The 72,089-nt window shown below is 45.5% G+C and overlaps 1 protein-coding gene across 1 annotated transcript; it reads right to left on the bottom strand.

The window, feature by feature from the left end:
- Positions 1-30,180: 30,180 nt before the first annotated feature.
- Positions 30,181-43,449, bottom strand: BMP4 (bone morphogenetic protein 4). Its single transcript, XM_060753313.2, has 3 exons — positions 43,115-43,449; positions 36,861-37,309; positions 30,181-32,980 (listed from the first exon to the last, which is right to left on the bottom strand). Exons 2-3 carry the CDS (start codon positions 37,300-37,302, stop codon positions 32,094-32,096), a joined length of 1,329 nt encoding a protein of 442 aa, XP_060609296.1. The 5' UTR covers positions 37,303-37,309; positions 43,115-43,449; the 3' UTR covers positions 30,181-32,093.
- Between the last annotated feature and the right edge of the window lie 28,640 nt (positions 43,450-72,089).

The following is a 72,089-nucleotide window of genomic DNA, read 5'->3' as shown; positions in this document are numbered from 1 at the left end:
TCTTAGGCCCTACCTACACTGCCATATAATCCAGTTCAATCCGCATTATAATCTGGGGGTTCTTCTTTAAAGGTAAAGGTTTTCCCCTGACATTAAGTCTAGCTGTGTCTGACTCTGGAGGGTGCTGCTCAGATCCATTTCTAATCTGAAGAGCCGGTGTTGTCCCTAGATGTCTCCAAGGTTATGTGGCCAACATGACTGCATGGAGTGCCATTACCTTCCCACCGAAGTGATACCTATTGATCTACTCACATCTGCATGTTTGAAAAATTGCTAGTTTGTCAGAAGTTGGGGCTAACAGCAGGAGCTCACCTTGCTCCCTGGATTCGAACCACCAACCTGTCGGTCAGCAAGTTCAGCAGCTCAATGCTTTAATCTGCTGTGCCATTGGGGACACCTCTTTAAAGGGGAAGAGGTATTATTGTCCTCAGATATATTAATTTCTGATACTGTGGGTACATCTACACCTGTGCTGGTACGGCTGTACCAGGAGCTCCAACTTTATTTTCTTTCTGTTATATGTTTTGCAGTCATAGGGCAGGCCTCCTGTCCATCATAATTAAGCTTTGGTTCTGCCCCTTGTTCTGGGCTCTAGGAGGGAAAAGAGCCATTTTTGGGCAGTCTCACATAAGGTAGCTAAGCTATAGGACGTAGACCAGCTCATCCTGTAGAAAAGCTTCCTTTCTCAATAACCATCCAGGGAAAAAGTAACATCCGGGGATACAGAAGCAGACATTCCAGGAGAAAGGCTGTGAGCTCTGGCTGAGAGCTCACAGCCTCTCAGCCTCACAGCATCAGAGGGAAGTTTCTAAGAATTCTCGAAGGGAGGACAGCATTACAGATGCACGGAACTCCAGCTGAAATATCTTCAAGCCTTGGCTGGTAGGTCTACTTGATACCCAGACGCATTTGGAATCGGTAGTAGGTCCCACATCGATGAGGCATAGATAGAAAGCAGCCTGGGAGAGGTTAAAAAGGGGTTTTCCTACAGAGAAACTTTAGTTAATCAAAGTCAGGTGCCAGTCCATTAAGGACTAGACTAAGAAAGCCTTGAAGTGTTGTTTGAACCATTGAAGATTTGTTGTTTGTTCCATAATAAAGACTTTGTTGTATCATTAAAGAATCTAAAGATCATCACTTCAGAAAAATCCCTGAGAGCCTCTCTTTGAAGCCCCCTGGCTTCCCGCTGGGCTTAAAGTATACGTCCTATAGAAAAGTACAGCTGTTACAGGCCCAGCGCACAACAGAACAACACCATAGAATTAATCCAACTTGGCTGGATCTACACTAACCATTTAATGCAGTTTCAAACTGCATTACCTGGCAGTGTAGATCCAGTCTTTGACACTTCTTGAACTGCCGTGGCTCAACTCTTTGGAACAGGCCCGTAGCCAGGATTTCGTTTCGGGGGGGGCTAAAAAATTTTCAGGGGGGGGTTCGGGGGGGGGCTGAGTTTCGGGGGGGGGCTGAGTCTGAGTGAAAGAGGGTCTAGCCTAGCAAACCTTTTGTATCATTACCCCAATACCCCCATACATATGGGATATATTGAGAATGGTGATCAAATCATGATATTAATAAACATAACAGTTTAAATAATGCACCAGTAAGGCCTTTTCGCGAACCACCATGAGAATTTCGGGGGGGGCTGAAGCCCACCGAGCCCCCCCCCCCCCCCTGGCTTACATGACTTTTAGATTTCTCTCCACAAGAGTGGTGGTGCCTGACGAAACTACAACTCCTGTGAGGCCATAGCATGCAACCAATTCATTTAGAGTGTATCAAACTCCATCCATTCTGCAGTGCAGATGCAGCTTGTTTTATTTTTGGCTTCTTATAGCTGGCCTTTCCAGAAATGAACACTCATCCCAATGAAAAATGAATGTCGAAATAATACAGAACCCACACCACAACAAAACAGGCTGCATTTTCTGGCTGAAAGGAAACCAAGGCTTTATAGTTGTTTGTAAGGAACAGTAGCAATTCTTACCCAATGTGAATTCTTTAAAAAGGAAGAAAATTCAAAGCCTTTTGTGCTAGGCACGGACCTGCAATAAAAGAATGAATTACCGGGCAGTAAAAACATGAGCAACCGATGTTATCCTTGCAGTTGGGCAACGCTGTAGATTTCAGCAACTGGAGGGAAGGGAATACGCTACAATCTGTTTGGGTCAATAAATAGTCTTTTGCTTCCTCATCCTCTTTTCCCTTTGAATGTCTGGTTTGGGTTGAGGAATGTGCGAGCCGCAGGGGGTTGCATGATGAAACTGAAATCATGGAGGAATTTAAAAGGGTCTGGACCTGAAGGAGAGACCCTGCGGACCCACCAAAAAGGGCTCGCTACAATGGTGAGCAAAGAGAAGCACAATTTCAAAGGTTTTTCCTAAATTCCCAAAAGAAATCTCACCAAAGTTGAAGGAAGCGTCACCGAGATGATTTTATTGTGATTCAGCTGAAAAGGATGCAAAGCAGCAATATTTCACCAAGTTAAGCATACAGTGTACAAAAATAAAATCCTTTTTATACATAAAACAGAGCTGCCAGGTTTGAATCTCCCATTCCCCACCGCTCTGCCGGCTCGACGATGATTGGCTGGCGTCTTCAGCTGGGAGGAGGCTTGGCCTTCTCCTGAGCGCCTGGGCCAATCGCTGGGCTTCTGCCGCCTCGGTGTCCTGGTGAATCAGGAGAGAGGGAGGCGGGATGAGAGGAAACAATGCATTCCTGAGTGGATTATGAAGATTAGGAAATGTCCAAGTGACCAGCGAGTCCTAAGGGCCTGTGAGCCAGTCTGGCTATTGTCACTGAGACATAGGAACAATGGGGGAACTTTGGTGGAAGTTTTGATGAGAAAAAAAGTTGAATGGGTGACAGATTAGGATGGGGTGCGGCTTTCCAAAGGCCTGCTCCGTCCTATTGAGATATGATCAAAATGCCAACTGACCGCTTCCTCTGGGGGGTCAACTCCGAGGCTTTTATGGGAGGGGGGGTGTCATGTTCGACTTCAAAAATTTAACCTGTTGTGGTGTGATGTACTAGGGAGATGGGCGGAATCAGAGCAGGAGAATATTTCCATGAGATCTGTGAACAATGAAATCCACAAAAGTCAATTCTGCAAATATAGTGGGCTGTGTAGACCACAAGCTGAACATAAGTCAACAGTGTCATTGGGCAGCTATTAAAGTCAATGTGGTTGTAGTCTGCATGAAGAGGAGAATAGTGTCGAAACTGAAGGAAGTCATAATCCCACTCTATTCTGCTTTGGTTAAATCTCATTAACTAACAAAATGAAGTTCAACACTGACAAATGCTAGATACTCCACTTAGGCAGAAAAAAATGAAATGCAAAGATACAGAATGGGGGACTCATGGCTTGAGAGCAATATGTGTAAAAAAAAAGATCTTGGAGTCTTAACATGGACATCAAGTTAAACATGAGCCAACTAAATAATGCAGCGGCAAAAAAACAAAGCCAATGGGATTTTGGCCTGCATCAATAGATCCAAGGAAGTCATGCTACTCTCTATTCTGCTTTGGTTAGACCACACTTGGAATCCCACTGTGTCCAGTTCTGGGCACCACAATTGAAGAGAGATATTGACAAGCTGGAATGTGTGCAGAGGAGGGCGACTAAAATGATCAAGGGTCTGGAGAACAAGCCCTATGAGGAGCAGATTAAAGAGCTGGGCATGTTTAGCCTGCAGAAGAGAAGACTGAGAGGAGGCATGATAGCCATGTATAAATATGTGAGAGGAAGTCACAGGGAGGAGGAAGCAAGCTTGTTTTCTGCTCCCCTGGAGACTAGGACGCAATGGAACAATGGATTCAAACTATAAGAAAGGAACCATCTGAACATTAGGAAGAACTTCCTGACTGTGAGAGCTGTTCAGCAGTGGAACTCTCTGCCCCAGAGTGTGGTGGAGGCTCCTTCTTTGGAGGTTTTTAAGCTAAAGCTAGGTGGCCATCTGTCGGGGGTGCTTTGAATGCAATTTTCCTGCTTCCTGGCAGGGGTTGGACTGGATAGCCCATGAGATCTCTTCCAACTCTATGATTCTATGATTCTAATACCGAGTCTAGTTCTCGGCTCCAAAATTCAAGAATGATATTGACAAGTTGGAAGGTGTCTCATGAAGATCAGCCAAAATAATCAAAGGTTTGGAAGCCAAGCCCTATGAGGAGCAGCTTAGGAAGCAACCACTACTTAGAGTAGTGGTTCCCAACCTGTGGTCCATGGACCACCAGTGGTCCGCAAGAATGAAAATATGGTCCGCGGCCTCACAATTGCCTCGAAACCACACAGTAACGACAGTGATTGGTCTTGCAAAACTCTCTTAAAGTGCGGAGGCAACGGGGATGTCAGTCGGGGAGAGGCTGACTACCCATGAAAGATTAATTAAATATGGTTTTCTGTGGGTGAGGAGATGGTGACTACTGGATGGCATATGTTCTGTATCAGAAGCAAGAGCTGATGTGGTCTATCCAATGCAATTTTCTGAATCATCACCCCAAATAACCAAACCGAATCCAAAGTTAACTGAAAACCGATCTGTAACCCTTTTGGTACTAATGTTGGAGAGTGGTCCCTGGTCAAAGTGGCCCCTGGTAAAAAAAAAAAAAGGTTGGGAACCACTGACTTAGAGAGAAGGGGATATGAGAGCCATGTAAATATGTAAAAGGAGGTGACATTGAGGAGAAAGGAGTAAACTTGTTTTCTGCTGCTCTGGAATCTAGGACACAACCAAACAATGGATTGAAATTTCAGGAAAAGATATTCCACCTGAACTTTAGGAAGAACTGTGTAGTCTGACATGGTGGTTGTGAGAGTGGTCCAGCATTTTTGTGTTCTCTAATGATATGCTGTGTCCAGGTCGGTTCATCAGGTGCTCTGCTGATTTCCCCCGTCCTTTTCCATCCCCATGGTCTTCTTATCCTTCCTTCTTTCCTTCCATCTGAAATGGAGATGAGCTTCTAGGTGTGTGTTAGGCCCCATTTAAACTGCACTATAATGCAATTTAACAGTATGGAACGGCATTATATGACAGTGTAGACTCTTATATTTCAGTTCAATGCAGTAAATCTGCACTCAGATATGGTATTATTTGGCAATGTAGATCCAGCCTTAGTGCGTAAACACACTTGTATGCACACACAGACTTATACTATCAAGTACTGCGGGGGGGAAGGGGGAAGGAAAGGGACTCATCAACACTGCATTCTGTTGTTTTTCATTACTGGAGCTCTCCAAAGCCTTCAAAAGGGCAGCTTAGTTGAAACCAATAAAAATAGCAGGCAAAAGGTTGCCAAAAGCTTCATTTCCCCGGAGAGCGCAGGTGGAGGAAAGAGATCAGAGCCCGAGGCGAGAGCAAAGGCAAACACACACAGACCATCCCTCTGCATTTCTCTCCCAAAGTCTCCCTGTGGAGAAAGGAAAAATAAAGTTGTCCTCTTGTTTTGGCTGTTTCCCCTCTTTCTCATTTTAGCTTAACTCTGCTTGGTCCAAAGAGTTAAGCCTTTAGGCTTCCACATATATTTAGGGCAACTTTTCCTGTTTGTTGCTTCTTCTTTTTTTCAAACCCCTGGGAAAAAAACACCAGTTGCTTTTGGCATCAGGAAGATTTTCAAACTGCTCGTCGGAGGCACACCTGAGCGAGTGTTTTTCCTACCTTGCTTTGGCATCAGTCCTAAGCCTGGAAAGTTACTTTTTGGAGAAGTAATTGGGCATACGACTCACCCTAAGGCGACAATCTGTTGACATTAAGGCTATCAGGGTTTAAAAGAAACCAATTTAATCATGATTTGGTTTCTTTGACTGTGGTTTTTTGCTTTTAGATATTTTTCTAGGGTGCACCTACACTATAGAATCAATGCAGTTTGACGTCACATTAACTGCCATGGCTTAAGGCTATGGAAGCGTGGGAGTTGTAGTTTTGCAAGGTCTTTGGCCCTCTCATAGAGTCATAGAATCAAAGAGTTGGAAGAGACCTCATGGGCCATCCAGTCCAACCCCCTGCCAAGAAGCATGAGTATTGCATTTAAAGCACCCTGGACAGATGGCCACCCAGCCTCTGTTTAAAAGCTTCCAAAAAGGCTGCTGGTTTGTTGTAGGTTTTTTTGGGCTATATGGCCATGTTCAAGAGGCATTCTCTCCTGACGTTTTGCCTGCATCTATGGCAAGCATCCTCAAAGGTAGTGAGGCCTGTTGGAACTAGGAAAATGGGTTTATATATCTGTGGAATGACCAGGGTGGGACAAAGGACTCTTGTCTGCTGGAGCTAGGTGTGAATGTTTCAACTGACCACCTTGATTAGCATTTGATAGCCTGGCAGTGCCTAGAGCAATCTTTTGTTGAGAGGTGATTAGATGTCCCAGATTGTTTTCCCTCTGCTGTTTTGCTGTTTTAATTTTAGAGTTTTTTAATACCATATTTTGTTCATCTTCATGGTTTCCTCCTTTCTGTTGAAATTGTCCACATGCTTGTGTATTTTAATGGCTTCTCTGTGTAGTCTGACATGGTGGTTGTGAGAGTGGTCCAGCATTTCTGTGTTCTCCAATAATAGGCTGTGTCCAGGTTGGTTCCTCAGGTGCTCTGCTATGGCTGACTTCTCTGGTTGAAGGAGTCTGCAGTGCCTTTCATGTTCCTTGATTCGTATGTTGGGCAATGCTGCTGCATTTGGTGGTCCCTATGGAGACTTCTTGTCCACAGCTGCATGGTCTACAGTAGACTCCTGCAGAACTGAGAGGATCCCTCTTGTCCTTTGCTGAATGTAGTATTTGTTGGATTTTCTTGGTGGGTCTGTAGATAGTTTGTATGTTGTGTTTCCTCATCAGCTTCCCTCTGCAGTCAGTGGTTCCCTTGATGTATGGCAGGAACACTTTCTCTCTGGGTGGATCTTTGTCTTGACTGTCTTTGCCTTGTTCTGGTGAGGCTGCTGGTGCCTCACCAAAAGAGGGCTGCTGGTGCCTTACCAAACTACAACTCTCAAGACTACAATTCCATAGTGCTGGAGCATGGCAGTTAAAGTGGTGTAAAGCTGCATTAATTCTACAGTGTAGATCCACCCTGGGGCGGGGGGGGGGGGGGGGGATAAGATAACATAAGACCTGATTTCCTTGAATGTATTTAAAAGACCACTAAAAGTGTCCAAAAAAGCTACAAAATTAACCAGAAAGTTGCACTTACAGTATGTATACAAAATTGCAACATTGTTCCTGATCTTATATTATTTCTGAAATATAGTGATACTGTATCTCCACCTACCATAGAAAAGATAATCCTGGCCAACACACATTTTGGTGTCTCAAATATTAGCCCTGTTTTTTTGGTATATTTCACCTGCTGATTCCAAAAAATGGCACCAGTTTCCCCCTATCAGCTCTAGTTTTTGAGATACGGAACATAATGCCATATACCGGTCGCCATCTGCTCACCTATAAGAAATATTGATAACTATATCCAAGAAACTACAGTGGATATGGTCTCTTCAATGCAATTTTCTGAATCAGCAGCCCAAATAATCCCAGAACAGGTCTAAAAACCAAGATACAAAGGAGAAAAATGGTTGGGCTGCGTAATGTGTGTTACAGGCAATGGGATTATTTTTAAGGTGGTCCTTCCAAACTCTGGTTCCCATGCACTGGTGCAAGAAAGTATCTAATTTTGGTAGTTTCTTTCACTTTACTATTGGAGCGTTCCAAACTGTGTGTTGCAACACATTTGTGTATAGGTGTGTTGCGTGAAAGTAACGAGAAACCTCTATGTGAGATAGGTGACAAATCATGCATGTTTTCATGAGATATGTTGTCTCCCCCATATTTGTCCATATCTCTTATAAGGAGTTGGTTTGCTAGTAAAACTGAATTATTGTATTGTGAAATGATGCATCTCTAAAAAGTGTGTCACCAACCAGAAATGGTTGGAAAGGTCTGGTCTACATTGTTGTAACAATGGCTGCATCCACAGCATCCTGGGATTTGCAATTGCTGCAGGCTCTGCCAAAGAATTTAAACTATCTCCTCAAACTACAAGTCACAGGATTCCATAGGATGGAGCTGTGGCAATTAAGGAGACGCTTAAGACTCTTGAGTGTAATTTTGGGATTATGTGAAATTGGGCATTATTGAATTGCAACACTGTGCAAATGACTGCACGGACCAAAGAGAAATGCAAGATTGCAATGTGCACAATGGCATCTTGCAACTCTGGTCCCACCATAAACTTCAACAACATGTGTACAAAAATATCCAGCCACTTCTGCAACAGAATGTCAGTAATAAACTATAGGATACATAGATTCAATTCAACCAGGATCTGTCTGTCTATTTGTCTGTCTGTTTGTCTAGGTAAAGATAAAGGTTTTCCTCTGGCATTAAGGCCAATCATGTCCAACTCTGGGGGTTGGTGCTCATCTCCATTTCTAAGCCGAAGAACCGGCGTTGTCCATAGACATCTCCAAGGTCATGTGGCTGGCATGACAGCATGGAGCACCGTTACCTTCCCAACAGAGTGGTACCTATTGATCTACTCACATTTGCATGTTTTTGAGCTGCTAGGTTGGCAGAATCTATCTATCTATCTATCTATCTATCTATCTATCTATCTATCTATCTAGGGGTGGCTCAACCCATTAAGCAAAGTAAGCACTTGCAGTATAGTTGATTTTGCCCAGGGGCGCTCTTGAGGCGCTCTTGGGGGAAAATAGACCTTGACATATGCGAATTGTAGTTACTGGGATGTATAGTTCACCTACAATCAAAGAGCATTCTGAACTTCACCAATGATGGAATTGAACCAAATATGGCACACAGAACTCCCATGACGAACAAAAAATATATATCAGTGATTGGTTGGGGGGGGGGGGGGGGCAAAATACTGTTTGCTTACCGTTGAAAATTACCTAGGGCCGCCTCTGCATCTATCTATCTGCCAAAATATGGATATATGTATGTGTGTTTGTGTGTTTGTTTGTTTGTTTTGTTTGTTCCACAAAGGCTCCTACATGGCTCAATTGATCTCAACCAAACATGGTTCATAGACCTTTCATCAGTCAATATAAAATATTGGAAGGGCTAAAGCAGAAGCATACATCTATTTGCCAAAGTATGTGTATTTATTTGTATGTTTGTTCCACAAAGTCTCCTACATAGTTCAATGGATCTCAACCAAACATGGTACATAGATATTTCATCAGCTAACATAAAATACCGGAAGAGCTAAAACTGAAATAGCCATTCTTTTTGGGGCCAGGACCCCCAAAATGAGGCTCGCACTGCAGTGCACAAATGCAACCACAAGAGAGCACTGTATAGATAGGAAAACTATACAAATGGAAGAAGACTAAAGAGTCAGCACAAATGCAACCACAAGAGAGCACTATATAGATAGGAAAACAATACAAATGGAAGAAGTCAGCAGGGGACACTCCATAACCTCCTCTTAGAGAGCTTGCCCCTTGTTGGAACGGAGTCATTGTGAGTTGGGTCATCTCAGAGATGGAGAAGGGAGAAAGCAGGCCAGCAGCAGCCCTTCCAACATCCAGCCAATGCCGAGTATATATGCTAGTTTGGTTATAATTTGCAATATTTGGAGGAAGATTTGTTTAGAGTAACACAAAAGGGTTTTTGGTTTCTATAGCAAATGACACATTCAGTGGACTTCCATCCATCTACACTGCCATATAATGCAGTTTCAAACTACATTATATGGTCAGTGTAGACTTATCTAATGCAATTTAACTACATTATGAGTCTACACTACATAATTTGGCAGTGTAGAAGAGACCTTAGTCTGAACTTGAAAGGAGAGATTCTAGGTCAGTGTTTCTCAGCCTTCCTAAGGCTGCGACCCCTTAATACAGTTCCTCATGTTGTGGTGACCCCCAACCATAACATTATTTTTGTTGCTACTTCGTAACTGTAATGTTGCTACTGTTATGAATCATAATGTAAATATCTGATATGCAAGATGTATTTTCATTCTCTGGACCAAATTTGGCACAAATACCTGATACACCCACATTAGAATACTGGTGGGTTTAGGGAGGATTGATTGATTTTGTCATTTGAGAGTTGTAGTAGCTGGGATTTATAGTTCACCTACAATCAAAGAGCATTCAGAACTCCACCAATGATTGAATTGAACTTGGCACACAGAACTCCCATGACCAACAGAAAATACTGGAAAGATTTGGTGGGTATAGACCTTGAGTTTGGGAGTTGTAGTTCACCTACATCCAGAGAACACAAACAATGATGGATCTGGACCAAATTTGGCACAGATGCTCAATTTGCCCATATGTGAACACTGGTGAAGTTTGGGAAAAGTAGACCTTGGCATTTGGGAGTTGTAGTTGCAGGGATTTATAATTCACTTAAACCAAAGAGCATTCTGAACATCACCAACGATAGAATTGGGACAAACCTCCCACACAGAACCCCCATGACTAACAGAAAATACTATGTTTTCTCCTGGTGTTTGGCGACCCCTCTGATACCCCCTCATGACCCCTCTGGGGATCCCGACCCCCAGGTTGAGAACCACTGTTCTAGGTGCTGAGCCCAGTTCCCCAAACATGTTCAGCACCTTGGAGAACTCCTTTGGAACCTGCCACCTCAATGACACTGCATACTAATTGGGGCCCCATCTACACTGCTATATAATGCAGTTTCAGAATGCAGTTTAACTGAATTGAGCTGGATTATATGACTCTACAGTATCATAGAATGTAGTTCAATGCAGTTGAACTGCATTCTGAAACTGCATTATATGACATAGATGGAAACTTGGACACCACATCTGATCTATGGGATTTGCATACCGTGATGCATCTGGATTCAGGAAAAGAATCATAGAATCATAGAATCAAAGAGTTGGAAGAGACCTCATGGGCCATCCAGTCCAACCCCCTGCCAAGAAGCAGGAATATTGCATTCAAATCACCCCTGACAGATGGCCATCCAGCCTCTGCTTAAAAGCTTCCAAAGAAGGAGCCTCCACCACACTCCGGGGCAGAGAGTTCCACTGCTGAACGGCTCTCACAGTCAGGAAGTTCTTCCTAATGTTCAGATGGAATCTCCTCTGAGATTCCATCTGAACCTCTGAGATTCCATCTGAGATTCCTCTGAGATTCCATCTGATTCCATCTATAGGCTTCACAAAGACTATAGCGTTGCCTGGAAAAGCCTTCTCCTCCTAATATTCACAGCTGTGGTGAGGATTGCAGCTGAACTCAGAATATGGAAGCCAGATTGAAGTTGCAGATCCAAGAAAAATCCCTTCAAGCTTGTATGCGCTATGTGCCTCCAAGTTGAAATTCATAGGGTTTTCTTAGGCAAGGAATACTCTGAATTGGTTTTGCCAGTTTCTTCCCCTGAAATAGAGCCTACAACACTTGGGAATCATTGGTGATCTCCATCCAAGCACTAACCAGATTTGGTTATTTTATTTGATCTTGCAGGTCAAGCAGGGCCATTCCTTGTTAGCACTTGGATGGCGGACAATGGATGGCTAAGTGGGAATATGAACTCTAGTCCCCAGCATCATTAGTTTTTGGAGGGAATAGGAGCCTTTTTGGGTTCAGTCTACACAGAGCAGCTTTCCATGCAGGACATAATACCAAGATCTCCTGTAGACAGCTTCGTCTTCTACAGCTTGGCCGGGGAGATATACAGCCCACAGCTTGGCTGAGGATCATACAGCCTTACAGCTCCTTTGCTGAGGGACTTCAGCCAACCATCACAGCAACCTGAACTCCATTTTTCCTGGAAGTCTACAAAGCTCTGCTTGGTAAGGGTCACTCGCGGAAGCCAGACGCAGTTGGTACCGGGTGCAGGGGCTCCACGCCAACAGAGGCAAAGACAGACTGCCCAGATTAGAAGTTAAGGATTTCCCCATTAGTTAGTATACAGTTATGAAGATAGTGCCTGTTCCCTGTGGACAAGATTGCAAGAGACAATAGACTGTTAAGAAAGCTTGAAAGTACCTGTTTGTTTTCCTTAATAAAGAACATTGTTGAACCTTTAAGCAATCTAAAGACTCTGTTTGGGGGAATCTAAGGGCCTTTAATCTGAGGCAGCCCTGGCGTCCCGTTGGGCACACAGAATTTATGTCCTGTCTACAGTCTTATGCACAGGCCCAGCGTGTGACAGCACAGTGTTTGTGCCTCACCAAACTAGAAATCTCAGAACTCTATAGCATTGAGTTCAAGTGGTGTCAAACTGCATTAATTCTACACATCTCAAGGCAACCTCTCAGCATTCTGGTGGACTTTTCCATTTTGAGTTTTGCTTACGTCTGAAACTCCCTTATTGTTATTACTGTTGTTCCAAATTCCCTCGGGGCTTCCCATTATCTTTTTAAGCAATCCTCCTCTTTTGAAAAAAGGAAAACAACTCCCTTGCAAAATGCAGATCTGACTCTACTGGCTTTTCTGGCCAATCCTTCACTTGTGTATCTCCTGCATTTGATTTACCGTCCCAATTTTCCAAAAAGCAACCCAGTGCTTGTTTTTCTGTTTTATTTCACTCAATATGAAAATCTCCCTCTTTCTCTCTCAAGTGAGCCTCTCAAATGTCCCGCAATAAAATCAGAACAGACTTTATAACAATCAGGACAATGTGAAAAGACTACAAGCCTATCCAACTCTTTCCCACTTAAAACAATGCAAAACCAGTTCAAAGAATTTCAAATGGTGTGAATCATAACACATGGGCAAATGGGATAAAATCAATAACAGCTTGGTGGGAAAAAGCCACATCCGAGATCCTTCGTCACAGTCGACATTTCGTAACTTTACGAATCTGCAACTACTTTGCAGAAATGCTAGAAAATCCTTTTTGGGAAACACAAAAGATGCACATCTGGACACTGGCAAAAGGGATCCAGTGTGCATTCATGTGTACTTCACATGCACATGTTGAACATTTCTGGTGTGTGTAGGACATTGGTGCTCATTGAGTGCTTCTGCTATGTCCAGAACTTCCTAGCCAGTGTATTATAGAATCATAGAATCAAAGAGTTGGAAGAGACCTCCTGGGCCATCCAGTCCAACCCCATTCTGCCAAGAAGCAGGAATATTGCATTCAAATCACCCCTGACAAATGGCCATCCAGCCTCTGTTTAAAAGTTTCCAAAGAAGGAGCCTCCACCACACTCCGGGGCAGAGAGTTCCACTGCTGAACGGCTCTCACAGTCAGGAAGTTCTTCCTCATGTTCAGATGGAATCTCCTCTCTTGTAGTTTGAAGCCATTGTTCCACTGCATCCCAGTCTCCAGGGAAGCAGAAAACAAGCTTGCTCCCTCCTCCCTGTGGCTTCCTCTCACATATTTATACATGGCTATCATATCCCCTCTCAGCCTTCTCTTCTTCAGGCTAAACATGCCCAGCTCCTTAGGCCACTCCTCATAGGGCTTGTTCTCCAGACTCTTGATCATTTTAGTCGCCCTCCTCTGGACACATTCCAGCTTGTCAATATCTCTCTTCAATTGGGTGCCCAGAATTGGACACAATATTCTAGGTGTGGTCTAACCAAAGCAGAATAGAGGGGTAGCATTGCTTCCCTAGATAAGAAGAATAATAATAATACTTTATTTGTACCCCGCTACCATCTCCCCAAGGGACTCAGTGCGGCTTACATGAGGCCGAGCCCAAACACAACAATACAAGCAATAACAACAACAATACAAGTAATTAAAAAACATAGACAATAAAATACACAACATTATCAGTAAGACAACACGCAATTAAAAACAGTGGGAAGGCCAAATGTAGAGTTAAAATTGGAAATAATGCTGGGACATGGACGAAAGGTGATACTGGTGTTTATGGAAGGGCATATGAGCAGACCTAACAATATGTAAAGTGCTTTGGAGGACAAAGTGCTATGGGATCATTATTCCGGGAAGGCACATTGGAACAACCACGTCTTCAACTCCTCCTAAAGACTGCCAGGGTTGGGGCCTGCCTTATGTCCTTAGGGAGTGAGTTCCAGAGTCGAGGGGCCACCACCGAAAAGGCCCTCTCTCTCGTCCCCACCAATCGCGTCTGCGATGCTGGTAGGATCGAGAGCAGGGCCTTTACAGATGAACAAAGAGATCATGTGGGTTCGTACACAGAGATGCGGTCACGCAAGTAGGCGGGTCCCAAACCGTTCAGGGCTTTGAAGGTAAGAACCTGCATAGAATCATAGAATCATAGAATCAAAGCGTTGGAAGAGACCTCCTGGGCCATCCAGTCCAACCCCATTCTGCCAGGAAGCAGGAATATTGCATTCAAATCACCCCTGACAGATGGCCATCCAGCCTCTGTTTAAAAGCTTCCAAAGAAGGAGCCTCCACCACACTCCAGGGCAGAGAGTTCCACTGCTGAACGGCTCTCACAGCCAGGAAGTTCTTCCTCATGTTCAGATGGAATCTCCTTTCTTGTAGTTTGAAGCCATTGTTCCATTGCATCCTAGTCTCCAGGGAAGAAGAAAACAAGCTTGCTCCCTCCTCCCTGTGGCTTCCTCTCACATATTTATACATGGCTATCATATCTCCTCTCAGCCTTCTCTTCTTCAGGCTCCAAAGACATACAACAGATATAGACAGACAGTCAGAGGCTATTTAACTTTTCTGGCCGCCAGGGGAGCTGTCGCTTTCCTCGTCCATCTGCAACACTGATGAAGTACTTCCGCATTCCTCGCATGTTTTTGGTGGAGTGCTTTGCTGGAGTCTTTTTTATGGACTCATAAATTAGTTCAATTAGCCTCCCCACACATAGGTGGTACCTAATTTTCCTACTTGACAGATGCAACACTCTTTTGGGTTGCAAAGGTTGACAACAAGCTACACAATTGGTCGGAAGCTCACTCCGACCCGGGCTGGCTTCTAACTCATGACCTTTTGGTCAGAAGTGATCTTAATGCAGCTGACACTCATACAGTTGCACCACAGTCCTGGTGCCATCCAGCCCAATTTCCTGATTGTGTGTAGAAACACAATCAAAGCACTCTCAACAGATGGTCATCCAACTATGATCATGGTAATAAGTTTCTATTTAAATTGGGAGAGGTGGGCAAAATGCTCCCCTACTCCAAGTTGTGACCTTTGCTACAGTGATGCACCAAATAAAGCACATTTCTGCTTCAACCCGTTCATTTATGCATTATCTCAGCTTTGCAAGAAACTTGGGGAGACAATCCTGACCTCCTCAAGTTTGCTGAGCCTTCCTTCGTCTCTCCTGCAATACCACCCACACACCCATTTGCTCTCCTCCCTTGGATCTCCCCCCCTTCCTCCGCCCCCCCCTCTCTTCTTCAGAAGGCAAATGTATCACCTGCGGCAGCCGTGACCCCTTTGATGCCTGCATATCAGGCATAACCATGCCAAAGAAAGAATGTCAAAGGGAGGGCGCTTCAGCTGTTTTGACAGGACAATTACACACCTTTCCCCTGATAACCCTCAACTCCCTCTGTCTTGTGGCTGCTCTCGTTGGTGTTGCTCCTTCCAAGGAATTAAGAGTGAGAGCAAAACAGAGGACCACAGACACCGTGGCAAAAGAGGGAAGGGGGTTGCAGGGGGGTTTATTATACTTCCTTGACGAAAATTGGGGTGGGAAAGAATCATAGAATCACAGAGTTGGAAGAGACCTCATGGGCCATCCAGTCCAACCTCGTTCTATCAAGAAGCAGGAAAATTGCATTCAAAGCACCCCCGACAGATGGCCATCCACCCTCTGTTTAAAAGCTTCCAAAGAAGGAGCCTCCACCACACTCTGGGGCAGAGAGTTCCCCTGCTGAACGGCTCTCACAGTCAGGAAGTTCTTCCTAATGTTCAGATGGAATCTCCTTTCTTGTAGTTTGAAGCCATTGTTGTATTGCGTCCTAGTGTCCAGGGCAACAGAAAACAAGCTTGCTCCTTCCTCCCTATGACTTCCTCTCACATCTTGATCCATGGCCCTCATCATGTCTCCTCAGTGACAAATGCAAGATACTCCACTTTGCAAGGACAAACGAAATGCAAAGATACAGAATGGGGGACGATGCCTGGCTCAAGAGCAGTACGTGTGAAAAAGATCTTGTAGTCCTCGTGGACAGCAAGTTAAACATGAGCCAACAATGTGATGTGGCGGCCAAAAAAGCCAATGGGATTTTGGCCTGCATCAATAGGAGCCTAGTGTCTAGGTCCAGGGAAGTCATGCTCCTCATGCTCTATTCCACCTTGGTTAGACCACACCCGGAATATTGTGTCCAATTCTGGGCACCACAATTCAAGAGAGATATTGACAAGCTGGAATGTGTCCAGAGGAGGGCGACTCAAATGATCAAGGGTCTGGAGAACAAGCCCTGTGAGGAGTGGCTTAAGGAGCTGGGCATGTTTAGCCTGAAGAAGAGAAGGCTGAGAGGAGATATGATAGCCATATATAAATATGTGAGAGGAAGCCACAGGGAGGAGGGAGCAAGTTTGTTTTGCACTGCCCTGGGGACTAGGAACAATGGCTTCAAACTACAAGAAAGGAGATTCCATCTGAACATGAGGAAGAACTTCCTGACTGTGAGAGCCGTTCAGCAGTGGAACTCTCTGCCCCGGAGTGTGGTGGAGGCTCCTTCTTTGGAAGCTTTTAAACAGAGGCTGGATGGCCACCTGTCAGGGGTGATTCGAATGCAATATTCCTGCTTCTTGGCAGCGGGTTGAACTGGATGGCCCATGAGGTCTCTTCCAACTCTTTGATTCTATGATTCTAAGACCTCCAAATCTCTTTCACTTGAACTGTTTCCAAGCCAGGTGACACTGATCCTATATCTGTGCATTTCATTTTTATTGTCTAAGTGTAGTACTGCACATTTCTCCCTGTTGAGATTTGTTTTGTTAGCCTTGGCCCAGTTCTCTAATCTGCAAAGACCATTATTGGATCTTGGTTCTGTCCTCTGGAGTATTGGAATAGCTAGCGATCCCTCCCAATTTGAACCCTGGGTTGCTGGCTTTGTACCCAAAGAAAGCAATTGTGGCTTTACAATTTACAAAGAAGGGAAATGACAACTGGATGTCTATTGTCCCCTGGACTCAGAATGAAACGCTCCTCTTTGTTCTTCAACTATTAAAATTTATAGAGCTCTTTCTGGTTCTGAGCCTGGCAATTCGTCTCGGCTCAGCCTCGAAGCCTTTCTCTCTGGCCTGCAACCCATTCCTTCTCGCTTGAAACATCATGTGAGGTATTTGTATGATGGTCCCTGAGGCTGTTCTTCCATCTTGACTTACAGCATTGCAGTTGCCCAATAGGATGCCAGCCACGTCTTTTTACGAAAGCATTTGAAGTCTACTGATGGTATCTACTTTGTACATGGGGTGGTATTAACTGTTTTAATGCGTCATAAACCATGTTGTTGCAGTGGCAGCTGCTCTTCTATGTCTTATGGCAACCCTGTTGTGGGTTTTTCCTGGCAAGATTTGTTCAGAAGATGTCATACGAAAGCTGACTGGCACAACCTGGGGATCACAACCAGACACAGTGAAGACATCTGCCCTTGAGCTGTGCTACTCTGCTGCTGAGTATGCATGCCCAGTGAGGAACACATCTCACCACACTAAAACAGTAGATGTGGCTCTTAATGAGACACGTCGCATTATCATGTGGTGTCTGCATCCTACACCACTGGAGAAATTACACTGCTTAGCCGCTATTGTACCACCTGACATCCGCAGGGAAGTAGCAGCCAATAGTGAAAGGACCAAGGCAGAGACATATCCAGCTCATCCCCTGTTTGAGTATCAGCCAGCACATTAACGACTTAAATCTAGAAATAGTTTTCTAAGATCTATAGAGACATTTGCTGGAACACCTCAGCAAGTGAGAGTCCAAAAGTGGCAGGCTCAAACCCAGAACCTCAACCAATGGCTGATACCAAATGAGAGACTCCCCCCTGGGCACACAGAAGACTTGGAAGGTGCTGAGCAGACTGCTCTGGCACCACGAGATGAAGAGCCAATCTTAAGAAATGGGGCCACAAAGTGGAATCCACAACATGCGAGTGTGGAGAAGAGCAAACCACTGACCACCTGCTGCAATGCACCCTGAGCCCTGCCACATGCACAATGGAGGACCTTCTTGCGGCAACACCAGAGGCACTCCATGTGGCCAGATACTGGTCAAAGGACATTTAATCAACTACCAAACTCACAAATTTTGTATTTTGTTTGTTTTGTTCTGTTAGAAATGTAATACAATTGACTGGTTGCCCTGACACGACAAATACATGTTCAGAAGAGGGTTGCCTTTTCCTTTTCTTGCGGCTGAGAGAGCTTGACCAACTGGTTTCCATGATAAAATGGGCATTCTAACCCTGGTCTAACCATGTCCAAATACAACACTCAAACCAGCACACCTTGCCGGATCTTTAAACTGTTACACAGAGTTGAATATGCTTTCCTGGTTCACATGTTTTCCATTTTTAATGTGGACTCATTGGATGCCATGCTGATATCTTTGGAATATAGGATGGGATATCAATCTTGTAATCCACCTCTTCCTTTTTGATGGGTGGAAACTTGTTGTTTTTTTAATCCATTAGCAATAACATATTCTTCAACATTTGACAGACACTACATTGAAACATTTCCTTCTTGGGAGGAGAGCAATGTCCAATCTTGATAAGATAGTGAAGAGTAGAGACATCACACTGGCAACAAAGATCCGCATAGTAAAAGCAATGGTATTCCCCATAGTCACCTACGGATGTGAGAGCTGGACCTTAGGGAAGGCTGAGCGAAGGAAGATAGACGTTTTTTAACTGTAATTGCTGTTGCTGTTGTTTATTCGTTCAGTCACTTTCAATTATTCATGACCTCCTGGACCAGCCAGCCATCCACCTTGCCCTTGGTCGGCCCCTCTTCCTTTTTCCTTCAATAATCCCCAGCATCACTGTCTTCTCCAAGCTTTCCTGTCTTCTCATGATGTGGTCAAAGTACTTCACCTTGGCCTCTACTATCCTTCCCTCCAATGCAGGCATGTAGCCGGGGGGGGGGGGGGGGGGGGCTTGAGGGGCTTCAGCCCTCCCCCCCCCCGAAATTCTCATGGTGGTTCGCGAAAAGGCCTTAATGGTGCATTATTTAAACTGTTATGTTTATTCATATCATGATCTGATCACCATACTCAATATATCCCATATGCATGGGGGTATTAGGGTAATGATACAAAAGATTTGCTAGGCTAGACCCTCTTTCACTCAGACTCACCGCCCCCCCCCCGAAACTCACCCCTCCCCCGAAGCCCCCCCTGAAATTTTTTTAGCCCCCCCCCCCCCCCCCCGAAACGAAATCCTGGCTACGGACCTGCTCCAATGAGCAGCCGGGCTTTCTTTCCTGAAGTATGGACTGGTTGGATCTTCTCATGATCCTAGGCACTATCAGAATTTTCCTCCAGCACCACAGTTCAAAAGCATCTACCTTCCTTCGCTCAGCCTTCCTTATGATCCAGCTCTCACATCCGTAGGTTACTGGAGGAAAATTCTGAGAGTACCTTGGACTGCAAGAAGATCCAACCAGGCCATACTTCAGGAAATAAAGCCCAGCTGCTCCGTGGAGGGAAGGATAGTAGAGGCAAAGATGAAGTACTTTGGCCACATCATGAAAAGACAGGAAAGCTTGGAGAAGATAATGATGCTGGGGAAAGTGGAAGGAAAAAGGAAAAGGGGTCAACCAAGGGCAAGGTGGATGGATGGTACCCTTGAAGGAACTGGCTTGACCTTGAAGGATCTGGGGTGGCCATGGCTGACAGGGAGCTCTGGAGTGGGCTGGTCCAGGAGATCACAAAGAGTCAGGAGTGACTGCATGAATAAACAACAATGGGGCATATGTGTCCAAGTAATGTCAGAGCGTGAAAAAGATGGCAAAAGTAAATAATGAGAATGAACAGGCAAACAAGAACTGCATCTTCTTTTCTGCTGCCCTGGAGACTAGGATGCGGAACAATGGCTTCAAACTACAAGAAAGGAGATTCCATCTGAACATGAGGAAGAACTTCCTGACTGTGAGAGCCATTCAGCAGTGGAACTCTCTGCCCCGGAGTGTGGTGGAGGCTCCTTCTTTGGAAGCTTTTAAACAGAGGCTGGATGGCCATCTGTTGGGGATGCTTTGAATGCAATTTTCCTGCTTCTTGGCAGGGGGTTGGACTGGATGGCCCATGAGGTCTCTTCCAACTCTTTGATTCTATGATTCTACATGGAACAATGGCTTCAATCTACAGGAAAGGAGATTCCATCTGAACATTAGGAAGAACTTCCTAACTGTGACAGCTGTTCAGCAGTGGAACTCTCTGCTTCAGAGTGTGCTGGAGGCTCCTTCTCTAGAGGCTTTTAAACATAGGCTGGATGACCATCTGTTGGAGGTGCTTTGGATACAATTGTCCTGCTTCTTGGCAGGGGGATGGACTGGATGGCCCATGAGGTCTCTTCCAACTCTTTGATTCTAAGATTCTATGATTCTATGAACATGAGGAAGAACTTCCTGACTGCGAGAGCTGTTCAGCAGTGGAACTCTCTACCCTGAAGTGTGGTGGAGGCTCCTTCTATGGAGGCTTTTAAACAGAGGCTGGATGGCCATCTGTTGAGGATGCTTTGAATGCAATTTTCCTGCTTCTTAGCAGGGGGTTGGTCTGGATGGTCCATGAGGTCTCTTCCAACTCTACGATTCTATGACTTTCATGACTCCTCTCAACCTTCTCTTTTCCAAGCTTCACATACCCATCTCCTTAACCTATTCCTCATCGGGATTCATGATTTCCAAAACTTTGACCATTTTGGTCACTCTTCTCTGGACACGTTCCCATCCATATCCTTCTTGAATTGCTTTGTCCAGAACTGGGCATGGAGTCACGATTCCAGGTGAGATCCTCACCTGGGCGAGGATGCCTCTTTCCTTCCTCACGCAACCTGCCCCGTTGAGCTGTTCTGCAGAACTCCATGAGATTTACCATCTCACTGTCCTACCTTTAGAAGCATTTCCATCCCTTGTTCTTTCCAATCAATGCTTTGTACTGGACATGCATTGAAAAAAATGAGAGGACAATGCCCCCAACCAAACTCCAAACACACATTTCAACAACCTTCTTTCAAACTGGCTTTGGAGACTTCCAACACATGCACAAAGACACGCACGCCCTTTCTTTGGGACACAGTTAATTGCTAGATATGATCTTCAAAGGCTTCTGCGTCCTTTGAAGCCCAGGAAGGTGCCTCCCCATCACATTTTCTTTTCCAAAATGTTAATGGCTTTGGACCTAAGGGCTGGAAGCAAGAGCGGGTTAAAATAAATGAGAGGAGGAGAGGCAGAAAAACCCTCCAGGCCGAGGCCTTTTCCTCCCCCAGGTAAACTCAGAGGCTCTTTCCAGAGGTATTTTTTTGCTCCCTCTCTTCATTTGATGAAAACACTTCAAGTGGTTTGCAAATCAGGATGAGACTTCTCCATCGTTCCCATTTGGTGTGGCTGGCCTGGCGGAGAGGAGGTTTGCTTCCGGCAAAACAGGTCGGTCTAAAGGACGAAACCTCTTTTTTCCCAGGAGTTAACAGTCACACCATCTTCCAAAGCTACAGTTGCCAAGTTTCTAGCCCTCAAGGTTTTCTTCCCATCTGTGTCTATGAGCATGGAATCACAGAACCATAAAGGGACTGCAATGGCCATCCAATCTATTCCACAACACAATCTAAGTCCTCCCAGCAGATGACCATCTGGACTCTGCTTAAAGACTTCCAGAGAAGTCGACTCTCAAGTAGTATGTCCCACCATCAAAAATCTCTAACCATCTGGAAGTTATTTCTGTATATTATAATAATTATTATTTAATACATAACAAGATTAGTACACAGCAAACAAGATCACTATGCTGGGTATGTGTTGTATTGGATCACATGTCAGACCCTTCCCAAGTGTCTAGGACTGCGTGATGTATCTGTATCTGTGAATAATGGGTGCAGATCCCAGTAAGGTGGCCTTTTGCAGCTGGCAGATGGTAATTTTGTCAGCGCCGATTGTTTTTAAGTGCAGGCCAAGGTCTTTAGGCACTGCGCCCAGTGTGCCGATCACCACTGGGACCACATTGACTGGCTTGTGCCTTTGCAGTTTGGTCTTTAAATCCTTATATCGTGTCAGCTTTTCCCATTGTTTCTCTTCAATCCTTCTGTCACCTGGGATTGCAGCATCAACAATCCATACTTTGCTTTTTAACACGATCGTGAGGTGAGGAGTATTGTGCTCCATAACCCTGTCAGTCTGGATTTGGAAGTCCCAGAGTAATTTGATGTGTTTATTTTCTGTAACATTTTCCGGCTTGTGATCCCACCAGTCCTTTGTCGCAGGCAGATGGTGTTTGTGGCACAAGTTCCAATTAATCATCTGAGCAACGGTGTTGTGCCTCTGCTTGTAGTCTGTCTGCGCGATCTTCTTGCAGCAGCTCAGGATGTCATCTATCGTTTCATCTCCTTCCTTGCAGAGTCTACACTTAGGATCTGTCATCGACTTTTCAATTCTGGCTTTGATGGCCTTGGTTCTAATGTCTTGTTCTTGGGCTGCCAGAATCATGCCCTCCTTTGTCTCCTTTTTCAGAGTTCCATTTCTGAACCACAGCCATGTATTTTCTTTGTCAATTTGGCTCTCAATGTTTCCCAGGAACTGCCCATGGAAAGCCTTGTTTGGCCAGTTTCCTCTTCTGCTCTAGATTGTGTTTTTACGGTATTCATTCTTTGTCTTTTGCAATTATTATTATTATTATTATTATTATTATTATTACACTTTTTTATCTCTCCTGCAGGAGACTCAAAGTGGCAAAGTCAGGGAAGACCATATAATACAGTTTCAAATGGCATTATATGGCAGTGTAGATCCAGCCTTTGACAGCACTTAAATTGCCATAGCTGAATGATATGGAATCTAGGGAGCTATCATTTCACAAGGGGTTTAGTCTTCTCTAACAATATAGGCATGGAATTTTTCCCTTTATTATGTTGGAAGCCGCCCTGAGTACCCTCAGGGAGATTGGGTGGGCTACAAATAAAGTTGTTGCTATTGTTGTTGTTGTTATAACAAAAAGTACTGGTTCCTCACCAAACTACAACTCCTAGGTTTCCATTGCTCTAAGACACATCATGAGAAGAAAGGAAAGCTTAGAGAAGACAATTATGCTGGGGAAAGTGGAAGGCAAAAGGAAGAGGGGCCGACCGAGGGCAAGATGGACGGACGGCATCCTTGAAGTGACTGGACTGACCTTGAAGGAGCTGGGGGTGGTGACGGCCGACAGGGAGCTCTGGCGTGGGCTGATCCATGAGGTCACGAAGAGTCGGAGACGACTGAACAACAACAACAAGACACGGCAGTCAAAGTGGTGTCAATCTGCATTGATGTTGCGGTGTAGATGCACCCAGCATCCCCTTGACATCACATAATAACCACACCAACAGATAGCATACAAAGGAAAGAGAAAAGAGGCTCCACATGGGAGGGTGCTCAGAGGAGCATCTCCCAACTAAGAAATGACGACAAAGGTCCCATGGAGCTGATCCCTTGCCAAAAGCACAAGCTGGAGTCACACTGAACGTAAACAGGAAAAGCCGGCCACCCACAAGACTCTTAAGGTGAGGAGGAACGTTTTGGATTTCGGCCCAAGTTCAATCCAAACCACCTTCAGTGGTCAATTTGCTTTTCTTTCTCAAGAACTTAACTCAAGTGCAAAGATAATACACTGAAGGGTAAAGATATGTCACTGGACACTAAAGTCAGGATTGTCCATGGGTGCAATATATTGAAGAATGAAGGCAGTATGACAACGCATTTGGAAAGGCATCAGCACTATTTGGCAAAGTAGGCTAAACACCTTGGAAAACTACAACTCCCAGGATTCTATGGCATTCAGTCAGGCAGTTAAAGTATGTCAAACTGCATCCATTCTATGGTGTAGATGCACCCCAAAACAAGAAGCATTTTAGTCCACGAATAAATAATAATAATAATAATAATAATAATAATAATAATAATCCAGGATTCTAGTTCCCTGGATTTCACAAAAGACTGCCAGCTTTGGAGTCATCCAGAGCTCTCCATTGGATAATTTGCGCTAACAATGTAAGGATGCGGTACAAATAGAAAAGGCCCCAGTTTACAGCTCTATAGAAGCAGATCAGGATTTTCATCTGGTGCACAAGAGCTGCATTTTGCTGTTGCAGGAGTTGGATGTGCATGAGTTACACAGAGCGGTACACATAGCACATTATGCACAAGTGTGCAAAAATGCATGTTTCCTTGTGCATTTGGTAAGACTTGTGATGGCTGGGGTCACTAGCACACCACTGCCAATAAACATAAGGATTGCAGAGCCAAACTGACGATACACTGTTCCACATATTGATATTTATGCTATGCAATGAAAATACAGAATCCTAACCTCAAATGTCATGGCATTTGGGCTTCTCCTTAACCACAAGCCTCAGGACTACATCATCTTGGTCAATTTCTGGTTTTTGTTCGTTTATTTCTTTCCTTAATACTTGCTTTGTAGTACGACTTATTCTGATGTCAAGTTCTGGATGATCCAAAAGCTTGCACCTTTTCTGTGGAATTTAAATCCATCCTAACAAATGGGGGTCTCTTCCAACTCCAGGATTATATTATTCTACTTTTTCAAACATTTTTAATTACTAATTTGTCTGTTTTCTTTTCCAAAATCCAGAATGCAACCCTGTCTTTAGGAGGCATCTACATTGTAGAATTAATGTGTTTTCATAGAATCATATAATCAAAGAGTTGGAAGAGACCTCATGGGACATCCAGTCCAACCCCATTCTGCCAAGAAGCAGGAATATTGCATTCAAATCACCCCTGATAGATGACCATCCATCTTCCAAAGCTTCCAAAGAAGGAGCCTCCACCACACTCCGGGGCAGAGAGTTCCACTGCTGAACAACTCTCACAGTCAGGAAGTTCTTCCTCATGTTCAGATGGAATCTTTCTTGTAGTTTGAAGCCATTGTTCTGCATCCTAATCTCCATGGAAGCAGTAAACAAGCTTGCTCCCTCCTCCCCGTGGCTTCCTCTCACATATTTATACCTGGCTATCATATCTCCTCTCAGCCTTCTCTTCTTCAGGCTAAACATGCCCAGCTCCTTAAGCCGCTCCTCATAGGGTTTGTTCTCCAGACCCTTGATCATTTGAGTCGCCCTCCTCTGGACACATTCCAGCTTGTCAATATCTCTCTTATGGAGCCCTCGGTGGCGCAATGTGTTAAACCCCTGTGCCGGTAGGACTGAAGACCGACAGGTCACAGGTTCAAATCCGGGGAGAGGCGGATGAGCTTCCTCTATCAGCTCCAGCTCCTCATACGGGGTCATGAGAGAAGCCTCCCACAAGGATGATAAAAACATCAAATCATCCAGGCGTCCCCTGGGCAACGTCCTTGCAGAAGGCCAATTCCCTCACACCGGAAACAACTTGCAGTTTCTCAAGTCGCTCCTGACATGACCAAAAAAAAAAAAATCTCTCTTGAATTGTGGTGCCCAGAATTGGACACAATATTCCAGGTGTGGCCTAACCAAGGCAGAATACAGCATGGGGAGCAGGACTTCCCTGGATCTAGACACTATGCTCCTCTTGATGCAGGCCAAAATCCCATTGGCTTTGTTTACCACCACTTCACATTGGGCTCATGTTTAACTTGTTGTCCATGAGGACTCCAAGATCTTTTTCACACGTCCTGCTCTTGAGCCAGGCATTGTCCCCCATTGTTGAACTGCCCTGGCTCAGTACTAAGAAAATTGTAGTTTGACATTACGATTCATAACAGTGGCAAAATTACAGTTAGGAAGTAGCAACGAAAATAATTTTATGGTTGGGGGTCACCACAACATGAGGAACTGTAATATGGTATCATGGCATTAGGAAGGTTGAGAAGCACTGTCCCAAAAGAAGAGCAGCATTAATTAAATGCTGTAAGCAGGGGCGGCTTGTCCATTACGCGAAGTAAGAGGTCGCAGAACACTTTTTTTTGCCAGGGGCGCAGAGGTGCCTCTGTAAATGCCCCTCGACCGCCACTTGAGGAGCGCCCCCTCAGCTCACAACAGCCCTAGCAGTCCGGGGGGAGCCTCGGCTTTCTTTCCTCACTGCCGGGCGATCCTCTTCCCAAAGGGGCCGGGCCCTGGAGCCTCGCCTAGCCCCTCTCGTTCCTGCTCCACCTGGCCACCGGGTGCGCGAGCAGAGCCGGCGCTCAATCGTTCTCCGCGTTCGATCCCTTCCCCATGACCGTCTCCCTTTCCCGATTCTCTGGCACTCCACCCACCTCCTCTCCTCTCCCCAATCTGCGGAGAGAGGAGCAGCCGTGCCTGGCCCACTTCGGGTCCGGAGGAGTGTCTGAAGACCCCAGCGTGCACACCAAAAGTCGCCTCTTCTCCTGACTTTCTCTTCAGCCATTGGGACCAAAAGAGAGAGAGAGAGACCCTCTGGCTGGAGGTATCTCTCCCCTTTGTTTTTGCGCCTACCTTCAGGAAAGGTGGGCATCTCCACCTCTCTCTCTCTCTCTCTGTCCCAATGGCTGAGGAGAAAGTCAGGAGAAGAGGTGACTTTTGGTGCACACACCGGGGTCTTCAGGCACGCCTCCGGACCCAAAGCGGGCCAGGCAAGGGAGCAAGTGCGGCAAGTGTAGTTACTGGGATGTATAGTTCACTTACAATCAAAGAGCATTCTGAACTCCACCAATGATGGAATTGAACCAAATATGTCACACGGAACTCCCACGACAAACAGAAAATATATATATCAATGATTGGTTGGGGTGGGGGGCGCCAAAATAATGTTTGCTTACCGTTGAAAATTACCTAGGGCCGCCTCTGTGTAAAAGCAACCTACAGTCCCATTAGATTTTTAAAACAAGCAGAATTGAGTCTCCTATGGATGCAACCTAGCATTGCATTGGCCTTTTTAGCCACCCTTTGACACTATTGACTCATGTTCAGCTTGTGGTCTCCTAAGACTCAAGAGATTCCCAAACTGTACAAGTGTAGAGATGTGGGTGGATGCACAGAAGAAGTCATTTCAAAACAGAAAAGCAAAACAGACTATCAGCATTAATCCAAGTATCAGCATCCAAAGACTGGATAGCATACGATACGAAACAGGGTTGGGCTCGTCAGCCAAAGCAACAATTAAAATCTCAGTGCATTGCTTTAATATATATATATATATTTAGAAGTCAAGAAAGAGATGTGAAAGGAATGGTGATGGCTACATGAATGGGAGGTTGGAGGAAATCTAATCCTATCCATACCTCAAACTGCATTGACCAGAAAAGTTAGCAATTAAAACAATCTCAAAGGCAACAAAGGAGGAGGGTTGGAATGCCTACCGCCTGGAGGAGGAGAAAAAGGAAAGAAGGAGAAAAAGAAAGAGTTAGGACACCTTGGAAAGCTTGCAGAGAGAACAACAAGGTTCTAAATCAGCGTTTCTCAACCTGGGGACTGGGACCCCTTGGGGGGTCACGAGGGGAGTGTCAGAGGGGTCACCAAAGACCATCAGAAAACACAGTATTTTAGTTATGGGGTTCTGTGTGGGAAGTTTGGCACAATTCTATCGTTGGTGCGGTTCAGAATGCTCTTTGTAGGTGAACTATAAATCCTAGCAACTACAACTCCCAACACCTAGGACTTTGAGATCATCCGGAGAGGCTCTGCTCTCAGCCCTGCCTTCGTAACAGGTACGTTTGGCAGGGACAAGAGACAGGGCCTTCTCAGCGGTGGCCCCCCGGCTATGGGACACCCCAGAGAGATTAGATCTGCTCCCTCCCTCAATGTTTCGGAAGCAACTCAAAACATGGCTGTTTGAGCAAGCGTTCACAAACACAGAGTAACGGATACAGATAACTGACATAGGAACTGATGACTGACGATGGAACTGGACAATGCTTGACAATAAGGAGACGCCAATGATGTTGTTTTTACTGTTGTGATTTATGTAATTTTAATGGTTTAAATTGTACTATGATACTATGTATACTGTTTTGTTGGAAACCGCCTTGAGTCGCAGATAGGCTGAGAAAGGCGGTATACAAATACAGTAAATAAATAAATAAATATTTTCCCCAAACTTCACCAGTGTTCACATTTGGGCATATTAAGTATTTATGCCGAGTTTGGTCCAGATCCATCGTTGTTTGAATCCACAGTGCTCTCTGTATGTAGGTGAACTACACCTCCCAAACTCAAGGTCAATGCCCACCAAGCCCTTCCAGTATTTTCTGTTGGTCATGGGGGTTCTGTGTGCCAAGTTTGGCCCAATTCTATCGTTGGTGTGGTTCAGAATGCTCTTTGTTTGTAGGTCAACTATAAATCCCAGCAACTACAACTCCCAAGGTCTATTTTTCCCAAACTCCACCAGTGTTCACATTTGGCATATTATTTATGCCAAGTTTGGTCTAGATCCTTCATTGTTTGAATCCACAGTGCTCTCTGGATGTAGGTGAACTACAACTCCCAAACTCAAGGTCAATGCTCACCAAGCCCTTCCAGTATTTTCTGTTGGTCGTGGGAGTTCTGTGTGCCATGTTTGGTTCAATCCCATTGTTGGTGGAGTTCAGAATGCTCTTTGATTGTAGGTGAACTATAAATCCCAGCAACTACAACTCCCATCTCCCGCGTCTTTGTTTTCTCCTGCCCTGGAGACAAGGAGGCAGAACAATGGCTTCAAACTACAAGAAAGGAGATTCAATCTGAACATTAGGAAGAACTTCCTGACTGTGAGAGCCGTTCAGCAGTGGAACTTTCTGCAGTTCAAGAATGGGGGACGATGCCTGGCTCGAGAGCAGTACGTGTGAAAAAGATCTTGGAGTCCTCGTGGACAACAAGTTAAACATGAGCCAACAATGTGATGTGGCGGCAAAAAAAGCCAATGGGATTTTGGCCTGCATCAATAGGAGCATAGTGTCTAGATCTAGGGAAGTAATGCTACCCCTCTATTCTGCTTTGGTTAGACCACATCTGGAATATTGTGTCCAATTCTGGGCACCACAATTCAAGAGAGATATTGACAAGCTGGAATGTGTCCAGAGGAGGGCGACTCAAATGATCAAGGGTCTGGAGAACAAGCCCTATGAGGAGCGGCTTAAGGAGCTGGGCATGTTTAGCCTGAAGAAGAGAAGTTTTAGAGGATACATGATAGCCATGTATAAATATGTCACAGGGAGGAGGGAACAAGCTTGTTTACTGCTTCCATGGAGATTAGGACAAGGAACAATGGCTTCAAACTACAAGAAAGATTCCATCTGAACATGAGGAAGATCTTCCTGACTGAGAGCTGTTCCGCAGTGGAACTCTCTGCCCCGGAGTGTGGTGGAGGCTCCTTCTTTAGAGGATTTTAAACAGAGGCTGAATGGCCATCTGTCAGGGGTGATTTGAATGCAATATTCCTGCTTCTTGGCAGAAAGGGGTTGGACTGGATGGCCCAGGAGGTCTCTTCCAACTCTTTGATTCTATGATTCTATGATTCTATTTACAACAGAGGCTGGATGGCCATCTGTTGAGGATGCTTTGAATTCAATTTTCCTGCTTCTTGGCAGAATGGGGTTGGACTGGATGGCCCATGAGGTCAGGGGTGCTTTGAGTACGATTTTCCTACTTCTTAACAGACTGGGGTTGGACTGGATGGCTCACGAAGTCTCTTCCAACTCTAGGATTCTATGACACAACCAATCCTCTCCCAACCCCACCAGTATCCAAATTTGGACGTATCCGGTATTTGTGCCAAATGTGGTCCAGTGAATGAAAATACATCCTGTATATCAGATATTTACATGACAATTCATAACAGTAACAAAATTAGACTTATGAAGTAGCAACAAAAATAATGTATTGTTGAAGGCTTTCATGGCCGGAATCACTGGGTTGTTGTAGGTTTTTTGGGGCTATATGGCCATGGTCTAGAGGCATTCTCTCCTGACGTTTCGCCTGCATCTATGGCAAGCATCCTCACTACCTCTGAGGATGCTTGCTATAGATGCAGGCGAAACGTCAGGAGAGAATGCCTCTAGACCATGGCCATATAGCCCCAAAAAACCTACAACAACCCAACAAAAACAATGTTATGGTCTGATGGGGGTCACCACAACATAAGGAACTGTATCAAGGAGCCGTGACCTTAGGAAGGTTGAGAAACACTGATGCATACAGACAAATATATATCACGTTTACCTTTAAAATAATGACTCGCTTTATTTTTTTTATCTTTTAATATGTCGTTATAAATATATTTTGTCAAAATATATGATCATTATTGTCAAAACATTTGCACATAAAATCATAAATAAGGTCAAGGTGAACGGAACAAGGGATTTGTTTAATAATAATTATTATTATTATGGGTTTTGTTTTTTTTGTTGGCATTCCTTCAGAGATAAAGTGAGAAAAAGGGCATTTTGCGAGAGTTTGTGTTCCCATTTCTTTTAGGAATTTAACATAAAATCAACCCGCCCATTCTTTCGAAATTGGGGAAACAGAAGGAGGAGGATGGGGAGGATGGGTTGTTGTAGGTTTTTTCGGGCTGTATGGCCATGGTCTAGAGGCATTCTCTTCTGACGTTTCGCCTGCATCTATGGCAAGCATCCTCAGATGGGGAGAATGTTTTTCTCCATGTTATGTGTCTTAACTCAGGCTTTGGGAAAGGAACTTTTGCAGGACACATTCCGAGAATTAGAGCCCCGTAAAGTAACTTTTTTTTGTATTCCAAACTCAGCAAATTTCCAAAATTGTCGAGCTGCAACTCGCATAATCCCCTGGAGGTTGGTGGATTCTGGGAGTTCCAATCCAACAAAGAAAGGTTTCAATGCTCTCTTTCTACTCTTAAAAGTTACTCTGGGGAAAACTAGGGGATTTGGGGAGTTTTCCTCCATAGGTAAAGGTTGTCCCCTGACATTAAGTCCAGTCATGTCTGACTCTGGGGTGTGGTACTCATCTCCATTTCTAAGCCGAAGAGCCAGGGTTGTCCGTAGACACCTCCAAGGTCATGTGGCCGGCATGACTGCATGGAGCGCCATTATAGAAATAGTTTATCAAACATTCCTGCCCCGCTTTCTTTGAGCTTGGAAAAGTTAGGATTTGATATTGCAGCTCCCAGAATCTTCAAATCTCCTGTGATTCCTTGTTACCTTTTTGGACTGTAGCTTCCAGAATCCCTCTTTCCCAACTATTTTCTCCTTCTCAGAGTTCTCCAAAAACTCTGAGCTCAGAAGGGACCAAATCTCAAGAAATCCTAAAAAAAAACACCCATCCTCCTTGGGATGCTGGGCACTATAGTCTTGAAAAGCCCTAAAACCTTCCCTTGGAAGGACCAAATCTCCCCAAAAGCCCCACAAATATCCATCTTCCTGGGGATGCTGGGCACTGTAGTCCCACAAAGTCCATTTCCCAAGCACTGCTCTCTCTAATTCTCTGAGCATGACAACGTTCAGCAAAGGAGAGGGCCTAGAAGATTATCACACCACACTATTAAAGCACTGTTATTCCACTTTCACTGCTATGGCTGCCTTCTGTGGAGTCCTGAGCTTTGTAGTTTGTAGTGAACATGAGGAAGAACTTCCTGACTGTGAGAGCCGTTCAGCAGTGGAACTCTCTGCCCCGGAGTGTGGTGGAGGCTCCTTCTTTGGAGGCTTTTAAGCAGAGGCTGGATGGCCATCTGTCACGGGTGATTTGAATGCAATATTCCTGCTTCTTGGCAGAATGGGGTTGGACTGGATGGCCCAGGAGGTTTCTTCCAACTCTTTGATTCTATGATTCTATGTGAGGCCCAAGATCTCTGTAGCTGAGAACTTTAAAGGCCCATCCCGAAACTGCAAATCCCAGGCTTCCACGGGAAGAATAGTAGAAGAACAATGCTACAACAATATAGTGTGATAATCTCCTAAAACTCCTAGATTGGATTGGCGCCCACTCTTTTGCCCACCAATTCTGGTCTCCTTCTCATGTCCAGTCTGTCCCTTGGCTGGTTGTTCTTCATCCCAGAACTCCTGACTCATCTTCCTATGGATGTTGGGCTTTGTAGTCCAACGCCATCACTCCGACCCCACCAAACACTCCTTGGCTGGCCCACTCCCTCTTTGAAACCAGTCCTCAACGGCAACCACATCCTTCGACCACCATCTCCTGGTAGTTCTTGAGGACCACCTTGTCATACTCGTCCAAGTAGAGCATGGAGATGGCGCTCAGCTCGGTGGGCACACAGCAGGCTTTGGGGATGCTGCCGTTGACAGAGTTGACCAGAGTCTGGACAATGGCATGGTTGGTGGAGTTGAGGTGGTCGGCCAAGGGGAAGGGGCAGTCACCATGGCAGTAGAAGGCTTGGTAGCCCGGCGGAGCCACAATCCAATCGTTCCAGCCCACGTCACTGAAGTCCACATAGAGGGCGTGGCGCCGGCAGTTCTTCTTGCCCTTGCGTTGTCCCCGCCCGCCAGAGCCACCTGGTCCTTTGGGGCTCCGCTTAGCCCTCCGTCGGCGTGTCAGGGCCGAGCCACTGGGACCATCGTGGCCAAAAGTCACCAGAAGTGGACGCAAGTGGGCCCAAGCGCTGTCCTCTAGGCGCCCCCCGCCTTGAGGTAAGGAGCGGCTCATCCGGACATGCCGGCCCTGCTGAGTCTGCTTGGGGTGGAGGTGGATGGCTTCCACCGCCAAGCCGTGGTTGGGCTGACCGCCCGCCGTCCATCGTGAAACCGCTGGGCTGACGTCGAAGCTCTCCCAGCCACTCACGTTGTGGCGCACCAGGCGAGTGTCCAGTAGCCGGGTGACAGGGTCCTCCCCGTCCCGCCACGGCTTCATCACCTCGTAAACATTGATCCGGTGGAGGTCATGCTCATCCTCCTCCGCGGCCTCAGGAACCCGCTCACGAAAGAGACGTAGCTCCGCGGTAGAGATGGCCTCAATCAGCGGCACACTGCTCAAGTTGAAGAAGAAGCGGAAGCGGCCCAAGCGGGGATCTGAACCCGGCACTTGCTCCAGGTGTTCTGGGAAGCGGGAGGAGAGGAAAAACAGCACCGGCATTAGAACATGGGTCAGCAAAGTAATTCTAGGCTGCTTCACATAATACTGTGCCAATACTGTCCTTGGCTCAGGGCTATTCAACAACTTTATTAATGACTTGAATGATGGAACAGAAGGCGTGCTGATCAAGTATGCAGATGACACCAAATTGAGAGGGATAGCTAATATCCCAGAGGTCAGGTCTGGATCCAAAATGGCCTTGGCAGATTAGAGAGCTGGACCAAAGCTAGCAAAATGTATGGTACTACACTTAAGCAATGCAAATTGTACTATCTGAGACTTCTAAGGGACCAACAACTAAATGAAAAACTGCTGGTGTCTTTCCTACCACTTTGCTATAGAGTGCCTTAACCTCCTCCATCTGTGTATGGTTTGGTAGCTGCACGGTGGCAGATAGGAAGGTTCTCTTCTGCCCAGAAAAGCATTGGTTGCCCTCTTTCTCCCCTCTTTGGAAGAACTTCTCCCTCCCTCTTGCAGCCTTAGTAAAGCTAAGGTCTACTAAGGTCTTGCAGCCTTAGTAAAGCTCAGAGCATCCTTGAGGATTCATCTCACCCAGCATATTCTTTTTTTAAAATCATTACTATCTGGCAGTACAGCGTGACAAAGACAAGGACAAACAAACTGAGAGGTAGCTTTTATCCTAGAGTTGTAATGATCTTGAACTCCATGTTTTCGAACTGGTATGGTATTGGGGGCTGTGCGGTGGTGGAGGGATGGGTTTGTATTGCTTTTGTGAAGTGTGCCAGGGAAAACATTTAATTTCATTGTACAATGTACGAAATGCAAAGATACAGAATGGGGGACGCCTGGCTCGAGAGCAGTACGTGTGAAAAAGATCTTGGAGTCCTCGTGGACAACAAGTTAAACATGAGCCAGGAATGTGATGTGGCGGCAAAAAAAGCCAATGGGATTTTGGCCTGCATCAAGAGGAGCATAGTGTCTAGATCCAGGGAAGTCATGCTCCCCATGCTCTATTCTTGATTAGACCACACCTGAAATATTGTTTCCAATTCTGGGCACCACAATTCAAGAGAGATATTGACAAGCTGGAATGTGTCCAGAGGAGGGCGACTAAAATGACCAAGGGTTTGGAGAACAAGCCCTATGAGGAGCGGCTTAAGAAGCTGGGCATGTTTAGCCTGAAGAAGAGAAGGCTGAGAGGAGATATGATAGCCATGTATAAATATGTGAGAGGAAGCCACAGGGAGGAGGGAGCAAGCTTGATTTCTGCTTCCCTGGAGACTAGGACACAATGGATCAATGGCTTCAAACTACAAGAGAGGAGATTCCATCTGAACATGAGAAAAACTTCCTGACTGTGAGAGCCATTCAGCAGTGGAACTCTCTGCCCCGGAGTGTGGTGGAGGCTCCTTCTTTGGAAGCTTTTAAACAGAGGCTGGATGGCCATCTGTCAGGGGTGATTTGAATGCAATATTCCTGCTTCTTGGCAGAATGGGGTTGGACTGGCTGGCCCAGGAGGTCTCTCCCAACTCTTTGATTCTATGATTCTACAGTGACAATAAAGTTATTTTATTCTAGTCAAAAGATAAGGCACAGCTAAAGGATGGGGGACACCTGGCTTGGAAAGGGATCTAGGAGTCTCAGGAGACCATAAACTGGACATGGGCTGGTACAATTCTAGGCTGAATCAATAGCATTCTAGTGTCTGGTTTGAGAATAGGATCCAGAATAGGTTACTACAGGCACTTATGGACCCACCACCACAACTCTACCCTTGGACTTGGCTATGAGTGATAGCCTATGATGCTGATGATGCTGATGGCGCCATTCTGCTTTGGTCAGACCTCATCTGGAGTAAGACTATTTCCAGTTCTGGGACTCACAATTCAAGGAGGACAATGACAAGCTGATTATTTGCAGATTTGATTCAGATGTCATTCCCAGGAAAACCCAGGTCTTCCAGTACAACTCCATGATCAACCTCTGGTGGAAGCTAACTGCAGAGTCATTCTGGAGGACCTAGAGATCCCACTTCTCCATCCATGTAGAGGTCCTCCAGAATATTTCTAATTGACCTGTGCCTCTAAAACCAACAAATGTGGAGGAATGGATGCACACCACTTCCTTTGGTCCCTTTCAGCCACCTTTCAGGTCCTAGAGGTTGGCCGCATTACCTCTGTGTGCTCAAAATGGGCAGAGGGTCAGACTAGATGACCCTGTCAGCCCCTTCTCATCTAAAGACTCTGTGATTCTGACAACTGCAATTCAAAAAGGGACATAGACACATAGCATGCAGAGCTTGAAAAGTGAACTCTGTGGGACTACGGTGCCCAGAATCCCCAGTTCTTGGGGAAGTTCTCAAAAGTGGAGGCAGAGAAAGTGCAGCACTTGAGAAATGGGCTTTGGGTGCAGTCTGACCCCCACTTTGACATCCACGGCTCAAGGCAATGGCATTCTGGGAGTTGTAGTTTTATCAGGGCTTGGACTTTCTCTGCCAAAGAGTACAGTGTGGATGCACCCTTAGAAACTCCCACTTCCTCTCTTCTGCCACTTCTTTGCTAGTTTAGACCCATCTGGAGCAATTTGGCCTCAGCTATTAAATAGACTGGGGGGGGGGGGCACTGGACCCCCCCTCCCCAACTTCGCAAAAGAACAGTCACTCCAGTTTCATTACTCACACTCTGATGTTGCTACACCCCCTCTTCCTTCAAATATGCTGGAATACCCATCTCGTCCTTACTTGTATGTTGTTTTGAAGGAATTCTACAAATGCATAAATTCCCCCTCCCCACAAAAAGATATTTGTACTCCCCCACCCTCTAGAAGTTTGAATTTGGATTGACTCTTCTCTTTATCATACTAGAGAATGAATCCACTTGAAATCTGGTTTCTGCCTCCTGCAGAATTCTGGGGTTTGTAGTTTAGTGAGTCTGTTAAAGGCTCCTGCCTAAACTACAAACCCCAGAATTCTGCAGGAGGCGGAAACTGGATTTTAAGTGGATTCATTCTCTAGCGTGATAAGGTCATTTGTCTTTGCCCTAAATCGTGGGAGAAGAGCAACCCTGTCCACCTCTACTAAGAAATGGAAAGTGTAAACCTTCTTGATTCAGTGGGTCTCCTTCAATAGTTAATTCCAGAGGGCAGATGGTATGAGACCCCAATGAAAATCCTCTGCTATCCATCCATCTATCCATTCATTCATCCATCTATCTGTCCATCTATCTATACATCCTTTTTTTATCTATACATCAATTCATATCTATCTGTCCATCCATCTGTTCATCCACCCATCCATCCATCTATATGTCCATTCATCCTTCTATCTATTCATCCATCCATAAGACTATCCAGTTGTTGGTCTATCCATCCCTGTCTGTGTGTACATCCATTCATCTAGTCATTGATTCATGCATCCATCCATGTATACATCCATCTATCCATCTGTTCATCATCTATCTTCCTATCTGTGCATTTATCTGTCCACTCATCCATCCATTCATCATTCTTTCCATTGGTCCATCCATCAACTTGCCTATCCATTGATCCATCCATCCATCCATCCATCCATCCATCCATCCACCTATCTACCTATCTACCTATCTACCTATCTACCTACCTGTCTACCTATCTACCTATCTACCTACTTATCTACCTACTTATCTATCTACCTATCTATCTACCTATCTACCTACCTATCTATCTATCTATCTATCTATCTACCTACCTATCTATCTACCCATCTATCTACCTATCTATCATCTACCTATCTATCTACCTATCTATCTACCTACCTATCTACCTACCTATCTACCCACCCATCCATTTCTTTGTCTGTCCAATCCCTCTGCACGCCAACAATAACCACTTGATAACCAGCCTCACCTTCGTGGTGGAAGCTGCGGACGGTGTTGGCACGGCTGGTGGGCTTCTCAGGATACTGGAGGCTGAGGTCATGGAGGCGGTCCTCCCCTTCCCCGGACTGGAGGCGGTAGAGGTCCAGCATGTAGGAGGGCACCAGAGCATCCGGGCTGGGCCTGGGCCGGTGGCGGAGGCCGAACATCTGCAGGAGGGTGGCCTCGAAGCCACGGAGCAGCTCATGGCTGGGCAGAGGGCGGCGGGAGGAGCCCGTGGAAGCGCCCCCCACACCCTCGCCCCTTTGGTCCCCCCCTCGAGGCGCCGGCTGCTGCGGGTGGTGAGGGTGGAGGTCCCCCGGCACCTTCTTCTTGCCAATCTCGGTGGGGATGAGGCTGGCACGGTGAGTCGCCCCTCCGAGCAGCACTTGGCACAATAGGAGGACCATCAGCATTCGGTTACCAGGCGTCATGGTGTCTCTGGGGTGGAGGGGGGTGCGGGGGAGGAGGAGAAGATGCCAACAAAGAAACCAAATTGGTCAAAAAATGACAACAAGAAGCACACACCCAAAAAAAAAAGTTCAACTTCTTCTCATTTTTGTAGAATTCCTCTAGAGGTTATGGCAGGGCATCACAACTCCCAGTATCTCCCAAACCACAAAAAACATTGCCCTTTTTTTGTCAATTGCTCTTCCCTTTTACAATCTTTATTTTATTTTTGGAAACCATTGTTCCAGGCCTGTAGCCAGGATTTTGTTTCGGGGGGGGGGGGGGGGGACTGAGTTTGGTTGAAGGGGGGGGGCTGAGTCTGAGTGAAAGAGGGTCTACCCTAGCAAACCTTTGGTATCGTTAACCCAATACCCCCATGCATATGGGATATATTGAGCATGGTGATCAGATCATGATATGAATAAACATAACAGTTTAAATAATGTACCAGTAAAGCCTTCTCGTGGACCACCATGAGAATTTCGGGGGGGGGGGGGGGGTGAAGCCACCCAAGCCCCCCAAGCCCCCCCCCCGCTACATATTTATTATTTATTATTACTTCGTTTATATACCGCAATTCTCAGTCTAATGGCGACTCATGCCTGCATTGTTCGTAATCACACAATTTGAAAAAAGTTTTGGTCTAAAAGCTCTCACACATTTTTGCACCAAGCTCCCCTTCTGGAGACAGCAACTTTCCAAATTCAGCAGTCAACCAGTTTGGGAAACGTTTCCATGTGAAGACTACAACTCCTAGAAACCACTAGCTAGTTCTTTGGGGAGAATGCAACTCCCAGAATCCCTCAACTGGTCAACCTTTCTTGATACAAGAGAGCAGATTCCATCTGAACATGAAGAAGAACTTCCTGACTGTGAGAGCCGTTCAGCAGTGGAACTCTCTGCCCCAGAGCGTGGTGAAGGCTTCTTTGGAAGCTTTTAAACAGAGGCTGGATGGCCATCTGTCAGGGGTGATTTGAATGCAATATTCCTGCTTCTTGGCAGAATGGGGTTGGACTGGATGGCCCACGAGGTCTCTTCCAACTCTTTGATTCTATGATTCTATGATTTTTGCACACCTCCCACTGCACTGCAGTCATTTCTCTGGGCGTAACAGCCCATTCAAGAGTGGGATGCCGGGAGGTATAGAGTCCCAAAAAGGAATGTTTCCAAATCATTACAAAAGGACAGAACAGTGAGAGAAGCAAGACCACCAAAACTCCATATATTTATATTTGCACCCCATTGTCTTTATTGCTGCAGTTTATCCAGCCATGGATCCATCCATCTAACTTTATCCCTCTATCTATCTCATCTTTCTATCATCTGTCTTTATCCCCCTCCATCCATCCATCTTTAAGCCCCTCTATCTTAATCCCCTCGATATATCATCTATATTTCCTGTCTGTGTAAAGTAAAGGTAAAGGATGACAACTTAAATCGGTGAATTGTTTTAATGTTTTTATATTGGTTTATTATAATATGTATATTGATGCTTGTTTTTATTTTGTTGTTGGCACTGTGCTGTGCCGGTTGGGATACAAATGCCCTAAATAAATAATAAATAAAGGTTTCCTCAGACATTAAGTCTAGTCGTGTCCGACTCTGGGGTCTGGTGCTCATTTCTAAGCCGAAGAGCCGGCATTGTCCGTAGACACCTCCAAGATCATGTGGCCGGCATGACTGCATGGAGCATTGTTACCTTCCCGCCATAGCTGTATCTCTTGATCTACTTACATTTTGAACTGCTAGGTTGGCAGAAGCTGGGGCTAACAGCGGGAGCTCACACCACTCTCCAGATTTGAACCTAAGTTGGCAGAAGCTGGGGCTAACAGTGGGAGCTCACGCCACTCCCCAGATTTGAACCACCAGCCTTTTGGTCAACAAGTTCAGCAGCTCAGCGGTTTAACCCACTGCAATGCTGGTGCTCCTATATATCTATTAATTAATTATTTTTTCTATCTATATTCTACTCTATTTTGTCTATCCATCCATCCATCCATTCTTTCTCTCTCTCCCAAAATCAGTTTTTCCAGGAAGACTTTGACCTTACTTCAAAAAAACACCAAACGTTGTGCATCCCTTTCCTTCATCTCCTTCCAAGCCCAGATTTCTGTTTGGGAGCATATCCTTATGATATTATAGTATGTTTTGCTGGTTGTTAAGCAATCCCAGAGGGCAGCATAGGGGACAGAGGGAGAGGGAGAAAGGCCATATAAAATCCAGATGATCAGGCTTTGAACTGGATTATCTGGCAAGTGTAGACTCAAGTGCATTATTTGCTTTGATAATCTTGATTATAGGGCAGTGTAGAAGGGGGCCGGAGATGCCAGCTGCTAAGAGGAGAAAAAATCCCTCTGCGGAAGTGAAGCGTCCTGGCTACAAGGGAATTTTCACAAGGTCCTGAGTGGGTTGGAAGGACTTTTTGGCAAGATCCAGTGAAAACATCCTGGATGCAAAGGACTGGGGGCAAGGTCCAGTTCAAAGCCTTGGTTGGAAAGAGTTGCTCCTGAAGATCTTGGGTGGGAAGGACTTGGGGCAAGGTCCTGAGTGGAGAAGGCTTTTGGAAAGGGCTTCTCCTGAAGCTCTTGAGTGGAGAAGGCTTTTGGAAAGGGCTGCTTCTGAAGATCTTGCGTGGGAAGGACTTGGGGCAAGGTCCTGAGTGGAGAAGGCTTTTGGAAAGGGCTGCTCCTGAAGGTCTTGAGTGAAGAAGGCTTTTGGAAAGGGCTGCTCCTGAAGATCTTGGTGGGAAGGACTTGGGGCAAGGTCCTGAGTGGAAAGGGCTTTTGGAAAGGGCTTCTCCTGAAGATCTTTGGTGGGAGCGACTTGGGGCAAGGTCCTGGGTGGAGAAGGCTTTCGGAAAGGGCTGCTCCTGAAGATCTTGGGTGGGAAGGACTTGGGGCAAGGTCCTGAGTGGAGAAGGCTTTTGGAAAGGGCTTCTCCTGAAGCTCTTGAGTGGAGAAGGCTTTTGGAAAGGGCTGCTTCTGAAGATCTTGCGTGGGAAGGACTTGGGGCAAGGTCCTGAGTGGAGAAGGCTTTTGGAAAGGGCTGCTCCTGAAGGTCTTGAGTGAAGAAGGCTTTTGGAAAGGGCTGCTCCTGAAGATCTTGGTGGGAAGGACTTGGGGCAAGGTCCTGAGTGGAAAGGGCTTTTGGAAAGGGCTTCTCCTGAAGATCTTTGGTGGGAGCGACTTGGGGCAAGGTCCTGGGTGGAGAAGGCTTTCGGAAAGGGCTGCTCCTGAAGATCTTGGGTGGGAAGGACTTGGGGCAAGGTCCTGAGTGGAGAAGGTTTCTGGAAAGGTTTGCTCCTGAAGATCTTGGGTAGGAAGGACTTGGGGCAAAGTCCTGAGTGTAGAAGGCTTTTGAAGAGGGCTTCTCTTGAAGATCTTGGGTGGGAAGGACTTGGGGCAAGGTCTTGAGTGAAGACTTTTGGAGAAGGCTTCTCCTGAAGATCTTTGGTGGGAAAGTCTTGGGCAAGGTGCTGAGTGGAGAAGACTTTTAGAAAGGGTTGCTCCTGAAGATCTTGGGTGGGAAGGACTTGGGGCAAGGTACTGAGTGTGGGAGGCTTTTGGAGAGGGCTGCTCCTGAAGATCTTTGATGGGAAGGACTTGGGGCAATGTCCTGAGTGGAGAAGGCTTTTGGAGAGGACTGCTCCTGAAGATCTTGGGTAGGAAGGACTTGGGGCAAGGTCCTGAGTGGAAATGGCTTTTGGAAAGAGTTGCTCCTGAAGATCTTGGGTGGGAAGGACTTGGGACTTTCCTATCCCAGACCATGCGCGTACTGCAAAGAACATCATTGCCTGGTTTTCTCTTGAAATAGTAGCCTGCAAAGCGGGGATTTAGAGCAGCTTGGAGGGCAACTGAGAGAAAGGAGTTGGGGGAGGAAGAGTTGAGTTGTAGCTTTGAGAGAAAATGAGGAGGAAGGAGTTTGGGGGCAGAAGCTTTGGCCGACTTCAGCCGACTTCATCGGATGCGCAATTGCGCATCGGATGAAGTCGGCTGAAGTCGGCCAAAGCTTCTGCCCCAAACTCCTTCCTCCCCAGTTCCTCTCCCAGTTCTTTATCCCAGTCCCTCTACCTTTAACCATAAATACACGCAAGAGAGTGGAGTGCCTTCGCTTTAAGGCTCTAAACACCAAATCCTGGGGCGCAAGGAAAGAAAGAGCCGCTGCTTTGCTTTTGGAGCGCGAATCTCCAAGTTCCTCCAAGTTTGGGGTTTTCTTTTGGGGACACAAAGCCTCTTGTGTGGGTTTCCTCTCGAGTAAAACAAAGCTCAACTACTGATTGAACTAAACTCGGAGTAAACCGGGCAGGAAAGTTAAGACTCGGAGTAGAAGAGAGAGAGAAAGAGAAAGGAACCCAACCTCCGACAAAAGCCGCAAAATGCACATCTCTCCAAGCCTTTCCTAATGAAACATGGCCAAACAGCCCGGAAAACTCACAGCAACTCAACTATAATGAGAGTACTGATACTCATCATGCTAATACGGGTACTAATCGTGCTAATAATGCTATAATACGAGTTTTGTTTGGGTCCAGGGAAAGGAAAGGAAGGAAAGGAGGGAGGGAGGAAGGAAGGAAGGAAGGAGCAAAATCCTCCGACAAAATGCACAACTCTCCAAGCCTTTCCTAATGAAATATGGCCAAACAGCCCAGAAAACTCATAGCAACTCAACTATAATGAGAGTACTGGTACTCATCATGCTAATATGGGTACTAATCGTGCTAATAATGCTATAATGAGAGTTTTGTTTGGATCCAGGGAAAGGAAAGGAAGGAAAGGAGGGTGGGAGGAAGGAGCAAAATCCTCGGACAAAATGCACATCTCTCCAAGCCTTTCCTAATAAAACATGGCCAAACAGCCCAGAAAACTCACAGCAACTCAACTATAATGAGAGTACTGATACTCACCATGCTAATATGGGTATTAATCATGCTAATAATGCTATAGTGAGAGTGTTGTTTTGGATCCAGAGGAAGAAAAGGAAGGAGCAAAATCCTCGGACAAAATGCACATCTCTCCAAGCCTTTCCTAATAAAACATGTCCAAACAGCCCGAAAAACTTACAGCAACCCAACTATACTGATAGTAGTGATACTCATCATGCTAATATGGGTATTAATCATGCTCATAATGCTATAGTGAGAGTTTTGTTTTGGATCCAGGGGAAGAAAAGGAAGGAAAGGAGGGAGGAAGGAAGGAGCAAAATCCTCCGACAAAATGCACATCTCTCCAAACCTTTCCTAATGAAACATGGCCAAACAGCCCGAAAAACTTACAGCAACCCAACTATAATGAGAGTACTGATACTCATCATGCTAATATGGGTATTAATCATGCTAATAATGCTATAGTGAGAGTGTTGTTTTGGATCCAGGGGAAGAAAAGGAAGGAGCAAAATCCTCCGACAAAATGCACATCTCTCCAAGTCTTTCCTAATGAAACATGGCCAAACAGCCCAGAAAACTCACAGCAACTCAACTATAATGAGAGTACTGATACTCATCATGCTAATATGGGTACTAATCATGCTAAAAATGCTATAGTGAGAGTGTTGTTTTGGATCCAGAGGAAGAAAAGGAAGGAGCAAAATCCTCCGACAAAATGCACATCTCTCCAAGTCTTTCCTAATGAAACATGGCCAAACAACCCGAAAAACTTACAGCAACCCAACTATACTGATAGTACCAATACTCATCATGCTAATATGGGTACTAATCATACTAATAATGCTATAATAAGGGTGTTGTTTTGAATCCAAGGGAAGGGAAGGAAGGAAGGAAAGGAGCAAAGCGCTACTCACTGACAGAAAGCACGGCAGATAGAAACAGTCCATGGTTCTTCTTGACAGCCAGTGCGGAGCTCGTAGGATCCGTGGGAGGGAAAAGCGGGGATCCTGGCGCGGGGAAGGCAAGCGGGGACCGACGCGGATCAAAGGGAGCAGTGCGGAGGGCTCTGGTGCCGAGCATGGGAGGGAAGAGCCAGCTGCTGCTCTCGCTGCCGCTCCGGAGCGCCTCCTGCCAAATGCACCGCTTGGACTAGACTGGGACGGGCCAGCCAAGGGATTGCTGCTTTCTTCCCCCCAACTTTTTTCCCTCTCTCCCTCTCTCGGTTCCAGCCCCGGGGAGGGTCACGTGAGCCCGGCAAGGCCCTCCCTTTGCTGTCCTGGCCTGTCAATCATGGAGACGAAGCACCGCCCACTCTCCTCCCCCCCCCCCCCCCCCAAACACACACACAACTGGCCAGTCCCCAAGATTTGGTCCCTTCCTGGAAGACTGGATCTGCACAGCCATATGATACGGTTTGGGATTGCATTAGAGCAGGGGGTCTCAAACTTTTTCAGCAGCTGAGCCCTTTTTGAAGCAAAAGTTTCTCATGGAGGCCCAGGAAATGATACATTATATTATATTATATTATATTATATTATATTATATTATATTATATTATATTATATTATATTATATTATATTATATTATATTATATTATATTATATTATATTATATTATATTATAGGTTGTTGTGACAACATCTGTTATAGAACTACAATATGCTGATGATAATATCATCTGTGCACATTCAGAAGAAGACCTACAAGCCACTTATATCATATTACATTATATTATACTATATTATATTAGAGGTTGTTGTGACAACATATGTTATAGAACTACAATATGCTAATGATAACGTCATCTGTGCACATTCAGAAGAAGACCTACAAGCCACTTATATCATATCATATTATATTATACTATATTATATTAGAGGTTGTTGTGACAACATATGTTATAGAACTACAATATGCTGATGATAACGTCATCTGTGCACATTCAGAAGAAGACCTACAAGCCACTTATATCATACCATATTATATTATGCTATACTATATTATATTATAGGGTGCTGTAACAACATATGTTATAGAACTACAATATGCTGATGATAACGTCATCTGTGCACATTCAAAAGAAGATCTACAAGCCACTTATATAATATCATATTATATTATGCTATATTATATTATATTAGAGGTTGTTGTGACAACATATGTTATAGAACTACAATATGCTGATGATAACGTCATCTGTGCACATTCAGAAGAAGACCTACAAGCCACTTATATCATATTACATTATATTATACTATATTATATTAGAGGTTGTTGTGACAACATATGTTATAGAACTACAATATGCTGATGATAACGTCATCTGTGCACATTCAGAAGAAGACCTACAAGCCACTTATATCATACCATATTATATTATGCTATACTATATTATATTATAGGGTGCTGTAACAACATCTGTTATAGAACTACAATATGCTGATGACAACGTCATCTGTGCACATTCAGAAGAAGACCTACAAGCCACCCTAAACACCTTTGCAGAAACATACTGGAAACATTCACACCTAGTTCCAGCAGACAAGAGTTCTTTCTCGTCTGCTGGAGTTCTTTCTCCCCTCCCTTTGCTATCCTGGCCTGTCAATCATGGAGACGAAGCACCGCCCACTCTCCTCTCCCCCCAAACACACACACAACTGGCCAGTCCCTAAGATTTGGTCCCTTCTTGGCAGACTGGATCAGCACAGCCATATGATACGGTTTGGGATTGCATTAGAGCAGGGGTTCTCAAACTTTTGCAGCCGCAGAGCCCTTTTTGAAGCAAAAGTTTCTCATGGAAGCCCAAGAAATGATACATTATGTTATATTGTATTGTATTGTATATTATACCATACTATACTATACTTATTATAATATACTATGTTATATTATTATATGTTGTTGTGAAAACATCTGTTATAGAACTGCAATATGCTGATGACAATGTCATCTGTGCACATTCAGAACAAGACCTACAATGGTTTGAGCCCCACCATTCTCTGTGATCACATCTCCTTCTATGAACTAGTGCAAACTCTTAAGATCTTCTAGCAAGGCCCTCCTTTCGCTCCCACCACCGTCACAAGTATGGTTGGTGGGGATGAGAGAGAGGGCCTTCTCAGTGGTGCCCCCCCCCCCGGGCCTCTGGAATGCCCTCCCCAGGGAAATTAGAAAGGCCCCATCCCTCCCCTCTGTTCGTAAGGCCTTGAAGACCTGGTGGTTTCAACGTCTTTGTGAACAACTAGTTCTAGCTCAGCCCTAGACATTGTGGAATATGGCCTTATTCCTCCTACCAATTACCCATGTCACTTCCTCTAATAGGCCCTGGATATGAATCAGCCATAGATCCTACTATAACACTGCACTTGATTCCTGCCCCCCCTAGATTTTTTGAGCTTGCACTAATCTCAGCCCGGCCTTGTAAATTGCCTTGAACAGGCAGAATTACTTTTAATATGTATGTGTTATGGTGACAATTTTATGCTTATATTGTTTTGTTAATCTTATGATTATGTTGTTTACTCTGTATGTATTGATGATGGGTTGTTGTAGGTTTTTTCGGGCTATATGGCCATGTTCTAGAGGCATTCTCTCCTGACGTTTCGCCTGCATCTATGGCAAGCATCCTCAGAGGTAGTGAGGTCTGTTGGAACTAGGAAAAAGGGTTTATATATCTGTGGAATGACCAGGGTGGGACAAAGGACTCTTGTCTGCTGGAACTAGGTGTGAATTTTTCAACTGACCACCTTGATTAGCATTTGATGGTCTGGCAGTGCCTGGAGCAATCTTTTGTTGAGATGTGATTAGATGTCCTTGTTTGTTTCCTCTCTGTTGTAGTGCTGTTCTAATTTTAGAGTTTTTTTAATACTGGTAGCCAGATTTTGTTCATTTTCATGGTTTCCTCCTTTCTGTTGAAATTGTCCACATGCTTGTGGATTTCAGTGGCTTCTCTGTGTAGCCTGACATGGTGGTTGTGAGAGTGGTCCAGCGTTTCTGTGTTCTCAAATAATATGCTGTGTCCAGGTTGGTTCATCAGGTGCTCTGCTATGGCTGACTTCTCTGGTTGAAGTAGTTTGCAGTGCCTTTCATGTTCCTTGATGTGTGTTTGGGCAATGCTGCTGTGTTTGGGGGTCCCTGTGTAGACTTGTCCACAACTGCATGGAATACAGTAGACTCCTGCATAGGGAAGCTGATAAGGAAACACAACATACAAACTATCTACAGACCTACCAAGAAAATCCAACCAATGCTTCGTTCAGCAAAGGACAAGAGGGATCCTCTCACTTCTGCAGGAGTCTACAGTATACCATGCAGCTGTGGACTTTTTAACTTTTAAACTATAAATTCACAAAAGTCATAATGACTACTACAATGCGCTCTACGTGGGGTTGTCTTTGAAGACTGTTCGGAAGTTTCAAATGGATTGCACATCAGAGCAGTGCGCAGGTGTATCAGGATGTCACAAAGTCGTCAGACAGAAATATTTGCATACTTGTTTAGGAAACCCAGGTAATACAGTTGGACCTAACATCCCCCCCACCCTCTACCCCCCTTAAACCCCCCCTCCTCCTTCTGTTTCGATTATATGTTAAATGTTTTGTCTGTTTTATATTTGAAAATTCAATAAAGATAATTATATAAAAAAAAGAGCAGTGCACAGGGAGCACACAACTCCTCTGTTACGTCAGCTCAACTGGTTGCCAATTTGCTATTGAGCACAATTCAAAGTGCTGGCTTTAGCCTATAAAGCCCTAAATAGTTTCAGTCCAGCTTAGCTGTCTGAACGTATCTCTCCCTATGAACCATTTAGGAATTTAAGATCATCTTGGGGAGGTCGTGCTCTCAATTCCATCTTCTCCGCAGGCTCGGTTGGCATGGACGAGGGACAGGGCCTTCTCAGTGGTGGCCCCTCAGCTATGGAACTTCCTCCCTCCTGACCTTCTGGACAAAAGGGGAAATGTGGCTTTTTGAGCAAGCCTTCTGGAATCCAGTGCAATAGATAAACGCAGAATTATGTGCAATTGAATCTTGGAACAGCCCTGACAATGACTTTGGATAATGAGGCTAATTGTGAAGATGTTGGGGTTTTGTTTTGTTTTGTTTTTAAAGGTCTAATGTATGTATTTTATAACTCTGGTTGTGAAGCAACCATGAGTTGCCTCTGGGCTAGAGAAAGGCAGAGTAGAAATGTTGTAAATAAATAAATACCAATGTGGAGGGACAATTGCACAAGGATTAGAGTCTCTTTAAAACTAAAAGTTCATTCTTCTAATGGAAGGAAAAATAGATAAATTCCATTTTGTGGAACCATTTCGAAAAATGTGCCCTCGGCGACCTGCCAGTTTTTAAAAAATTAAGTTACAGAAAGGATGAAATAAAAAGAGGGAATAATGAGATGTTGACTCTGATCCAGGATTTGAGGTTGAATCTTTTTGTCTCCATTGTTTCCTGTCCTAAGTTCTCTTTCGCCCTCCAGAAGGGCTTTCTTGTAATTCCCATAAAACTTTGCTACCTGCGCAAAGAAACAAACCCTCTCTGATCTCTTCAGGCTCAGCCGAGAGTCCTTTGCACAATCCAGTCACCCAAGGAATCCAGAAATGTTCTTTCCTCTCCCTGTCCATCCTTCCCGCCCATTAAACTCAAATAGGATTAGGAACTTAATCGCCCGAAGTGAAGTAATGCAAACATAGTGGCTGATTCCATTTCGCAGGGACTCCATTTTTGAAGGGAAGAAGGAAAGTAGAGGAAAGAAAAGGAAGGAAGGAAGGAAGGAAACACAAGGAAGGAAGGAAGGAAGGAAGGAAGGAAGGAAGGAAGGAAGGAAGGAAGGAAGGAAGGAAGGACAAGGTGAGGAAAGAAGGAAGAAAAGGAAGGAAGGAAGGACAACAAGACAGAAAAGAAAAGAAAGGAAGGAAGGAAGGAAGGAAGGAAGGAGAAAGGAAGGAAAAGCAATGAAGAAAGAAGAGAGAGGAAAGAAAAGAAAAGAAAAGAAGGAAGGAAAGACAAGATTAGAAGGAGAAAGGAAGAAAAAACGAAAGAAAAGTGGGCAAGAAAGGAAATACAATGAGAGGAAGGGAAGGGAAGGGGAGGGGAAGGGAGGGGAGGGGAGGGGAGGGGAGGGGAGGGGAGGGGAGGGGAGGGGAGGAGGAGAAAGGAAGGAAAGAGGAAGGAAAGAGGAAGGAAGGAAGGAAGGAAGGAAGGAAGGAAGGAAGGAAGGAAGGAAGGATGGACGGACCACAAGAAAGAAAGGAAAGGAAAGAAAAGAAGGAAGGTGAAAGGAAGGAAAAGCAATGAAGAAAGAAGAGACAGAGGAAAGAAAAGAAAAGAAGGAAGGAAGGACAAGATTAGAAGGAGGAAGGAAGGAAGAAGGAAAGGAAAGCAGGCAAGGAAGGAAATACAATGAGAGGAAGGAAAAGAAAGGAAAGGAAGGGGAGGGAAGGGAAGGGAAGTGAAAGGAAAGGAAAGGAAAGGAAGGGAGGAGTGTAAGAATAAAAGGAGGAAGGAAGGAAGGAAGGAAGGAAGGAAGGAAGGAAGGAAGGAAGGAAGGGGAACGAAGGACAACAAGAGAGGAACGAAAGTACAGGAAGGAAGGAGAAAGAAAGGAAAAGGAAAGAAGGAAGGACAGAGAGAGAGAGAGAGAAAGACTGGAAGGAAGGAAGGAAAGAAGGAAAAGAAAGAAGGAAAAAAATAGGAGGAGGAAGGAAGAACAATGAGAAAGGAAGGAAAAGCAAAAAAGAAAAGGACAGAGGGAGTGGGAGGGAACAAAATAATAGAAGGAAGGAGGGAAAAAAGAAGGAAGGATTGAAGGAAGGACTGAGAGAGAGGAAGGAAGAGAAAGAATAGAAGTAGAGAAGGGAGGGGAGAGATCCAGTGCTGTTCTGTGATACTGTTGAACCCCATCCACATGGTTTGGTGGGGCAGCATTCTTATAGTATGTCAGTAAATAACATTATTAGACAAATTGTAAAACAATACAAGCCTCGTTTTTACAGGATGTTTTAACACCTATCCTCTCTGCATTGTATTTGCATTGTTTAACAGTGTGGGAGCATTGAACAAGGACTGCAGGTTGAATGCAGGTTGACACCAATTGACCTGCTGTGGCTCACGGGTACGGAATCCTGGAAGTTGTAGTTTTCCAAGGTCTTTTGCCCTTGCTGCCCAAGAGAGCTGGTGCTACGCCAAACTACAACTCCGAGGATCCCATAGCAATGAGCCATGGCAGATAAGGGGTGCTAAACTACAATCATTCCACAGTGTAGATCAGCGTTTCTCAACCTGGGGGTCGGGACCCCTAAGGGGGTCGCAAGGGGGTGTCAGAGGGGTCACCAAAGTCCACCAGAAAACACAGTATTTTCTGTTGGTCATAGGAGTTCTGTGTGGGAAGTTTGGCCCAATTCTATCATTGGTGGGGTTGCTCTTTGATTGTAGGTGAACTATAAATTCCAGCAACTACAACCCCCAAATGTCAAGGTCTATTTCCCCCAAACTCCCAACAGTTTTCACATTTGGGCATATTGAGTATCCACACCAAGTCTGGTTCAGATCTATCATTGTTTGAGTCCACAATGCTCTCTGGATGTAGGTGAACTACAACTCCCAAACCCAAGGTCAATGCCCACCAAACCCTTCCAGTATTTTCTGTTAGTCATGGGAGTTCTGTGTGCCAAGTTTGGTTCAATTCCATCATTGGTGGAGTTCAGAATGCTCTTTGATTGTAGGTGAACTATAAATCCCAGCAACTACAACTCCCAAATGTCAAGGTCTATTTTCCCCAAACTCCAACAGTTTTCACATTTGGGCATATTGAGTATCCACACCAAGTCTGGTTCAGATCTATCATTGTTTGAGTCCACAACGCTCTCTGGATGTAGGTGAACTACAACTCCCAAACCCAAGGTCAATGCCCACCAAACCCTTCCAGTATTTTCTGTTAGTCATGGGAGTTCTGTGTGCCAAGTTTGGTTCAATTCCATCATTGGTGGAGTTCAGAATGCTCTTTGATAGTAGGTGAACCATCAATCCCAGCAACTACAACTCCCAAATGTCAAGGTTTATTTTCCCCAAACTCCACCAGTATTCAGATTTGGGCGTTTTGAGTATTTGTGCCAAATGTGGTCCTGCAAATGAGATTTATAATAGTAGCAAAAAGACAGTTATGAAGTAGCAACGAACATAATGTTATGGTTGGGGGTCACCAGAACATGAGGAACTGGATGAAGGGGTCGCGGCATTAGGAAGGTTGAGAACCACTGGTGTAGATGCACTCAAAGAGTCAATCTCTTTTGCTATTTCAAGGAGCCATGTCTTGTGGCCTCTTCTACATAGTTTACTGTGCGCCTCTGCAAGGATATTCCACATTAGGTGCCGATCTTACACCAGGCACAGCCTCTGGGCCTTGTTGAACAATCTTTAAAAATCTGACCAAGTCATTTAGAGAGGAAAGATACAGTCCTCCAACCCTCTTGTGACACACACACACAGCCAAGGCTTGATTCCCCTGCTTCGTTTCCCTTGGGCAATTCAAGTTGGGTCCCATTGGCCCCTTCGTATCTTTTATTACTCTTTAGTATTAGATCTATGCAGTTTTCCCAACACTTCATCTCCACCGCATCGCTCTGCATTTGGAAGAGATAACAATTAGCCGCAGAGGATGTTCCAAAAGAGCATTTGGCAAGGCAAAAGTTTGGTTGGGACATGATCCACCGGCAAATTGCTCTTGTGCAAGCTCCTTCATGATTGGAATGAGCCACTCTGCTTTGGCACTGATTCTTTCTTCCACTCGTGTTTGTGGGTGCATAATGTGGGTGCATCCCAATGGACTTCAAGGAGCTTTCCCCAAGACAGCATCTGGGAGACTCTGATAAGAAAAAAATACATCCTGCATCTCAGATATTTACATTACGTTTCACAACAGTAGCAAAATTACAGTTAAGAAGTAGCAACGAAAATAATTGTATGTATTGTTGAAGGCTTTCATGGCTGGAATCACTGGGTTGTTGTAGGTTTTCCGGGCTATATGGCCATGTTCTAGAAGCATTCTCTCCTGATGTTTTGCCTGTGTCTATTAGGCTTGTTTGATCAAGAAAAAATTTGGTTCTAAACTCGCTTCGTTTCCAGGGGGCGCTAGCGATTCGAATTTCTGTGGACTTCCGAAATTTCAGATTTCAAAATTTCGAAATTTACGAAATTTCGTTAATTACGGATCATTTCGTTAATGGCGGACGCAATTGCGCAATGCGCTACAAACACCTCCAAATGGCACAGGGGGAACTTCTGAAGCTTTCCTCTCCCTCTGAAGATGATTGCTAGTGACAGAAAAATTATTATAAAGAAAATTCCTCTTCCCCTCCCAATCCTCCCAACCCTCTTCGCCTGTGGCACCCACAGGCAGGCAGGCACAGCCATAGCAAGACCCAGTCAGGCACCTCCAACCCCCCAGCACCAGCACACCAGAAAGCTGCAGCACTCCCAAGCCCTCCTTCCACCCTCGCTTCCCGGCCTGGAATGGGGCCATGCGCCACGCGCCACGCGCCACGCGCGACCGCTTTGAAACCCCAATGGCTGCCCATTCCAAACCACACCCCACTACCTGGCTTCTCCTAATTGGCTACCAGCACTCCCAGCATCTCTGGATCTATTACATCACTTCCGAATCTGGCGGAAGTCATTTCCAAAATGGCGGAATTGGCTTCGATATGGGCAAAACACTTCCAGGATCCAGAAATGGGTCGATATCGCTTAAAAAAAACGAATAAATAACGAGTAACGAGGGTAACGATATGGATCAAACAACCCTAGTGTCTATGGCAAGCATCCTCAGAGATTGTGAGACCTCATAATTTATTTCTCGCACTTCTACCTTGCCCTTCTCAACCCCCGAGGGGGGACTCAGGGCGGCTGACAAAAGGCACAATTTGATGCCAGCACAACAATAAGATAAAAAATAAGCATATATAAACAGTAATTAAAACAATCCACTATACATCATAATCCAAAAAACCAATCTAGTGCTCAACGTTTGCCAGCTCAGAGTCCATAAATTCATTTCCACATTGTCAAATCCATCAATTCTAGTTGTCGCTTCTCCTTTGCCTATCTGCCAGATTACCCAAAGGCCTGGTCCCAAATCCATGTTTTTAATTTCCTTCTAAAAGAGAGGAGGGATGTCGATATCCTGATTTCCCCGGGGAGTGAATTCCACAGGTGAGGGGCCACCACTGAGAAAACATAACCTCTGAGGATGCTTGCCACAGATGCAGGTGGAACTTCAGGAGAGAATGCTTCTAGAACATGGCCATATAGCCCGAAAAACCTACAACAACCCAATAATTTTATGGTTTGGGGGTCACCACAACATGAGGAACTGTATTAAGGGGTTGTGGCATCAGGAAGGTTGAGAAACACTGATCTAGACACTCTGCTTCTATTGATGCAGGCCAAAATCCCATTGGCTTTTTTTTGCCGCCACATCACATTGTTGGCTCATGTTTAACTTGTTGTCCATGAGGACTCCAAGGTCTTTTTCACACGTACTGCTCTTGAGCCAGGCATTGTCCCCCATTCTGTATCTTTACATTTCGTTTTTTCTGCCTAAGTGGAGTCTCTTGCTTTTGTCCCTGTTGAACTTCATTTTGTTAGTTTTGGCCCATCTCTCTAATCTGTCAAGATCGTTTTGAATCCTGCTCCTGTCCTCTGGAGTATTGGCTCTCCCTCCCAATTTGGTGTCGTCTGCAAACTTGATGATCCTGCCTTCTAGCCCTTCATCTAAGTCATTAATAAAGATGTTGAACAGGACCGGGCCCAGGACGGAACCCTGCTTGTGGCACTCCGCTCGTCACTTCTTTCCAGGATGAAGAGGAAGCATTGGTGAGCACTCTCTGGGTTCGTCCATTTAACCAATTACAGATCCACCTCACCGTAGTTTTGCCTCGCCCACATTGGACTAGTTTCCTTGCCAGAAGGTCATGGGGGACCTTGTCAAAGAAGGCCTTACTGAAATCCAGGTACGCCACATCCATGGCATTTTCCGCATCTCCCCAGCTTGTAACTCTATTGAAAAAAGAGATCAGATTAGTCTGGCATGACTTGTTTTTGATAAATCCATGTTGACTATTAGCAATGACCGCATTTGTTTCTAAGTGTTTGCAGACCACTTCCTTAACAATCTTTTCCAGAATCTTGCCCGGTATCGACGTGAGGCTGACCGGACGGTAGTTGTTTGGGTCGTCCTTTTTTCCCTTCTTGAACATTGGGACCACATTGGCCCTCCTCCAGTCTGCTGGAACTTCTCCCGTTCTCCAAGAACTCTCAAAGATGGTTGCCAATGGTTCCGAAATGACTTCCGCTAGTTCCTTCAATACTCTTGGGTGTAGCTGATCTGGCCCTGAAAGGGGACTTGAACTCATTTAGGGCAGAAATTATTAACTTACTGAAACCACTATGCATTTGTACCAGAAGAAGTTTAAGCCTGTTAAATAAATGTTTTATTATTGTTAACACTTTACAACAGCCTCAGTGTGAACTTCATTGTGATTTAAACCCTCTAAATAAAACAAACACTATTGTAACACAAAAGGGTGTTACTAAATATACTTTTCACATTCAACTCAGCCTGAATACCAAACAAAAGGTGCATTAGTAAGTAAGATACTTTACAGCAAAATACAAAACAATCCAAAAGCAAAACTTAGGAATACAGTAAAACAGAGCAAAATAAAACAAAACAAAATAATGCAATGAAAAAAACCAATCACAAAGAGCGGGCCACATGTACAACATAAAATGATAAACTTCTGGATGAGAAAATGAAAAAGAAATGTTTGAAAGGGGTAAACTCGTAGGAGACGGAGTAGAGAGGACAGGCTTTCACACAGGCGGAAGGAAATACAGTAAGAGGACAATATTGTGTTCGGAATGACAAAAAGAGGTACATAGTCACTCTCCAAAAGCGCAACGGAAAAGCCAGGTTTTGAGATCCTTCTTGTAGAAGGCTAAGGTAGGGGCTAGTCTAATCTGGGAAGTCTGATCTGGACACAGTGGTCCACGCTCTTGTTACATCCCGAATAGACTACTGCAACGCGCTCTACGTGGGGTTGCCCTTGAAGACGGTTCGGAAACTTCAACTGGTCCAGCGAGCGGCAGCCAGGCTGCTCACTGGGGCGACATACAGAGAGCACACCACCCCTCTGCTGTGTCAGCTCCACTGGCTGCCGGTTCAGTTCCGAGCCCAATTCAAGGTGCTGGTCTTGACCTACAAAACCCTGTACGGTTCCGGTCCAGCGTATCTGTCCGAACGTATCTCCCTCTACATCCCACCATGGAATTTAAGATCATCTGAGGGGGCCCTGCTCTCGACTCCACCGCTTTCCCAAGCAAGGCTGGTGGGGACGAGGAGCAGGGCCTTCTCAGTGGTGGCCCCCCACCTGTGGAACTCACTCCCAGTGGATATCAGGGCATCGACATCACTCCTGTCCTTTAGGAGGAAGGCAAAGACGTGGTTGTGGGACCAGGCCTTCGGGCAATCTGCTAACTAGATAGGACAACCAGGCAATTAGGACCGGCAGGACTGATATATGTGGACTGATAAATGTGGAAGAAAACTCTGAACCATGAGATAGCGAACATTGACTGGCAATAAGGAAGAAGCGGTTTGTATCGGTTTGTATGAAATTTTATTGGTTTTATTGGTTTTAACGGGTTTGGATGCAATGTATTGTTGTTGTTTGCTAAATTGTGTTATTTTGCTTTATTGTTTATTATTGATGTATGCTATGGGCATCGAATTGTGCCTTGGATGTGTAAGCCGCCCTGAGTCCCCTTCGGGGTGAGAAGGGCGGGGTAAAAGTAAACCAAATAAATAATAAATAAATAAATAATCTCACCAGGCAGAGTGAGTTCCAGAGTTGGGGGGCCACCACGGAGAAGGCTCTCTCCATCATTCCCACAAGTCGAGCCTGTGATAGAGGAAGGGGCAAAAGGAGACTGTCCTTATCAAATGGAATCATTGAAGTTAACCTGGTATCAAGGTGCAACAATGTTGTAGTGTGGATACATTTCATCATAAGGCTCTCCTTTGCAAAGCATCAAGGTAAACCCAAACTCAGGCGATTTTTCTTCCTTCGCCTGATCACCTCCCTCCTTCTAGGCCTGTCCTCTCAAGCTTCTTCCTTGGGAATGTTTCTCAAAGGAAGAAAGGAGGGGGACAGAGAGAAAGGAGGAGAGGGAGAGAGAGAGAGATTGGCCTGAGGCTTGCTTCTGGGTGTTCTCAAGGCTTTAAATGCCACTTCTCCCAGAGTTAAAGATCTCGACGCTTGAGCTAAGAAGGACGATAAACTAATCACTCACTCACTGGTGCTGATCTGGCGTGTCATTTACCGAATCGTGGAATGCGTTTAACAATGTCAAGGAAGGGAGGAAGGGGGAGAACACTTCGCCCCATGTGCAGAAGATGGATGGGTTGTCAAGGGCTACTCTAGAGAAAGTCCTCCCCTTTCATAAGGCACATGGCATGGACAAGACAAGCATGCCTGCCGTTGGCTGTGGTCGCTTTCTGTTGCAATGCTCTTGGGGCTTCGGAGGCGTTCTTTGATAGGTGGATGGAGCAAATGTTCCTTAGACACGAAAAAGGCTTGTGGATCCTTCATTGGAGCCATGGATTCAAATGGCAGGAAAAGAGTTTCCACCTAAATCGTAGAATCATAGAGTTGGAAGAGACCTCATGGGCCATCCAGTCCAACCCTATTTTGCCAAGAAGCAGGAAAATTGAATTCAAAGCACCCTGACAGATGGCCATCCAGCCTCTGTTTAAAAGCCTCCAAAGATGGAGCCTCCACCACACTCTGGGGCAGAGAGTTCCACTGCTGAACAGCTCTCACAGTCAGGAAGTTCTTCCTTATCTCCTTTCTTGTAGTTTGAAGCCATTGTTCCGCATCCTAGTCTCCAGGGTAGCGGAAAACAAGTTTGCTCCCTCCTCCCTATGACTTCCTCTCACATACTTATACATGGCTATCAAGTCTCCTTGGTCATGGGAGTTCTTTGTGCCAAGTTTGGTTCAATTTCATTGTTGGAGTTCAGCATGCTCTTTGATTGTAGGTGAACTCTAAATCTCAGGAACTACAAAATCAATTCCCCCTCAACCCCACCAGTATTCGAATTTGAGCGTATCGGGTATTTGTACCAAATGTGGTCCAGTGAATGAAAATACATCCTGGATATCAGATATTTACATTACAATTCATAACAGTAGCAAAATCGTAGTTATGAAGTAGCAGTGAAAATAATGTTTTGGTTGCGGGGGGTCACCACAACATGAGGAACTGTATTAAGGGGTCACGGCATTAGGAAGGTTGAGAAACACTGGTCTAGCATTAACACAGATCGACACCTCTTGAATTCCCATGGCTCAATACTATGGTATCCTGGGATATGCAGTTTAGTGAAGCACCAGCACTCTTTGGTGGAGAAGGATCCTGTAAAACAGTGGTTTTCAACCTGGGGGTCGGGACCCCTGGAGGGGTCGCGAGAGGATGTCAGAGGGGTTGCCAAAGACCATCACAGACAGAATTTTCTGTTGGGAAGTTCGGCCTAATTCTATCATTGGTGGGCTTCAGAATGCTATTTGGTTGTAGGTGAACGATAAATCCCAGCAACTACAACTCCCAAATGTCAAGGTCTATTTTCCCTGAACTTCACCAGTGTTCACTTTTGGGCATATTGAATATTCGTGCCAAGTTTGATCCAGATCCATCATTGTTTGAGTCTACAGTGCTCTCTGGATGTAGGCGAACTACAACTCCAAAACTCAAGGTCAATGCCCACCAAACCCTTCCAGTATTTTCCATTGGTCATGGGAGTTCTGTGGGCCAATTTTGGTCCAATTCCATCGTTGGTAGAGTTCAGAATGCTCTTTGAATGTAGGTGAACTATAAATCCCAGCAACTACAACTCCCAAATGACAAAATCAATCCTCCAATCCCAACCCCACCAGTATTCGAATTTGAGTGTATCGGGTATTTGGGTATATTGGGTATTTGTGCCAAATTTGGTCCTGTGAATGAGAATACATTCTGCATATCAGATATTTACATTACGATTCATAACAGTAGCAAAATCATAGCTATGAATTAGCAGCGAAAATAATGTTATGGTTGGGGGTCACCACAACATGAGGAACTGTAATAAGGGGTCACGGCATTAGGAAGGTTGAGAAACACTGGTCTAGAATTAACACAGATCAACACCTCTTGAATTCCCATGGCTCAATACTATGGTATCCTGGGATATGTAGTTTAGTGAGGCACCAGCACTCTTTGGTGGAGAAGGATCCTGTAAAACTATAACTCCCAGGGCTTTATAGCATTGAGCCAAAGCAGTTAAAGAAATATTGGTCCGTAATCATTCTCCAGTGCAGATGTGCACATAGCCTTCAAAACAAGAATTTTTTGAAATTCTTTTAAACAGAGGCTGGATGGCCATCTATCAGGGGTGATTTGAATGCAATATTCCTGTTTCTTGGCAGGGGGTTGGACTGGATGGCCCATGAGGTCTCTTCCAACTCTTTCATTCTATGATTCTGCTATAAAAGAGTCTTCGAAACTAAGAAATAAATACATACATCTCTCAGGTGTCTGGTGCCTGCAAAGTGCATTTTGCCATCACCACCCCAAGAGAAAGCCCTATAACCAAATAAATGGCATTGGCATATTAAAACAAACATCCCCTAAATAATAAACAGACTAAGGGGGTTTATCTGTCTTTTGCCATCTCTGGTAGGAGCTACTTGCAGCTCATGAGTCATAAGGGGAAAATGTCTAGGAAAATAGCCTCAAGTGACCCCAGAGCCTCTGATGGAAATCTCCTGCTTCATTTATTTATTTACGTACCAAAAAGGCCTGACCTTTCTTTTCTTTTCTTTTCTTTTCTTTTCTTTTCTTTTCTTTTCTTTTCTTTTCTTTTCTTTTCTTTGCCGAGTGGGGATTATTATTATACAGCCGGCCCTCAACATTCACTGGACCCCTGCAAATTGGGGAAACCCCAAATGGAAAAGACACTGGGTTGTTGTAGGTTTTTTCGGGCTATATGGCCACAGAACAACAGACTGACCACGGAACAACAGACGGGTTCGAGATTGGGAAAGGCGTCCGGCAAGGCTGCATCCTCTCACCCAACCTTTTTAACGTGTATGCAGAACACATCATGCGAGGATGTGCAGGGCTTGATGAATGCAAAGCTAGGGTGAAAATGGCTGGAAGAAACATTAACAACCTCAGATATGCAGATGACACCACCCTGATGGCCGAAAGTGAGGAGGAGCTGAGGAGCCTTCTAATCAAGGTGAAAGAAGAAAGTGCAAAAGCTGGGTTGCAGCTAAACATCAAGAAAACCAAGATTATGGCAACAAGAATGACTGACAACTAGAAAATAGAGGGAGAAATTGTGGAGGCCGTGACAGACTTTGTATTTCTCGGTGCAAAGATGACTGCAGACGCAGACTGTGGCCGGGAAATCAGAAGACGCTTCCTTATTGGGAGGAGAGCAATGTCCAGTCTCGATAAAATAGTAAAGAGTAGAGACATCAGACTGGCAACCAAGATCCATTGCCTAGTCAAAGCCATGGTGTTCCCTGTAGTCACCTACGGATGTGAGAGCTGGACCTCAGGGAAGGCTGAGCGAAGGAAGAGAGATGCTTTTGAGCTGTGGTGTTGGAGGAAAGTTTTGAGAGTGCCTTGGACTGCGAGAAGATCCAACCAGTCCATCCTCCAGGAAATAAAGCCCGGCTGCTCACTGGAGGGAAGGAGACTAGAGACAAAGTGGAAGTCCTTTGGCCACATCATGAGGAGACAGCAAAGCCTAGAGAAGGGAATGATGCTGGGGAAAGTGGAAGGCAAAAGGAAGAGGGGCCGACCAAGGGCAAGATGGATGGATGGCATCCTTGAAGTGACTGGGCTGACCTTGAAGGAGCTGGGGGTGGTGACGGCCGACAGGGAGCTCTGGCGTGGGCTGGTCCATGAGGTCACGAAGAGTCGGAGGCGACTGAACAAATGAACAACAACAATGGCCATGGTCTAGAGGCATTCTCTCCTAGGCCATATAGCCTACAACAACCCATTTTAGAAATGCACAGAAGCAACACAAGGGAGCACGGATGTATGGGCCTGGATTTTCTCTTTCCACTATCTACTTCATATTCCACTATCTTTCCACTATCTACTTCATGCCGCGACCCCTTAATACAGTTCCTTGTGTTTTGGTGATCCCAAACATAAAATTATTTTTGTTGCTACTTCATAATGGGAATTTTTTTTACTGTTATGAATCGTGATGTACATATCCAATATGCAGGATGTATTTTCATTCAGTGGACCAACTTGTAATGTTGGTATCAATCTCAATGGACCCATAGGAAGGATGCTTCCTGGTGCCATTGATCTTTTATCATAGAATCATAGAATCAAAGAGTTGGAAGAGACCTCATGGGCCACCCAGTCCAACCCCATTCTGCCAAGAAGCAGGAATATTGCATTCAAATCACCCCTGACAGATGGCCATCCAGCCTCTGTTTAAAAGCCTCCAAAGAAGGAGCCTCCACCACACTCCGGGGCAGAGAGTTCCACTGCTGAACAGTTCTCACAGTCAGGAAGTTCCTCCTAATGTTCGGATGGAATCTCCTTTCTTGTAGTTTGAAGCCATTGTTCCACGTCCTAGTCTCCAGGGAAGCAGAAAACAAGCTTGCTCCCTCCTCCCTGTGGCTTCCTCTCACATATTTATACATGGCTATCATATCTCCTCTCACATATTTATACATGGCTATCATATCTCCTCTCAGCCTTCTCTTCTTCAGGCTAAACATGTCCAGCTCTTTAAGACGCTCTTCATAGGGCTTGTTCTCCAGAACCTTGATCATTTTAGTTGCCCTCCTCTGGACATATTCCAGTTTGTCAATATTTCTCTTTAATTGTGGTGCTCCTGGAACAATTCCATCAGCGCTGCCTCCGGAAAATCCTGCAAATCTCCTGGGAAGAGAAGCAGACAAACGTCCGTGTGCTGGAAGAAGCAAAGACCACCAGCATTGAAGTGATGGTCCTCCAACATCAACTCCGCTGGGCCGGCCACGTTGTCCGGATGCCTGAGCACTGTCTCCCAAAGCAGTTGCTCTACTCTGAACTTAAGAACGGAAAACGGAATGTTGGTGGACAGGAAAAGAGATTTAAGGATATGCTCAAAGCCAACCTTAACAATCTCTGGCATAGACACTGAGAACTGGGAGCCCTGGCCCTTGAGCGCTCCAGCTGGAGGTCAGCTGTGACCAACAGTGCTGCAGAATTCGAGGAGGCACGAGTGGAGGGTGAAAGAGAGAAACGTGCCAAGAGGAAGGCACGTCAAACCAACCACGGCCGGGGCCGCCTTCCACCTGGAAACCAATGCCCTCACTTGGAAGAAGATGCAGAGCAAGAATAGGGCTCCACAGCCACATGCGGACCCACAAGGAAACCCATAATGGAAGACCATCTTACTCGTCCAACGAGGGATCGCCTAAGTAAGTAAGTAAGTAAGGTGCCAAGAATTGGACACAATATTCCAGGTGAGTTGCTCTGTCTCAAATAGGGACAGACGACTTCGTAATGTTTGAGCTGCATGCGTCCATAAGTTGGCGTATTCCGTTTGCATTCTTCTCGACTTTTTCCAACGCTTCTCTTCCCTTTTCCCTTACTTAGAGACTAAACCCACGCCCTCAGGGTGTTTCCAGACAGAGGGCTCCTCACACTAGCAATTAAAAGCTCCGGTGCAGCTGTGCCATCCCTAAAATATTTTTCCTTTGTTGGAAAAAGGATGGAAGAATGAGTGGAAAAATAAGGGTGGGTGAGAGCAAAGGGGGCCACCTTCACGCAAAGTTCCCTGAAAAAGGCACAGAGCAAAAGAGGACAACGGAGATGCGGAGAGGCCTGTCTGGAATAGATCGCAAGGATTGAAAAAAAGGCTCAGACTGTGTTTGTTGGTAATGCTAGAATGTTTTCTTTTGGAATGTAACCACTACACTCTCATTAAGATGATGGTGGTGGTGGTATGAGGGTTGAATGAAAAGTAATGCCTCCACCTTTATTACTTGAGTTTGGATGGGAATATTTTAATAAATCAAACACAGAAATAATCCTTAGAATGTGCTCTTTAACTATTCACATTTTCACATAATCACCAGACAATTGGATACATTTCTGCCAATGATGAACAAGTTTTCTGAAGCTGTCCTGGAAGAAGTCGACACTCTGTTTCCACAACCAGCATCTCACAGTTCTCTCAACGTCTTCATCAGAAGCATAATGATGTCCCTGCAGATTTTCTTTGATTATCAGGAACAGAAATGCCGATTATTGGGTTGTTGTAGGTTTTTCCGGGCTATATGGCCATGTTCTGGAGGCAATTTTTCTCCTGACGTTTTGCCTGCATCTATGGCAAGCATCCTCAGAGGTAGTGAGGTCTGAGGATGCTTGCCATAGATGCAGGCGAAACATCAGGAGAAAAATTGCCTCCAGAACATGGCCATATAGCCCGGAAAAACCTACAACAACCCAGTGATCCCGGCCATGAAAGCCTTCGACAATACAATGCCGATTATGCTTGAAATTTCTCTCTGAGTGATACGACGATCGTCCTGAATCAATCTATCACTTCTTGTCCACAGCTGCATGTTATCCGGTAGACCCCTGCAGAAGTGAGAGGATCCCTCATGTCCTTTGCTGAACGGAGCATTTGTTGGATTTTCTTGGTGGGTCTGTAGATAGTTTGTATGTTGTGTTTCCTCATCAGCTTCCCTATGCGGTCTGTGGTTCCCTTGATGTATGGCAAGAACACTTTTCCTCTGGGTGGATCTTCGTCTTTACTCTCGTGGCTTGTTCTCGTGGCTGTGGACAAGTCTACACAGGGACCACCAAACGCAACAGCATTGCCCAAACATGAATCAAGGAACATGAAAGGCACTGCAGACTACTTCAACCAGAGAAGTCAGCCAGAGCAGAGCATCTGATGAACCAACCTGGACACAGCATATTATTTGAGAACACAGAAAATCTGGACCACTCTCACATCCACCATGTCAGGCTACACAGAGAAGCCATTGAAATCCACAAGAAGCATGTGGACAATTTCAACAGAAAGGAAGAAACCATGAAAATGGACAAAATCTGGCTACCAGTATTAAAAAAAAAACCCTCTAAAATTACAACAGCAAAACAACAGAGAGGAAACAATCTGGGACAGCTAATCACCTCTCAACAAAAGGTTGCCCCATGCACCAACAAGCCACACCAAACAAATGCCAGGCCATCAAATGCTAATCAAGGTGGTCAGTTGAAACATTCACACCTAGTACGCCGCTCTAAGTCACCTGCGGGCTGATATGAGCGGGGTAGAAATAATGCAAATAATAAATAAATAACTCCAGATGACAAGAGTCATTTGTCCCACCCTGGTCATTCCACAGATATATAAACCCATTTTCCTAGTTCCAACAGACCTCACTACCTCTGAGGATGCTTGCCATAGGTGCAGGTATTTATTGTCATCTCAGGAGCAACCGCTCCTGTTGTGAGAGAATTGGCCGTCTGCAAGGATGTTGGCCAGGGGATGCCTGGATGATTTTTGATGTTTTATCATCCTTGTGGGAGGCTTCTCTCATGTCCCCACATGAGGAGCTGGAGCTAATAGAGGGAGCTCATCCGCCTCTCCCCGGATTTGAACCTGCGACCTGTTGGTCTTCAGTCCTGCCGGCACAGGGCTTTAACCCACTGTGCCACCGGGTGAAACGTCAGGAGAGAATGCTTCTAGAACATGGCCATATAGCCCGGAAAAACCTACATCAACCCAGTGATTCCAGCCATGGAAGCCTTCAACAATACATTTCTAAAATGTTTGGGGACACTAGTTTTGAAAGTACAGAGTGACGATGCTTTCTTGTTTGGCTTTGCCTTGAAGAGGGGGCCCAGAGGAAGGAGGCGGCCAGGAAGGGCCAAAGCCAGGCAGCTCCTGCGGCCTCCCCTTGCCTCTTGCCACCTCCCCCTTTTCTTTTCGGAGTCCGTTTTTGAACTTCCCTGGGAAGGCAGGAGGTTAACCCTGCGCCGTTCGCTGGGTCTTTTCAAAAGTGACATTTAATACCGGGGCATAAATCACAGGGCAAGCCTGTTACTCCTTCAGGAATGCAATTACATAGGGTCAAATAAAACATGAAAGGGCCCAACAAGTTTTAAAATGTAGCATGTTGGCCGAAAGCAGGCAGGAAGGAATGCCAAGCAGTCCAACTATGCTAACATCCACATGTTGGCCTGGAAAAGGGGGGAACGAGAGGGGACGGCGGTGGTGGTGGAGGAAAGATTAGAAGCCAAGCTCTCTGCTCTTTAATGATGATGTTGTGAAGGAGAAGCATGGGGGACGCATTCGGGTTCAGAGGGCCGGCTCTGCCGCTCTCCCCCTCCAAACCTCGGCCACCTCCCGCCGCTTACTGTATTCATTCAAAGCAGGTGTCTTTTCTGCATTTCATTACTTTAATTGCCAACCACGGGCCCATTCTACATGCCATATCCACTTAGCGCACAGAGGAATGGCTTTCTTCCCCTCCTCCTCCTCCTCTGGGCACATGTTTGCAGGTTCTGAACCCGTAGTCTCAGCAACCATTAATCACGGCTTTTGATGCTAGGTTTGGTTGGGGGAAGCCATCTTGGTCGGCCTTGGCCTAATTCGGGCCATCTGAACGCAGGCCTTGGCCCTTTGATGCTCCCCTTGGGCTGTCCGGGAGATAAAAGGGTCAAGCGCTTCCACCTTTTCCAGACACGCCGTCTGGGGGTGTTATACAACTCCTATCCATGCATCAGGTGGTGCATGAATCCATTCACCCACCTTTAGTCAAGCTGTGTTCTCTCTGCATTAAAGTGATGGTCCTCAACCATCAACTCCGCTGGACCAGCCACATTGTCCGAAAAGCCAATGGGATTTTGGGCTGCATCAATAGGAGCATAGTGTCTAGATCTAGGGAAGTAATGCTCCTCATGCTCTATTCTGCCTTGGTCAGACCACACCTGGAATATTGTGTCCAATTCTGGGCACCACAATTGAAGAGAGATATTGACAAGCTGGAACGTGTCCAGAGGAGAGCGACTAAAATGATCAAGGGTCTGGAGAACAAGCCCTATGAGGAGCGGCTTAAGGACCTGGGCATGTTTAGCCTGAAGGCTGAGAGGAGATATGACAGCCATGTATAAATATGTGAGAGGAAGGCACAGGGAGGAGGGAGCAAGCTTGTTTCTGCTTCCCTGGAGACTAGGACGCAATGAAACAATGGCTTCAAACTACAAGAAAGGAGATTCCATCTGAACATGAGGAAGAACTCCCTGACTGTGAGAGCCGTTCAGCAGTGGAACTCTCTGCCCCGGAGTGTGGTGGAGGCTCCTTCTTTGGAAGCTTTTAAGCAGAGGCTGGATGGCCATCTGTCAGGGGTGATTTGAATGCAATATTCCTGCTTCTTGGCAGAATGGGGTTGGACTGGATGGCCCATGAGGTCTCTTCCAACTCTAGGATTCTATGATTCTATGATTCTAAGAAGCAGGAATATTGCATTCAAATCACCCCCTGACAGATGGCAATCCAGCCTCTGTTTAAAAGCCTCCAAAGAAGGAGCCTCCACCACCTTTCTTGTAGTTTGAAGCCATTGTTCCATTGCATCCTAGTCTCCAAGGAAGCAGAAAACAAGCTTTCTCCCTCCTCCCTGTGGCTTCCTCTCACATATGTATACATGGCTATCATATCTCCTCTCAGCCTTCTCTTCTTCAGGATAAACATGCCCAGCTCCTTAAGCCGCTCCTCATAAGGCTTGTTCTCCAGACCCTTGATCATTTTAGTCACCCACCTCTGGACACATTCCAGCTTGTCAATATCTCTCTTGAATTGGACCAGCCACATTGTCCGAATGCCCTATCACCGTCTCCCAAAGGAGTTACTCTACTAGGATGCAATGGAACAATGGCTTCAAACTACAGGAAAGGAGATTCCACCTGAACATGAGGAAGAACTTCCTGACTGTGAAGCTGTTCAGCAGTGGAACTCTCTGCTCTCTGGAGTGTGGTGGAGGCTCCTTCTTTGGAAGCTTTGAAGCAGAGGCTGGGTAGCCATCTGTTGGGGTGATTGAATGCGATTTTCCTGCTTCTGACAAGGGGTTAGACTGGATAGCCTACGTCTACCTCATCCCCCGGATCCCCTCCCTGATATTTTACATTGTCCTATCTCCTATTTTAATCTTTGAATTTGGCCCTGCCCATTGTTATTTATTTATTTATCATGTCAGGAGCAAGCCCAACAGTTGTATTGCATTTTTAACAAACAAACAAAACACAAAGTTTGCAAGCTTGTTGGTTGATTAAATGTCCTTTGACCAGTATCTGGCCACTTGGAGTGCTTCTGGTGTTGCCGCAAGAAGGTCCTCCCTTGTGCATGTGGCGGGGCTCAGGTTGCATTGCAGCAGGTGGTCAGTGGTTTGCTCTTCTCCACACTCGCATGTTGTGGATTCCACTTTGTAGCCCCATTTCTTAAGATTGGCTCTGCATCTCGTGGTGCCAGAACGCAGTCTGTTCAGCGCCTTCCAAGTCGCCCAGTCTTCTGTGTGCCCAGGAGGGAGTCTCTCATTTGGTATCAGCCATTCGCTGAGGTTCTGGGTTTGAGCCTGCCACTTTTGGACTCTCGCTTGCTGAGGTGCTCCAGCAAGTGTCTCTGTAAATCTAAGAAAACTATTTCTTGATTTAAGTCGTTGTCGTTCTGGCTGATACCCAAACGGGATGAACTGGAGATGTCACTACCTTGATCCTTTCACTATTGGCTGCTACTTCCCGGCGGATGTCAGGTGGTCCAATACCGGCTAGACAGTGTAATTTCTCCAGTGGTGTAGGGCGCAGATACCCCCTGATAATGTGGCACATGCCCATTGTGATTATTTGTATTTTAATGTTTGATTTCATATTGTTGTGCTGCTTATTTACCTTGTTTTGGTATTTTATGTTATTTTCTGATTTTCTGTTTTGTTTTGTGCTATATTGTGTTTACTCTATTGATGGGCGTGGCCTCATGTAAGCCGCCCCAAGTCCTCTGTGCCAGAAACTTTATGAAACATGTGAAAGGCACAGTTTCTCTGGCTTCTCTGGCTTGCACATAGAATGGAACTTTTGTGGAGATCTTCATAACCAAATCTCTGCATATCCACATTTTGTGGGTTTTTTAAAAAGCGTGGAATACGGTTCAGCCTGGGAATCTGGTGGAGTTGTCTTTTCTGGAGGTTTTTAAGCCGAATGGCCATCGGTTGAGAGGGCTTTGATTGTGTCTTTCTGCGTGACAGAAGTGGGTTAGACTGGATGGCCCTTGGGGTCTCTTCCAACTCTATGTCTCTATGGCCTGCATCAAGAGGAGCCTAGTGTCTAGATCTAGGGAAGTAATGCTACCCCTCTATTCTGCTCTGGTTAGACCACACCTGGAATATTGTGTGCAATTCTGGGCACCACAATTCAAGAGAGATATTGACAAGCTGGAATGTGTCCAGAGGAGGGCGACTAAAATGATCAAGGGCCTGGAGAACAAGCCCTATGAGGAGCGGCTTAAGGAGCTGGGCATGTTTAGCCTGAAGAAGAGACGGCTGAGAGGAGATATGATAGCCATGTATAAATATGTGAGAGGAAGCCACAGGGAGGAGGGAGCAAGCTTGTTTTCTGCTTCCTTGGAGACTAAGATGCAATGGAACAATGGCTTCAAACTACAAGAGAGGAGATTCCATCTGAACATGAGGAAGAACTTCCTGACTGTGAGAGCCGTTCAGCAGTGGAACTCTCTGCCCCAGAGTGTGGTGGAGGCTCCTTCTTTGGAAGCTTGTAAACAGAGGCTGGATGGCCATCTGTCAGGGGTGATTTGAATGCAATATTCCTGCTTCTTGGCAGAATGGGGTTGGACTGGATGGCCCATGAGGTCTCTTCCAACTCTTTGATTCTATGATTCTATGAATTAATCTGCTTCTCTCCAGCTGGAATGGGAGATCCCAGTTGAGGTCAAACCTGTTGCAGACTGTTCCAGCCTCCTCAACCATATTGTCTATTTAGATGGGCCGACAGAGCCTGCAACCACTCCATGGCTACATCAAATAATATCTGCTCCGGGTGTGTAATTACCCCCGGCCCTGTTTACCCGCCTAATTAACAGTTTGACATGGCATCCCTGCCGTGTTGACATCTGTCGAATTCTTCTTCGAGAGACATCGCATCTCCCCGAACGGTTTTCCTTCCCTCTCCTCTTTCCCCTTTTGTGTTTCAAGTTAGAGACCCAACCTGATTGTCTCCAAATTAAAGGCATGTCAAACCACATGAAACGGCCACGGGCTCGGAAGGTAACCACACAGGATGCGGCCTCCGAATGATGGAGAAGATGAAACAACCAGGCGAGGGCCCTCCCCTCCTTCCCAGCCCCAGTCTGAGTACCTTGAGGATGTGCAGGGCAGATCGAAATGCTTCAAATTAGGATGGATTACAATTGGCCACATGGAGAAGTCAGGGATCTGCGTGGATTTCACTTAAGCTCTGACAACTTTGTAGAATTTGCAGAGTTCCCGGGTCATAGAATCATAGAATCCTAGAGTTGGAAGAGACCTCATGGGCCATCCAGTCCAACCCCATTCTGCCAAGAAGCAGGAATATTGCATTCAAATCACCCCTGACAGATGGCCACCCAGCCTCTGTTTAAAAGCTTCCAAAGAAGGAGCCTCCACCACACTCCAGCGCAGAGAGTTCCACTGCTGAATGGCTCTCACAGAAGAATCATAGAATCATAGAGTTGAAAGAGACCTCATGGGCCATCCAGTCCAACTCCATTCTGCCAAGAAGCAGGAATATTGCATTCAAACCACCCCTGACAGATGGCCACCCAGCCTCTGTTTCAAAGCTTCCAAAGAAGGAGCCTCCACCACACTCCAGCGCAGAGAGTTCCACTGCTGAACGGCTCTCACAGAAGAATCATAGAATCATAGAGTTGAAAGAGACCTCATGGGCCATCCAGTACAACCCCATTCTGCCAAGAAGCAGGACTATTGCATTCAAAGCACCCCTGACAGATGGCCATCCAGCCTCTGTTTATAAGCCTCCAAAGAAGGAGCCTCCACCGCACTCCGGGGCAGAGAGTTCCACTGCTGAACAACTCTCACAATCAGGAAGTTCTTCCTCATGTTCAGATGGAATCTCCTCTCTTGTAGTTTGAAGCCCTTGTTCCATTGTGTCCTAGTCTCCAGGGAAGCAGAAAACAAGTTCGCTCCCTCCTCCCTATGTCTTCCTCTCACATATTTATACATGGTTATCATCATGTCTCCTCTCAGGCTTCTCTTCTTCTAAACATGCCCAGCTCTTTAAGCCACTCCTCATAGGGCTTGTTCTCCAAGCCCTATGTTCTCCTTGATCGTTTTAGTCGCCCTCCTCTGGACACATTCCAGCTTGTCAATATCTCTTAGATGAAGGGTTAGAAGGCATGAGCATCATGTTTTCAGATGACACCAAATTGAGAGGGAGAGCCAATATTCCAGAAGTCAGGAGAAGAATTCAGAACGATCTGAACAGATTAGAGAGATGACAACCCAAAATTAACAAAATGAAATTCAACAACAAAAATGCAACATACTCCCCTTAGGCAGAAAAAAATGAAATGCAAAGACACAGAATGGGGGACAATACCTGGCTCGACAGCAGGACATATGGAAAAGATCTTGGAGTCCTCCTGGACAGGAAGGTGAACATGAACATGTCATGCAGCAGCAAAAAAAGCGAATGGTATTTTGACCTGCATAAATAGGAGTACTGTATAATGTCTCAATCCAGGGAAGTCAGGCTATCCTTCTATTCTGCCTTGGTTAGACCACTTTACCTGGAATCACACTGTGTCCAGTTCTGGGCACCACAATTGAAGGGAGATGTTGACCCTAAGATGGAATGTGTCCAGAGGAGGGTGACTCAAAGGTTCAAGGATCTGTTGAACAACCTTATGAGGAGTGGCTCAAAGAGCTGGGCATGTTTAGCCTGAAGAAGAACACAAAATTTGCAAACTTGGTAGTTGATTAAATGTCCTTTGACCAGTATCTGACCACTTGGAGTGCCTCTGGTGTTGCCGCAAGAAGGTCCTCCATTGTGCATGTAGCAGGACTCAGGTTGCATTGCAGCGGGTGGTCAGTGGTTTGCTCTTCTCCAAACTCGCATGTCGTGGATTCCATGTTGTGGATTCCATGTTGTCGCATGCTGTGGCCCCATTTCTGAAGGTTGGCTCTGCATCTTGTGGTGCCAGAGCGCCTTCCAAGTTGCTCAGTCTTCTGTGTGCCCAGCGGGGGGAGGGGGGTCTCTCATTTGGTATCAGCCATTGGTTGAGGTTCTGGGTTTGAGCCTGCCACTTTTGGATTCTCTCTTGCTGAGGTGTTCCAGTGAGTGTCTCTGTAGATCTTAGAAAACTTAGGAGCCATGATGAGGGCCATGTATAAATATGTGAGAGGAAGTCATAGGGAGGAGGCAGCAAGCTTGTTTTCTGCTGCCCTAGAGACCTGGACAGGACACAATGGAACAATGTCTTCAAACTACAGGAAAGGAGATTCTACCTGAACATGAGGAAGAACTTCCTAACTGTGAGAGAGAGCTGTTCAGCAGCGGAACTCTCTCTGCCCCAGTGGAGGCTCCTTCTTTGGAGGCTTTGAAACAGAGGTTGGGTGACCATCTGTCAGGGATGCTGATTTTCCTGCTTCTTGGCACAATGGGGTTGGACTGGAAGTCTCTTTCCACTCAATGATTCTATTATTCTATGTTAGGAATTTTGGGAGTTGAAGTCCAAAACACCTGGAGGGCCCAAGTTTGCCCATGCCCATTCTACAGATTAGAACAGGCTGGATCTATCCGCCTTGAAGCTGGGCCAATGTGTCAAAAATAAATAAATAAATAAATAAATCAGAAAGAAATGCTAGTGTTGAAACTGCAGTGTAATTTAATTTAAGGACAAGGGGAAACCCACGCAGCCAGCCATTGCTGAGTTCAAAGCAAAGCCTCCTCTGCCGCCTCTGCTCCACTCCCCAGCTGACACCAAAATGCCTTGAGGACGCCTCTTGTCATCAAATAAAATAATAATAAAAGACACATCTGATCCCAAATGACCTTTTCCTCCTTGGGCCTCCCTTAGAACAGCGACCGAAGACAGAGCATGGATCTCAATATATTTGGTGTATGAGCCCCCAATGGCACAGCGGGTTGAACCGCTGAGCTGCTGAACTTGCTGACCGAAAGGTTGGCGGTTCAAATCCGGGGAGCGAGAAGACTGGCATAGCAAAATTCTAGAGATAATGGATATGGATGAACTAACCTATTGGATAACACCTAACCAAGGAATCCCAAAGAAACCTACAAATTGGGACCCGGTAAAAAAGTACTTTAGTCAGAGAAAAATAGATATCATCGATTAAAAAGAGTAAATCACAGCTAAGGAGAAACAAATAAAGGAAGAAACAATGTAGAAACAACTTCGGAAAGGTCTCTAAAGACCCTCAAAGACTAGATGGAAGTCATTTTTATTATTTTATTTTATTTTATTTTTTCTCTTCCCCCCCCCCCCCCCCCAGTCTCTTTTTGATGGAGGGGCCTGGTACATCTTAGAGACAAATCCCGCTCCCCAAGTTGTATTTTTATTATTTTACTTTATTTTTTCATCCTTTCCCCCCTCTTTTCTCAATTTCCTCGCTTTTCTTTCCCTTACCTCCTCCCCTGTGCCGGCGCGAGTGCCGCCACCTATGTGTAGAACTGTTAGTTGCAAGATTTAAACTGTTGTGTCATGCGTAATCCTGCCTTTTTACCCTGCTTATGTATAGTTGGATGGATTGGTTACTTAAAGCTGTCAATCTGTATTGTTTGGCTCCACCTCTTCCTGGAGGAGGGGAGTGCTTCCCTTTTCATTCTGCCATCAGAGTTTCTATCGGATGGACATGAGTAAGAGACTTGGCTCTAAAAGCCCCTGCTTAAATTACCTCTCAGCACCAGTTCTGAGGTTTTTTACCCTTGAGACTTATGCTTCATATTCAGACCAACCTGAACGACATTGGAAGTCTCAAGCGCCTTCAAACTGGTTCTTTTGGCACCAGAGGAAAATCCTGAGTCTTCAAACATAGGCCGTTTGAACTGGGGTTGTGGTTTGCTCTGGCATTCACAGCCATTGAGGAAAGAGGAAAAGCTTCTCAGCTACAAACTCCTTGGACTTCAGAGATTGTAAAGTACATTTCCTTTATCCCTGTTGAAACATCAAGCTTATGCCTGAGAAAGATAACTCATTGTGAACAATAAATACCATTTCGAGTTATCTGTTGTGTTTTGGTCTTTGGGAGTTCCTGTTTCCTATAGGAGGGCAAGAAGCAATCCCCTGGGGAAAGATGCCACGTCCATGCCTCTCTCATTAAGAGTTATAGCCCTCAGGCACAATGGCACATCCCCCTTTTGGCCCTACTATATTTCCTACTTTCCTATCTCCTCCACAATATTTCCCCATTTTCCAGGTAACTATTTTTTTCAAATCACCTTCTAATAAAAATTTAAATTTTAAAATTATATTAAAAAATCCGGGGAGCAAGGTGAGCTCCCGCTGTTAGGCCCAGCTTCTGCTAACCTAGCAGTTTGAAAACATGCAAAGGTGAGTAGATCAATAGGTGCCACTTATGTAGAAAGGCAATTGTGCTCCATGCAGTCATGTCGGTCACATGACCCAGGAGGTGTCTGTGGACAACACCTGCTCTTCGGCTTAGAAATGGAGATGAGCACCAACCCCCAGACAGGCACGACTAGACGTAATGTCAAGGGGAAACCTTTATCT

This window comes from Anolis sagrei, chromosome 1 (genome assembly GCF_037176765.1).
Source record: "Anolis sagrei isolate rAnoSag1 chromosome 1, rAnoSag1.mat, whole genome shotgun sequence".
Lineage (NCBI taxonomy): Eukaryota > Metazoa > Chordata > Lepidosauria > Squamata > Dactyloidae > Anolis > Anolis sagrei.
The sequence above is the reverse complement of the archived record's forward strand: the minus strand, read 5'-3'. Positions and strand labels throughout refer to the sequence as shown.

Coding starts and splice junctions, on each gene's coding strand:
- BMP4 (XM_060753313.2), bottom strand. CDS start 37,302: ATGACGCCTGGTAACCGAATGCTGATGGTCCTCCTATTGTGCCAAGTG. Junction 32,981..36,860: donor CCGCAGCTTCCACCACGAAG/GTGAGGCTGGTT, acceptor CCCGCTTCCCAG/AACACCTGGAGCAAGTGCCG.